At 43.6% G+C, this 71,051-nt stretch overlaps 4 protein-coding genes across 4 annotated transcripts; 3 read left to right on the top strand and 1 right to left on the bottom strand.

Annotated features, from left to right (window-relative positions):
• Nucleotides 1–11,109: 11,109 nt before the first annotated feature.
• Nucleotides 11,110–14,424, top strand: LOC117647732. Its single transcript, XM_034389629.1, has 9 exons — nt 11,110–11,788; nt 11,975–12,076; nt 12,168–12,322; nt 12,473–12,539; nt 12,617–12,776; nt 13,045–13,235; nt 13,350–13,509; nt 13,881–14,008; nt 14,095–14,424. The coding sequence occupies exons 2-9, from the start codon at nt 12,074–12,076 to the stop codon at nt 14,422–14,424; spliced, it is 1,194 nt and encodes a 397-aa protein (XP_034245520.1). The 5' UTR covers nt 11,110–11,788; nt 11,975–12,073.
• Nucleotides 14,425–27,083: 12,659 nt separating this feature from the next.
• Nucleotides 27,084–30,172, top strand: LOC117647731. Its single transcript, XM_034389627.1, has 7 exons — nt 27,084–27,256; nt 27,329–27,677; nt 27,759–28,299; nt 28,727–28,978; nt 29,056–29,328; nt 29,407–29,509; nt 30,169–30,172. The coding sequence occupies exons 1-7, from the start codon at nt 27,084–27,086 to the stop codon at nt 30,170–30,172; spliced, it is 1,695 nt and encodes a 564-aa protein (XP_034245518.1).
• A 15,464-nt stretch (nt 30,173–45,636) lies between these two features.
• LOC117647730 lies at nt 45,637–50,319 on the bottom strand. The gene is made up of 7 exons (XM_034389626.1): nt 49,960–50,319; nt 49,510–49,725; nt 49,348–49,422; nt 49,205–49,267; nt 48,698–48,772; nt 48,547–48,609; nt 45,637–48,245 (listed from the first exon to the last, which is right to left on the bottom strand). Exons 1-7 carry the CDS (start codon nt 50,096–50,098, stop codon nt 45,637–45,639), a joined length of 3,240 nt encoding a protein of 1,079 aa, XP_034245517.1. The 5' UTR covers nt 50,099–50,319.
• Nucleotides 50,315–54,339, top strand: LOC117647291. The gene is made up of 9 exons (XM_034388996.1): nt 50,315–51,015; nt 51,331–51,624; nt 51,699–51,860; nt 51,933–52,045; nt 52,125–52,341; nt 52,481–52,644; nt 52,989–53,069; nt 53,151–53,309; nt 53,893–54,339. The coding sequence occupies exons 1-9, from the start codon at nt 50,823–50,825 to the stop codon at nt 54,310–54,312; spliced, it is 1,803 nt and encodes a 600-aa protein (XP_034244887.1). The 5' UTR covers nt 50,315–50,822; the 3' UTR covers nt 54,313–54,339.
• The last annotated feature ends 16,712 nt before the right edge of the window (nt 54,340–71,051 follow it).

Genomic DNA, 71,051 nt, shown 5'->3' with positions numbered 1-71,051 from the left:
GGGTTGTCGTCCCCCAGAAGTCGAACATGTAATCCTTTGCCTGCGTTCGTGACCTATTCCAAGGAACGGGGCCCTGGTCGGACAGGTCGGGCGCGGGAAACTGAAAGTGCAGTGCCACTTTTGGGCCCCGCCCGAGGCACGCGGGCAACAAAACGGGCCTGCTTGCTTGTACACCAGCCGGAGGAGCCGCCGCTGACTTCTTCAGAATTCTCAATTTGGCCAAATTCTAAATTCCCGATGTTTACGCCTAGCGTAAATTTTTAGCCCCCCCCCTTCCGTACCACCATACGGCTCCAATGTACCACCTTTCCCCCACCCCTCGCGTACCACCGAAGAGCCCCGAAGTACCACCTTTTCCCCCTCCCCGTACCACCGAGCGCTGTTCGGCTTCTGGCAACGCTGCGTTGCGTCGAGTCGAAGCCAGCTGCATGATGTCTGATTTGACGGAGTTTTTGACGGCGTGCGGCCTGCCGCACCTCATCGCGAAATGCGAAGGTGGGTACTTGGTTCAACTGTTCTTCCTGTGAGTCTGTGAATTCGCGAAATCTCTCGGAGTTAGTCCAGCTTCGTTCGCTGTGTTGACGAGCCGCTTGACCTACCACTAGGTTAGGAGGGTCGTCTGTTGTTTCATGTGGTTCCGTGGGAGCTCGGGCCACACTCCAAAAAGTTGCTCTTGATTTGAGTTGCCCATGTTGAGAGAGCGAGAGAGAGAGAGCTGACACGTGAATGCAAAACATGCCGTGGATCTGTGTTTTCGGTTTTCGCTTCGCTTGGGAAGGGGCGGGGGGTGGGGCAAGGGCAGCCGTGGACAGTGTCGCAGCAACAAGCACAGCGGCTGCGGCTGGCTGCTGGCTGGGCACATCAGCTGATCAGGGCACGCAGGCCATACCTTCGCTCAACGAAGGTGGCACATTGTTTTACGTCAAATAGACTCGTTCACGTGAGCGGGCGAGGACGGCAGACGCATAGTAAGCAGGCTTATCGTAACACTGCTTCGTGTCTGTCTCTCTCGCGCCTGTTCGGTACGCCCTTTGTAGGCCAGAGGGAGCCGGGGAGAGGAGGGGCGGGGGCGGTCACAGCAACAGTCTAATGCCGAGAGTCCTTTTCGTCACTGTCCCTCTCGCACTCGTGGGGCGCACGGTGGGCCAGAAGACGGAGAAGGGGGAAAAAATTCGAGACGCGTTTTGAGCTCCAGAGTCGCTAAATGGGACTCGAACCAAACGTGTGACCGTACCGTGACCCCACCAATGGATCGGTTCGAGTCCCATTTAGCTACTTTGTAACTCAAAACGCGTATAGAATTTAGGCCACCTCCACCGGTCTTGGTCCACTGTGCGACTCTGAGTGCGAAAGAGACGGCGACGAATCGGAATCGGTCTACAGCAGACTGATTCCGAGAGTCGTTTTCGTCGCTTTGCCTCTCTCGCATTCACGTGGCGTCCGATACAGGCGCGAGAGAGAGAAAGCTACGAAAACGACTCTTGGAATCAGTCGTTTTCGTCGCTGTCTCTCTCGCACTCATGGGGCATCCCGAATGGGTGTGTGTGTGAGAGAGAGAGATAGCGACAAAAACGACTCTCTGAATCAGTCCGCAGGGTGGATTTTGCTCAATGCGTGGACGTCTGTCTTTCTCTCTCGCACTCGTAGGTTGTCCGTGTAGGTGCAAGAGAGTGAGACGGACACACAGCAGACTGATTCCGAGAGTCGTTTTCGTCGCTCTGTCCCTCTCGCACTCATGGACCTTCCCTGTTAAGTGCGAGAGAGACAGGGCGATGACAACGACTCTCGGAATCAGTCTACAGTGGGCCAGAAGATCGGTGGAGCCGGCCACAATTCTAGACGCGTTTTGAGCTCGTGAGTCGCCAAACTGGACTCGAACCGAGCGTGCGACCCCACCTCCGAACGAGGAATCCATTGGTGGGGTCACACGCTCGGTTCGAGTCCAGCTTAGCGACTCTGGTGCGTGAAAAGCGTCTCGAATTGTGCCCGCCTCCAGCGGTCTTCTGGCCCACTGTAGGACAAATGCTCTGCGTGCTATCAACCAGCAGAGAGGGAAGGAAGAGGGAGACAGACAGGGAAAAGACTTAGGAAGCTTATGGCATAGAATTCGCTTACTCTGGAATAACTATAGGGATTAACAATTGTGTATTTATTTGCTTTGATTCGCAGACCTCAAGCACACTCGGAGCTCTCTGGTTTTGTGTGAGAGGAATGACCTTGCTCAAATTACACCATACCCAGGGGAGCAGGTGACGCTGTGGGCAGCGATAAGAAAGAGAGAGCACCCAGAATCTGTTGAATTATCAGGTTGTGTGAGGGCGTTCAGGGTTAAGAAGGATACTTAGTTCAAGTTGATAAAGTTGAGATATATTGTCCAGTAGAGGAAATACAACCGCACTCCAGCAGAGTCGAGAACCAAGTGAACGAGGAGACAGAGTACAGTTTACTCGCAGTACACAACATACAGATTCATATTCAGATGTAGGCAGGTTCAGGTGTTATGAGAATATGTACAGTACAGGTATGGGAAATTGCTATATTCAACACCCCTCCTCAATTTCTGCATACCTGATTGAACGGCAAATCGCCCCATTTGGCCAAGTCCTGAAGGGGCTTGTGGTGGCAGGGAAAACCTCTCTGAAGGATAGGAAAACCTCCCCAGCAATCTACAGTTCAATCAAGTTGTAAGCTCATTCATATTTACAGGAAATAATTTACATACAAGTTATTATTTACACAACAACGATAAGTTACATAAGAGAGATTAATTACGATATTCACACATGCCGAGACTTTGTCTATGTTTAACGAAAGATTCATACACAAGTCCCTTAGTTAAAATATCAGCCTTTTGTTCCTTAGTATCTATCCATTGAACATCAATTATCTTCTTGTGACTCAAATCCTTAACAAAGTTATATTTTACATCAACATGTTTAAGTCGCTTGACATCCCATTTCTGTAATGCAGCTATAGCACCTGTATTGTCTTCATAAACTGGAATAGAAAAATTAATACATACACCTAATTCCTTTACCAGTTGTCGAACCCAGAGTAGCTCGGACACTCCTGTGGCTAAAGCGATATATTCAGCTTCCGTTGTTGACTTGGCCACACATGTTTGCTTCCTGGTGCCCCAAGCTACTGGGTCGCCATACATTTCTATTACAAAACCTGAAATAGACTTCCTGTCAGGATCATTAGCAAAATCAGCGTCAGCATACAAAGTCAGCGGAATTTCAGACTGCCCCCTAAACCAAAGTCCCCAATTTACTGTCCCCTTTAAATATTTAATGATTCTACGCACTCCCTTGTAGTGCTTCTCAGTAGCATAAGCCTGGAATTGACTGTATACATTGACAGCAGTGCAAATGTCAGGTCTTGTTGACATGCATGCATACATTAAGCTACCAATAGCACTTCTATAAGGGCGTCTCCCAATAATAGAGGGATCATTGTTAATTGCAAGGTCTGGATTAGTCTCCATCGGAGTTTGGACTGGCTTTGCAGAGTCAGGGTCTAATTTCCTGACTATTTTTGAAACGTAGTTATCCTGACTTAGAATCATTCCGCTGCTTGTTCTCCTGATTCTGATACCTAGAAAATAAGCGGCCTCTCCCAAATCTCTCATTTTAAAAGTACTCATTAGTTTACCCTTAATTTCAGACAACAAATCTAAATTAGCACAAGCAATAAGAAAATCATCAACATACAGTAATAGATACACAGTACCTGCATCACACTTCTTTATGTACACACATCTGTCAGCTTGACACTGAGTGAAACCCAAAGCTTTGACACATTCATCAAACTTGTGGTTCCACTCCATGGGAGCCTGTTTTAGTCCATAAAGAGTCTTTCGCAGTTTACACACCTTACCTTCCTCTACTGACAGTCCAGCTGGTGGCCACATGTAAATTTCCTCCTTTAAATCCCCATTTAAAAATGCACATTCAACATCCAACTGATGTACTATCAAGTTTAATTTATTGACCAGACATAGAAAAATTCTAACTGTTGAAAGCTTTGCTACTGGTGCATAAACTTCTAAATAATCTTCCCCATATTTTTGAGCACACCCTTTAATGACCAATCTAGCTTTATATCTCTCAATGTTACCATCTGCATCTAATTTGATATTGAAAACCCATTTACTATTAATTGGAGTTTTACCCCTTGGGAGTGAACACACTTCCCATGTAGCATTCTCTGAAAGTGAAGTTAATTCCTTATTTACAGCAGCCAACCAGAAGACTTTGTCATCTCTCACACTAATACTGTCATAATCAGCTGGTACATTGTCAACATTCTCCACCTCAGTCACCGAACTGACTCCTGCAAACTCAAGTACATCATTACTACAATTTTCATCAGTAATGTCATCCACAAATTTTCCTACCGTGCATAGCATGACATAGTCATCATACATGGCAGGCCTCATTCTGACTCTGGTGCCCCTCCTGACACCTTCACCCACTGCAGCTGGTTCATTATACTCCTCCAGCTCTGGCTCTAAGGGTTGCACACCCTCTGGCTGAAAGGGTTGCACACCCTCTGGCTCCTCGTCTCTAAAATCCATAACATCATCTTCACCTTCATCGTCAGATTCCTCCTCAATTTGTGTGACAACAGTACCATGAAAATTACCACCATAAATAACATTGAAGTTGTCAAAATTATTTAGGTTTTCGTTAAACACAACATTCCTGCCTACAATAATCTTATTGTCTGTCACAGACCAGAACTTATAACCATTATCACAATATCCAATTAAAATACATTTCTTAACCCTAGAATCCAGTTTGCCAGCAATTTGCTGTTTATTTTTCCTAACATAAGAAACACAGCCAAATACCTTTAGGTTTTCCAAGTTGGGCTTTCGCCCTGTCCATAGTTCATAGGGAACTACTCCGCCATCAATTGCCCGCGTTGGTGACCTGTTTGTCAGATAGACTGCGGTTAGAAGGGCATCAATCCAAAATCGCTTGCTGAGGCGGCTCCCAAACAGCAGACATCTGGCCCTCTCCAAGAGAGTTCGGTTTAATCTTTCCGCTACACCATTGAGCTGTGGCGTTCCTGGAATTGTCAATTCAAACACAATACCCTTTTCCTGGAAGAACTGTTTAACAGTGTCGTTAATATACTCAGAGCCATTGTCACATCTAAATTGGCTAATACCCCTTGGAAATAATACGGAAACCCTAGCAACATAAGCCTTGATGCACTCAGCTACTTCCTCGCTCTCTTTACTCTTTAAACCATACACCACAATATAGTGAGTGTAATCATCAATAATTGAGAGAATGTATTTAACCCCGTTATAAGCTACTGGAGAAATAGGGCCACATAAATCACTGTGAACCCTTTCAAGTGGTCTTGTTGTTTTGGGCCTTGTTCCCCCAAAAGGTAACTTGGCCTGCTTGCCTTCAATGCAAACTTCACAGAATTTATCCCCTTGAAATTTTAATTTGTCTATACCGTTAACCATATCACACAAACGTCTCATATTATCACACCCTAAATGACCTAGTCTCCGGTGCCACAGATTTTCCTCCTCTGTCATCATTGAACGTTCGGGCTGACTAAACAGACCCACCTCCAACACAAACAAATTCCACTTCAAATTGCCAACAGCAAGGACCTCGTTGTCATACTCAATATAGCATTTTCCGTCACCAAAGCTGGTCCAATAACCTTCGCTGTCCAAACAAGGTATCGACAGGAGGTTATGAGATAAGTCATCCACGATCAGAGCCTCCAGCTCAAACTTTCTGGAGACTCCATCAACCACAGTATAGCCACTAACAAGGGCCTTTGAACGTGCCAGCATACAGATGTCGGTTTTAGCTACGAGTATCTTCACTGGATTCGAGAGGATTCGTCTCTGCGACACTGGGACATCAGTCTTAACTAGATGTCTAGTAGCACCCGAGTCAAGAGTAAACACAACACAAGAGTTGCCATATACACTCATGGCCAGCTCACTTACTTGCACGTCATAAGTCATAAGGCTGTTAACAACAATAGTTTCCATTACCTCTGTTTCCTCGGAGCTACAGAAATCATAGCCACCGTTTTCTGTAATCAAAGCAGAAGACCCTCCTCCAGAGCCACTGCCCCCTCGGAAACCACCACGGCCTGCACGGTTTCCTCGGGATGAGAAACTGCGCCCTCGGCTGCTGAATTGGCCACGGCTTCCACCAGAGTTTCCTCCTTGGTTGTTGCTGTTGTTGTTGTTGCCGTTGTTGTTGCCGTTGTTGTTGCCACTCTGGTAGTTTCCTCGGTGATGTGGCTGTCCACCTCTGGCGGTCTTCTGGTGGTGACCTCCACGATGAGCACCCCCTCCTGGCTTGAAGCAGTCACCAGACTTGTGTCCCCTAAATCCACAGTTATTACAGTTGTACGGGAAAAATCTGTTCATTCCTCGACCTCGACCTGTAACATTAAGAGCATTAAAACTCGAAGTGGGAGAAGTACCAGAGCCACCCCTCCTCTTCCGGTTGACTCCAGTACGTAGTTCGTACTCTTCAATTTTGTTTCTGATAAAGGTCAAGTTTATATTAGATGGGTTTGCCTCAATGGCTGAGGTCTGAGCCTCATACTCCCTAGGCAAGCTCCACAAAAAGTGGAAAGCCACGTCCTCCTCTGTGTGTGAGCCACCTGCATTCCGCAGGCCTCTGACCACTTTGTCAAAGCGCATGCAGTATGCGCCAAACTCCTCCTCAGAGGGTTTGTACTTGAGCATGGTGTACTCCTTAGAGAACACCGCTCTGCTGGCCATAGTGGCCCTTCCAAACCTGTCACAGACACTCTTCCACATCTCAGCTGCATTATCCTTGTCCTTCAGCAGCTCGAGATGGTCAGTGAGGCCCACTCCAAGCAGGCGACGGCAACGGTTCTCCTTCGATTCCAGGGCTGCGATCCTCTCCTCCTTTCGCCTCCTAGTAGCTGCATTATCGCCAGGGGCATCCAACCCCACAGCCTGGATCAGATCACCGACCGCCGTAGTGGACACGTCGAGGCAGCCTTCGTCCCGGAGAACGTTTTGCATCAAGAACTTCCAGTCATCGAAGTTTGACCCATCAAACTTGGGTACAGAGCTTCCACGCTCCATCGTTCTCACTGGTCAACAAGGACTGGAACACAAATACAAAGGGCAACCTAACCTCTTCACACGTGTTATCCTCACTTAACCTTTCTTACTGTGGTCCAGTGGCGCCAACAGGTGGGTGCAGGGTCTGCGGCCGCAGACCCTGTTTTGGGGTGGGTGGGTGGTCGCGATGGTGGGTGAGGGAGGGGGAAAGGCAAAGGGGAAAAGAGGAGGAAAGGGAAAAAAGAAGAAAAGGAGAAAGGGGGAGAGGAGTATTTCATGTGCGTCGTCCTAAGCGGCAATAGGTTAAGGGGTGAATGAGGGTGCCTGCTGGGTACGGTCCTTAAGTTTCTCGTCCCATTCAAGTTTTCAAATGATATGGATTCGTTCGTTAGAATCTGGAGTTGGCCACCCTCACTGTCAACCTTGACACCAAAGTTCCCTTTAACTCTACTTGTGCACTGAAATCGAACGTGAAGTGAATTCACCAAATTGAGACCGAAAATGTGGTCACCTTATTCTCCACTGCCAATCCAAGTGCAGGACAAGTACTCTACAAATCAAAGAGTGTACATGGTACGCTCTTACTGGAGCATGCCTGCAAGCACGCTCTAACTAGCGCATGCCTGCCAAGCATGCGGGTCATTCTACAGAAATGTTACAATTTGATGTCCCTGCCCCTTCCCAAAGAACAGAAAAAGGTCACGATGATGTCAAATGATTAGTGACAAGATGACATCATTGCCGACGGTCAAAGTTAGCGATTTTTGACGTCAAGTGCATGTCAATTGATATCCTTTTATTGAATATGATATCTTATGATGTGAATTTGACACAAAATACCGAGTCAAATTCTAGTCATGAGGGGTCACTGATGCAGAGCGTGACTAAATTTTATCAATTTTAGCTCACTTGACGTCAATATGACCTTTTTCTGTTCTCTGGGTTTGTGACGAAACGGTTCGTCCTAGAAAGACGCGGTTTGCGCGGTGAGATGGTGCTTTTTGTGCTTCAAAATGATCCACTATTGGGTTTGAAAGTTTCTGAGGTTTTCAGATGGCTGTGGCCTCCGGAAGGTGCAAAATGTAAACTCCGTGGCTGTCCCGATGCGTAGTTCACTAAGTTTGCGCCTCTCGTATGTCTAAACGAGACGCAGGACAATCATTCCCGACGGCTCTATTTGCTAAGGCACTTTTATACTTTAACTTAATCCCACTGACTTTAGTAAAAAGTTTGAAGCTTTGTGCCTGCACAGAATTAACTTTTGTCCCGAAGTTTTTACTTCCCTAAAATCCACATGTGCACTGTAACGAGTTTGGCACTACAGGAGACAAACGGGAAGTCGCAGCCTTAATCTGAAGACTGCAATGGATTCCGGATGAAAAAACACATCTAGCCACCAAGTTTGAAGGATGTGAGTCCAATGGCTAGCATCTAATTGGTACCCAAATTTCAAAAAGGGGGTCGCGTATTTTTTTTGTATGTAAACTCCGTACCCGATTTGCCACGGATCCCCTGTGCGTCAAACTTTCGAATTGTGGATAAAAACAATGCTTTGGTGGTCCTTCAGTCAGCTGTGTATGCGCGTTCTACTGTTCCAACTCATACGGCTGCAATCCAGGTATTTGCTTCAAAATGTAAACTCCGTAGGCGTCAATTTATGTAAACTCCGTAGACATTTCCCCTATGATTTCAGTGGAGAAAAATTTTTTTCTCGAAAAGTGTGACGCTTGATATCGTTTCGCATTCTGCATGCCGAAACAAGAAAAACAAGGCCAATATGAATGAAATCGGACAACTTTTACTTTTTCACGGTTTTAACTGCGAAATTGTAACATTTCTGTAGAATGACCCATGCACTAACTAGTGCATACATGCCATGTACACGCTAACTGAAGCATACATTTACTGCATAAGGGATAGGGAGTTTTCTGCATCAGGAAGCGTGTACATGGCATGTATGTACTAGTTAGTGCATGCTTGGCAGGCATGCGCTAGCTAGAGCGTGCTTGCAGGCATGCTCCAGTTAGAGCATACTATGTACACTCTTTGATTTGTAGAGTAGACACTTGTAGACGTAGAACAATCTGGCCTACGCTCGCCTACGCTTGCAAGTGTCAACCAGTTGTGTTCGAAGCTGAAGTGTCGACTACTCTTCGGCAAATTACTAATTGTTTCCTGCCGAAGCACCTCACTTCCAGCCGTCTGACCCTGTGTGATCTACTACACCTACAATGCGTCGGACACAACTCGGTCGACGCTTGCGATTGGGATCCTTAACTTATTTCTGAAGGGCATTAAAACGTTATCGTAAGCATTCAATGTGAAAAAACGCTCCGGAAAATTCTGTTTACGTGTGGCCATTCTTCGTTGCCCTCTTGTCAATATTCTGTGCACGGTTAACAGATGTTGTGGAATGATGACTGTAATCCTCACGAATAACTTAGTAAAATGACAGAAGTTCACTGTAAATTTACAAATAAAATCGTAATTTCATAAAAAAATTTCATTACAATCATTGTCTTCGTTTTTTTTTGTAAAATTACCAGGGATCCCTAACTTACCTCAAAAGTCCATCATAACGTTATCGTACGATTCACTTCTGAATTCTTTTCAAAAGGATAAGTTATATTTCTTGTGTCTCGAATTTCTGCGAAGAAACTTTTGGAAGTACTTCCAAAAGTCCGTACCCTTAACCTTTAACGAGCATACGTAGCAGTGTTAGTTAAATGTTAAGGATCGCTGAAAATTACAAAGATACTTGTGAATTTGATTTTGATGTAACTAGTGAACAAAATAACCTCTCACATCGTGGAGTGAAACCAGAAGAGATTTTCGTCGACCCACCATAAGTGTTGATCCTGGATAAGAAAAAAATATCATTTGAGCCCTTTTTCTTGAAATTTAAAAAAAATCTAAGTTTGTATCCAAACTTTTGAAATTTGATAACACTGATTTTGTCGTGATGAGATGGATCTGTTGATTTTAAAAGGTCATTTTGGTTGGATAGTTCTAAAATTTTACATCAATTTCCCTCATAGCTGCTTGTGGTCGTGGTCCCGTGTGCTGGCAACACGCGACGTTGGCCTGGGCAGCGCGTCACACTGTGGCAAAAAGCTACAGAAAATTCTGTAAACAGCTTGTGGTAATCCTCCGTAGCGTAGCCCCCTTATCAATATTCTCTGTAGGCTCTTGCAGCATTTTCCGTAGGACCGCACAGTATTCTCCGTAGGACCTTACAGTGATCTCCGTAGGACTATACAGTCTTCCAGGTCCTACGGAGAACACTGTGTGGACTTACAGAGAATACTGTACGGCCCTACGGAGAATACTGTAAGAGCCTACGGAGAATATTGATAAGAGGGCTACGGAGAATCCTGGCAAAAAAAATTAACAGAATTTTCCGTACCTTTTCGCCACAGTGCAAGCTGGGCGCTTCTTCGGATAATAAGACGCGTATTGCGTGGTCAAGACCATCTTTTTTTCTTGAGGTGGGAGGGTCTGACCACTTGCTGTGGTATTTACCAAGATTTTAATGTGGCATTGGCCACATTTCCACGTGTGGTCAATTCGGGTAACCGCATCTTAGGGCCTCCCGCACAATTTCTAAAGTCTGTTCCACACTTCGAAGAACATGAAGGACTTTGAAGTGTATAAGCTAGCTTCCCTAGCAAAGGGAGGCTCCTAACTGCGGCTTCGATAAAAACGACCCAATGACGGACATAAAAGCTTTTGAAAACGTTGGCATCATGCTCACTTCGCCCTTAATTTTGAGTAGAAGGTGTTGCGTTAGTTGAAGTAATTACGAAATGATTTGCAAGGAGCATTGTGAAAGCGTTGGTTCTTAGCTCGCTTCGCTCGCAAAAGTAGACTTAGCTGTAAAAGGCCGTCTGAAGAATCTGTAACGGAAAATACGCTTGCGAAAAAAAGAAAGGGGGGGGGAGGGTCTCTAGGGGTGGGTGGGTCCCTGTAAAGACTCGCGCCCCCTGTTAAAATTTCTGTTGGCGCCACTGCTGTGGTCGGTTATCACGTCCGCCTACGCCACGCTACTTTAATTCCCGAAGGGCTGCGTGTTTACAGATTTTACCTCGGCCGGGCTGAGCTACTTTAATTCCCAAAGGGCTGCTCACAACAATCCCACAGTCAGGCTGAGCACTTTAATTCCACAGGGGCTGCTCACACGTTACCTCGACTGGGCTGAACAAGAGATACCGGGTGATCAGTCCGTTCTCACAAATACAAAAACCAAACACACAAAAACTAGTGTACACAAACCCACGCTCACGTGGTGCCGGCCGGCGTAACAAAAACAAGACTACACAAGCTCCAAAACAAGGATACGTCAAATAGCAGAATATCCTGGGCCCATAACCTGTTGAATTATCAGGTTGTGTGAGGGCGTTCAGGGTTAAGAAGGATACTTAGTTCAAGTTGATAAAGTTGAGATATATTGTCCAGTAGAGGAAATACAACCGCACTCCAGCAGAGTCGAGAACCAAGTGAACGAGGAGACAGAGTACAGTTTACTCGCAGTACACAACATACAGATTCATATTCAGATGTAGGCAGGTTCAGGTGTTATGAGAATATGTACAGTACAGGTATGGGAAATTGCTATATTCAACAGAATCAGTTGTGCCCCCTCCAAAGAGACAGCATCCAGAAGCGGTTGTGCCCCCTCCGAAGAGGCATCAAGTGGTGAGTACACTCTGAAAACCTTACTAAGTACTGTAGGCCTTGTAAAGAGTAGTAGGTTGTTGTAATTAAGTATTTTTGAGCATACATTAGCTTGCAGAGGAAATACTTTGTAATTTACTATTTGTTTTTTTTTTAAACTTGACCGTGTAAGTAATGTATTTTTAATTTTGTTTTCTTATGTTGTAGGATGATTGCCCCCCTAGTACCAGCAGAACTGTTGCAGCGGGATCATTTGCTGCGAGCACGAAGGTCAATCACATTTCCAATATAAAGTTCGTTGAAGATATGGTAAGCTACATAAATATTTTGTCTCACTCCCTTCTGTTTTTTTTTTTTGTTTCAAGATCATAATTTAATATTGCATTTTTCTTCTCTGTAGAATGTTGAAAGTGTCCTTCGGGCTGATTCTGTGGGAAATGAAATTGTCGAATCTTATCAAGCCCATGATTGTGATGATCCTGCCAGCCTGAGTGAATCACAAAGGCACAAGATAGTTCAAGTGTTGATTGAGAACATTCGTGCTAATACAGAGAAGTAAGTGATGTTACCATTGCATTTTGCTTGTTGTCACATGAGGGGTCTGCCACTGACTAAAGGCCAAGCATGTGCATGTACAATCAGTGCAAGTAGTGGCAGAGCCTTTCGGCACATTGTGTCCATTCTATTAATGTATGAATTTTTCAGTTTCGATTTTAAGCTGCTGGCCATTGTGAGTAAGAAAATTGTTGAGCTGTTTCCATCTGAGTGTGAGGTATGTACTACAATTAGTACAGCTAGCTTTTATCTGCATTGCTTACCGTGGATACTCATTCTAATTCTTATTTCCAGGCAACCTACTACATTGGTCCAAAGGAGCAAGGCCCAAAACAGGTCACAGCCCTTGGTAGGCTTTCTAATCGACTACGTAACTGTCGCTCCAAACCTAAGCCTAAGAATCCTTCACTGCCAGACAAGATTGCCAGTAACTTGGGGTCTATTCTTGAGAAACGTAAGTGACAACATTTGTTGCTCCTGTTTAAGAAAGGGATTTTTCGTATGATGTTTTTTATTTTCTGAAATTATTGAATTTGGGCGTCACATTGTGCACTACAAGCATGGCAGTGCTCGTCTCTCATGTTACCATTGAAAGTGAATGTTTCACACACAGAAGGTTTTGCCACCCTTGTTAGTGTACTGAAGTGAAGGGAAGAGCCCTTCTTTCCCTTTGAATGCATTTTTCTGATTCTGATAGTAATTGTTTGTTTCTTTATTTTTAGCAATCACTGAGGAGATTGAAGAAGCCAAGGCCTGGCTTTCCACAGGACGCTGCCCTTGGCCAGAGGTATTGAGGAAGTGGACAGCCACTGCACCACTACGCTTCAAAGCACTGTTCCATGGAGACGATGATTACATCAACTCATACCTTAAAGAGTGGCCCGTTCTGACTCATAAGTCAGGTTTTGAGCTGGTAAGGTTCTTTTGATTTTAGTACGTTATTTTTCTTCCTCTACATTAAGCTATTTTGTTGATCGCTCAACTGAACCCTCACTTGGCCCTTCCTAATTTTTGCTCCATTTTACAGTTTCTGGCAGATTTTGCCCTTCTGTATCCTCGAAGTGCTGAGCTACTTCACCTACGCTGGGATAGGTTCGTGAGAATAACCAAGGATATTGCTTTTAAAGACATTAAGGACAAGAATGGCAAGGATTCCTTGAAACTGCTGCAGCAAAACCCGAACAAAGGTAAATGGAATATTCTGTCCAGCAAGTGCTGCTTTGCCGCTGTCAATCATGATCTTTACTTCCAGAGTATATGCTAGAAGCTAAGATGTCTCGGGGAAACTGAGTCAGAAATTTGCAGGGCATTCATGTTTGCGCTTAGTTTTCAAGCTTTCATGTTAAATCTCTTTGCAACCAGTGGACTTTTTTAAATTGGCCTATTTACACTGTACAAGATTGACTTGGCGAGACTTTTAATTGTTTTTTATATTATATAAAATTAAACTTGAAAATTCAGGTTCTTTTTAAGCAAATTTTTCTTGGAGTAGGAAAAGCAAGGGACATCTAAGTACCTGTAATTTATTTTAATGTATGGAATTACCTTTCCTTTGCAGAATCTGAAGCAGCCATTGTGCTGACACTGCTGCCCCACATTAGACCTGGTCACAAGGCATCTTTCAAAGGGGAAGTACGTAAAGTTTCTGCTCTGGAAGCACGCAAGAGTTTCTTTCTGCATCTTACGGTAATTATCTTCAGTAAACCTTGCTTTTGCTGTATACATCAGTTGCACATTTGTGCAGATTTTCTCATCCTTTATTCTACTTTCAGGTTGCTGCAGACTTTAAACGGAAAGTCAAGGAACACAGGCTTTCTGTTGCTGGACCAGGAGGAAGTCCTCTTTTGGTAGTTGTTGGTCCAACCCTTCTGGACATAAAGTCTGTGTATGTTTCTGTGGCTGATCTGGACTACAAAGTGGACAGTGTTGTCGAAGGACTGGACATTTTCTTCAAATCCCATCACGCCCTCCACACATCCTATCACTGCGCCAGCAGTCACATCTGGACTACATTGCAGAGGGCAGTGTATTCCTTTGAAACGGAGTGGGACTGTAAAAACGATATAAAACATAGCTGGATACATGCTTACAAGTTTAATTAACCAATAATTTCCAAGTCTGAATGAATGTAAATTTTTTTTTGGTGTACAACATTATTTTGTAATACCTCTAGTCAGGTTGTTTATTTAATTTATAGCTGAAGTTAAGTTATTAAGTTTTTGTAGTTTTTGTTGATTTTTTTGTTATTATGTTTGCCTGCTTCATCTGTCCGAATCTATATGGCTCTATAGAAGCCCTTAAATGCCACTATTTATTTGGCCCTGTTGTAATAATTTAGCAGTATTTAGTCTGATGTAAGTGGATTATAGGAGAGCGAAGAAAACGTTGTACACAGTATGGCGGCTGGACAAGTAGTGAGCTTTTTTTTCTTATTCCGGATATAGTTTGCTGGAGAACAGTGCATCATGGGTGCATCAGGAAACAGTGACTATGATAATTGCACAATGAGTCTAATTGGTCAGTATGAGAAATATATACAGCTTGGGTCAGGCGGGAGTTTTAAAACAGGTACACACATTTATACAAAGGATTAGTTATTTACAATGTTCACTATAGGTACAACATATAGTTAGTCATTACTTAAGAATCAGAAGATTAATTTTTACAACACCCTCCTTTAATCTGATGGCATTCTTAAGTTTATGACACAGTTGTGATGTTTTTCCCGACCTAATGCCTTTGTAAGTATGTCAGCTGGCATAATCTCTGTTGACATGTGCTCTATCCATAACTGCCCGTCAGCCACACAATCCCTCACCAACTGCATTCTACATCCATAATGCTTTGTCCTTGCACTGAACGCACTAGAGTAAGCCTGCTTTATTGCACTTGTATTGTCATTGAACAGTGTTACTCGTTGATCCCCACATTTGAAAAGTTTATTCATTAAATCGTTCAAATAAATTGACTCCTTAGTAGCTTCAGTGATTGCGATATACTCAGACTCAGTTGAGGACTGAGCTGTTAGCTTTTGCTTTTTACTTTCCCATGAAATTAAGTTATTGTCCAGCGTAAAGCTGTAACCGCTGTAAGACCTGTAGTCGTCAGGATTTCCTGCCCAGCTAGCATCAGCAAAACCAACCAGACAAAAGGATGGGTTTGAAGATCTTTTATAGTTTAGTCCCAGCCTTGGGTATCTGTATAAATATTGCAACACTCTTTTAGCTAACATCCAGTGGATTTTTGAGTGACAGTTGTTAAACTGTCCCAAGAAACTTACTGCATAGGAAATGTCTGGTCGAGTGCAGACACTTAGGTATAACAAACACCCAACGAGCTCTTGATAGGGCTCATCGCCCTTTTCTGTGGGCTTTAGATCTCTAAGTTTCAATTTTTCTTCCATTGGAGTATCCGCACCCTTGCAATCAGTCATGTTGAATTTTGACAAGATTGTATTTATGTAGTCCTCTTGGTGAAGCAACAAAGTTCCCTCCTTCCAGTCACGAACCATTTTCATGCCTAGACAGTCCTTTGCTTCTCCCAGATCTTTGATTTTAAAATGAGACATTAATCCCTTTAACAATTCATGTTTATCACAATCGTTTCTGTAGATAAGATAGAAGTCATCAACATATAAGGCAATTATAATTATAGTATTCTCATTTTCCTTAATGTACACACAAGGTTCGTCTGGAAGGTTTATGAAACCCAGTTGTTTCAGGACTTTGTCGGCTTTCTGATACCAGCTTCTTGCGGCTTGCTTCAACCCATACACAGCCTTATTTAATTTACAAATCATGCCCTCACAGCCATCTGCAATGAAACCTTCTGGCTGAGCCATGTAAACGGTTTCTAACAAATCTCCGTTTAAGAAGGCTGTTTTTACATCTAAATGATCAATCTTTAAGTCATGATTCACAGCGACTGAGAATAGAATTCTCAGAGTAGTTCTCCGTACCACTGGTGCATATGTTTCAAAACAGTCCTCACCGTATGTTTGAGTGTATCCCTTTGCCACAAGCCTTGCTCTGTAGAGCAATGTCCCATTAGGGTTGATTTTTCTTTTAAACACCCATTTGTTTCCTACAATTTTTGATCCTGGCTTTGGTTTTTCCAGAGACCATGCCTTGCAGTCATTGAATGAATCCAGCTCATCAAGCATAGCTTCAGACCAAAGCATTCCTTCGGGACCACTTAGTGCCTCCCGAGCTGTTTTTGGGACATCTAGACTTGTGTTTGAAACTTGTCTGTCCGATATACTGCCTTGGTTTGAGGCGTATTTTACTTTGTTCTCAAAGGAACTTTGGCTGTCAGGATTGCTGCCCTGTTTTGATGCCTTTTTAATTTTATTTTCCTTTTCTATCCGTGTTTGGATCTGACTTAGTATAGAGAGGAGAGCCCTTCTCTTTCTGTCCTGAGTTATGAAGTCAGGAAATTTCTTTGGAGTTCTAATTCTTTTTCCAAGAGTTTCAAACTCATGGTTGGTTGAGACTGAACTAATGGATTCTGTGTCTGTTACTGATGATAAACTACTATCAGTTTCATTGTCGCTTCGTTCGTCAGATATACTGGGAACACCAGTTGTTGAGTATATTTCTGTTTCATCATCTGAAAGTGATGTTACAGTTACTTGAGTGAACGTTGGAATTGTATCAGACAGCTCTCCCATTTCCCTTATTTTTATATTATCTATTCCAGATTTCAGCTCTCTAGCTGGGAACCTGCTTTCATCAAAGATAACACTTCTCTCCACAAAGTAGTGGTGAGGTTGGTTTAAATCCATTAGTTTGAAACCTTTCTTTTCTTCATCAAAACCCATAAAAACACAGGTTCTATTTCTATTTCCTAATTTCTTACTTTTCTTTCTGCTTACATGAACAGAAGCAAAGCACCCAAATATTCTAAGACTTTCTACGTTTGGTTTTGAGCCAGTCCAAGCATGAAGTGGAACCTTTCCCTCAACTGATTTTGTTGGACTAAGATTCTTTAAGTAAACTGCCATTTCAAGTGCGACAGCCCAATACTTAATATCGAGACCTGCCTCCTTGAGTAAGGCTCTAACGGTTTGCAATAATGTGCGATTGGCTCTCTCAGCCACTCCATTTTGTTCTGGAGTGTCTACTACAGAAAGTTGTCTGATAATTCCTTCATTCTTAAAATGCTCATTGAATTTGTTGTTGCAATACTCAGTCCCATTGTCTGAACGAACAATTTTTATTTTGTTTTCAATGTGTCTTTCGACCATTGTTTGATACAAGATGAATTTTTCAAACACCTCATCTTTGGTTTTTAATAGTGCGACCATTGTGTATCGGCTCATGTCATCTATGAAGGTTACAAAATATCTGTAGCCTTCCCATGATCCCACAGATCCAGTGTCAGTCACTTCGCATACATCTGAGTGAATTATTTCGAGCAGTTTGGTTGCTCGGTTGGCTCCGCCCTTTGGCAATGGAGCCCTTATTTGTTTGGATTCCAAACATATCTGGCACGGGTCTGTACCAGCTGTAATGTTTGATGTGATGCCATCCACAAGACCATTTTTTAGTGATGAGAGACTATTTTTGCCAGTGTGGCCAAATCTTTTATGCCATAGTGAATACATTTTATTGGATGAGTTAGCCATAAGTGCTACATTATTTTCCTTTATATTCAAATTAACTTTGTAAGTACCATTACTTTCTATTGCCTTTAAAATTGGTTTACCTTTAATTGTAATGTCCCCTTTTCGGAAGACTCCACCATAATTATTTATAAAAACTGTGACCAAGTTGCTTTTGGAAATGGTGCTAACGGAAAGCAAATTGCTACTTAATCCTGGAACATGTTTTACTTGAATTTCAGAAAGACCATTGTGACATTCTGGATCTAGTTGGATGGCACCCACACCTTCAGTGTGAAGAATTTGATCTCCAGCACACTCTATTGCCTCTCTTGGACAGGCTTTGTAGTTATGTATGCATTTTGGATCACTCAACAAGTTGTCGAAAGAACCACTATCAAGATAGAAGACACTGGGTTTTATTTCGTTTTCTGCTGCTTTCATGACCTTAGGAGGAATAACAGGTACATTTGAATCACACACTCTTTTGGCTATTGCCACTTTCCACTTATAGGGTCCCTCCTTACCAGAGGATCCCTCCTTACCCGAAAAACCATCCTTATTCTTTGCAGCAAACTCGGCAATCCGGTTATTAGGATTGTCCGGGTTGTGCCAACAGACCTTTTCAGGATGGTTTTTGTTGTTACAAAACCGGCAGGTGTACTTATGCTCGGAGGGCGCCTGGGAGTCCTTGTTGTTTTGGTTCTGCGTCGTCTGCTGCCACGGCCCCTTGGTGTGACCGCCTCGACCGCCGCCACGGCCGCCTCGATGTCCTCGTCCGCGTCGGTTTCCACCGCCACCGCGATGACCGCCATGGGAGCTCGCTGGGTACGGCTGCGGCCGCCATCTTGGATACGAGTTGGCGCCGCTTTTTGAACCTTGCTGCTCTGATGCTGCAGCGACTCCGGCCTTGTTGGTCTTCTCAGCCTCCTCCTTGATGTGCTCCCGCATAAGGTTCTCCACCACGGTGCTGAACTTCAGTACGGGCTTGTTGTTTGCGTCCATGGTAGCACAGGTCCTTTCAATGACTGTTCTAAGCATCCTGTGGTGCTCATCTTGCTTGAGTCCCTTGAGGAGAACACCTGATGCAACATTGTCGGCAAGTCCGATCCCCGATGCCTCCATTTTTTCTACCAACTCTTTGACGGCGTAGATGTACTTGTCCATCGATGAGTACTTATCTTGGCGCGCGTCCAGAAGCCGGTACAGAAGTGCGAGTTGCTGATGGATGCCGGACCCTTCGTACACGTTGCACAGAGCCTTCCAAGCCTCCTTCGCACTGGTGGCAGATCTCACGTACTGGAGCGGAGAATCTGCCAAGGATAAGCAGATTTTGGATCGAGCCCGGTGGTCCCGTTGAGCAGCCGCGGGGTCAGCCGGGTCATGGTCTTGGGTGAGGCAGTCAGTGAGCCCCTCCACGCCAAGCTGCATTTCGACTCGGAACTTCCAGTTTGCCCAATTTTCTTCGCCGGTGAGTGGTGGAATCGGGGGAAGATTCCCCACGATGGTGGTGGTGGTTTCCATGCTTCCGTCCGCAGATTGCTGGCTTTGTTGTCGGTTGGTTTTCGGAGGCATGGGTGAGGTTAATTCACAGCAGCGAGTCTTGAGCGCACACTATCACTTATCACCAATCACTGAGAATCACTTAGTTTTTCACAAAATTTTAGCGCAGATGGGTTAGTGGACCTGGGCCCATAACCTGTTGTAATAATTTAGCAGTATTTAGTCTGATGTAAGTGGATTATAGGAGAGCGAAGAAAACGTTGTACACAGTATGGCGGCTGGACAAGTAGTGAGCTTTTTTTTCTTATTCCGGATATAGTTTGCTGGAGAACAGTGCATCATGGGTGCATCAGGAAACAGTGACTATGATAATTGCACAATGAGTCTAATTGGTCAGTATGAGAAATATATACAGCTTGGGTCAGGCGGGAGTTTTAAAACAGGTACACACATTTATACAAAGGATTAGTTATTTACAATGTTCACTATAGGTACAACATATAGTTAGTCATTACTTAAGAATCAGAAGATTAATTTTTACAACAGGCCCTCACTCTCTAAACATCTTGTGTGAGTTCAAGTGTAGACAGCAGGCTTGCTTTGGAGCATTTAAAGATTTAAGAAGTTTAATATCTCATCTTACTAAATATCATGCCAATGACTGTGTGAATCAGATTAATCCTAATGCAATTGATCAGGCAGACATAGTGGAGCAAAATGATGGTGATTATAATGGTGATTATATTGTTCAAGATGAAAATGCTCATCATGATAATGTACACGATAATGAAGATCAACTAGAGGAGGAAGTTGTATCTTTGGAGGACTTTGTTCGATCAGTTTATCATAATTCTGAAATAGTTGTTGCCGCTTTAGGATCAGTGCCAAATACAAACCGCAAAAATGTGACAACAGCAATTAACTTGTTTACAGATTTTTTAGGTGGAACTGTTCAGTTACTTAAAAGAAAAGTTCTTATGTTATTTGACTTGTGTAATTGTGGGGATGGTAATTATATAGAACAGAAGCGTGATGTCAAATTTATGTTGGAGATCCTTGAAAATCCTTTTGAGCATGTTTCCACTGAGTATAAGCGCTTGGTTTCTTTTGAAAAAGAGGGTTTTTACATTAGACCACAACCTTACGTGTATGGCCATACAGATGACTTTGAGACAGAAAATGATGCTGTGGCTTTCACTCGGTCTCCTTCATATGGCATGTTTATTCCTCTTAGACAGGTTTTGAAATCTTTTTTAGAAATGCCTGGTATGTTTTCTTGTATTACAGAGTATATTAATTCTCTAAATGAAGGTCCATTTGTTACAAATTTTATTCAAGGTGAACTGTGGCAAAAAATTTCTGCTTCATTTAGGGGTAAATTTGTTTTGCCCCTTCATTTGCATTATGATGACTATGAGCCAGATAATTCTTTAGGGTCTCATGCCACATGCAACAGTTTAGGTGCTTTGTATGCTACAATTGGTGCACTTCCTGGATATTTGAAATCTAACATCATGAATATGTTTTTATTCTCTCTCTTTTTGTCAAGTGACCACAAGAAATTTGGAAATAATATTATTTTTCAGCCCATTGTTAGAGAACTGACATATTTAGAGGAAACAGGTATTGAAGTTAATTTAGAGGGTGGTAATGTACAAAGAGTTTTCTTTCTTTTGGGACTTCTGGTTGCTGACAACAAAGGAAATAATAGTGTGCAAGGATTTGTTGAAGGGTTCACAGCCAATTATTTTTGCAGGATTTGTAAAATGTTTAGATCTGATGCTCAGCATAGTTGTACTTCTGATGCCACATTACGGAGGACAGTGGAAAATTATGAGCACGATGTTCTCTTAAATGATAGTTATTCTACAGGTGTAAAGGAAAGGTGTGTCTTTAACAGTGTGCCTTCTTATCATGTTGTGAATAATATTAGCGTAGATTTGATGCATGATTGTTTTGAAGGGTTATTGAGATATGGGATTTGTGCCATTTTACGTGATTTAATTATTGACCGGGGCTATTTTTCTCTGGAAACTTTATGGGACAGAATTAATGGGTTTCCTTATGGTCCTTCTGAGCAGGGTAATATGCCACCAGCCGCCTATATCACTAGAGACAGGTTGATATCTGACAGCTTAAATTTGGGGTCATCAGAAATGCTGTGTTTGAGCCGATATTTAGGTGAGATGGTTGGTGACCTTGTCCCAGTTCAAACTAAATCTTGGCGTCTTTATTTGATAATCAGGGAAATATTAGAATTGCTTACTTGCCCATATTCTTATGATGGGATGGATTTGTACTTAGCATCTTTGATTAAGGATCATCATGAATTGTACCCTGTTGTTTCTAAATCACCTCTTAAACCCAAGCATCACATTTCAACGCACGATCCAGAGGCTGTCAAAAGGAATGGACCATTGCTTGATGTTTGTGCTCTCACCTCGGAGCGTAAACATAGACTGGGGAGAATGTATGCCCATTCATCCAATTCTCGTGTTCATTTACCATTGTCTACTTCCATTAAGTTTCAACTTCAGTATGCCCATCATCTTATGACTTTTGACTGCAAATCTAAATGGAAAGTGTTGTCTAAAATTAATTCCACTCAAGCGTACAATCTAACTTTCTTTCAAAGTTTCAGTCACCTTGTTCCTTTTGGTTATTATGACAATGTTCACTCTGCTTCAAGTGTTGACATATGTGGTACAAATTATCAAGTAGGAATGGTAATTGTTGTTGGTACAGATGGCTTGTTCCCTATGTTCGGGAGTATTGTGCACATTATTGCTGGAAATGATAGTATTAATTTTGTACTTCGAAAGAAAACAACTCTTGATTATAGACGCCACTTTTGTGCTTATGAGGTGGAGGATTTGAATGAATTTTTGTATTTATCGCAAGATAATTTTTTCTCATACATTCCTTTGTGGCAGAGAACTGCAGCTGATGATGGGAAAAAGTTGGTGTCCATAAAATCAACATTGTAATTTATTTTCATGTGTCTTGTCATGTGTTAAAATTGACAGCAACCATTGCTCAATCGTGATTAAAAAATTGTTTTCTTCATGAATTTATTTTTACTTTTATTACAATTTCAATCCATAACACCTTACCTCCACATTTTAAAAAAATAAGTGAGTCACTACAAATTGAAGGCAATCAGTACCTTGGTAGCAGGGTGCGCTGCACATTTTCTAACTTCTAAAAAAGAAGCATAAGTATTTCGTGATCTACCATTGGTATTGTGAGAAGTTAGTCATGCCTGCCTACCCGCTGCAACGCCTGTAAGTAGGCAAAATGCGTGACTTAGCTTGTTTTCCTGGATCCGCCCCTGTGTAGGGCACAGGTTGAGGACTGAGTATTCTTGGGGAAATACAACTTTAGATTTGTTTCGTCACATCGATTCTAGTAAATATTTTCTAAGAGGCGCTCAAGAAAACTTTCTTGGATTAAGAAGAGCAAGAACAAAACCACAATTTAAGAAAATGACAGGCGATTCTAGTCAAGTAATTTGTAAGGACCATCAAACTTAATATTTGCGTTGATTCGAGCTCAACTGTGTGACAGATCAATACATAAACGCTAAATTTAAGACAAGCTTTGGATACATTCAATACTAGCTACATCAAGAATATTTTTACTCCGCTCAATGCAAAAATTTACTCCGGCTTTTTGATGCAAAAATTTACTTGATTCAATGCAATTTTACTTGATTCAAGAAAACATTTTTCTGGGTGCAGCGCAACGCTTCCCCGCGTAACAGAGGCGTTGCTGCATAGTTTTTGTTTGTAATGATTACACTGGTAGCCGAGGAATGTGACGTCACGTTTGTTTTCACGTTAAAACGGCGATGTTAGTTTGAGCGTGACAAACAGTGAAAATTTACAGTCAAACTAATGTGACACACCGCACCGCTTTGTCACATTACTTCGGGTGTGACACGCAATCAGCTGTCGAACTGTCACATTAAAACGAATGTGACACATGGTACCCAAGTAGACATGTCGTGTCACATCCAAACGAATGTGACACCTATGTACTGTCACGTTCGTTTGAATGTGACATGCCCACTTTGTCACATTAAAACGAACGTGGCACCCCTTAATCTGACAATTATGGCGTGTCGCATTCAAATGAACGTGACAAAGTGGGCATGTCACATTCGTTTGGATGTGACACGTCATGTGTACTTGGGTACCATGTGTCACATTCGTGTTAATGTGACATTTCGACAGCTGATTGCGTGTCACACCCGAAGTAATGTGACAAAGCGGTGCAGCATGTCACATTCGGTTGACTGTAAATTTTCACCGTTTGTTACGATCAAACTAACATCGCCGTTTTCACTTGAAAACGAACGTGACGTCTCATTCCTTGGCTACCAGCGTAGAGTTATGCATGTCAGAGTTTTCGTTCAACGCGAGTGCGTGTTTTGGTTTTTGCGTTGTTCAATTCATGAAAATGCAGACAATTTGTCAGACCATGCCTTGTTCCATTGCATCGGATATTGTCAAATTTCGCACTTAAGGTGCTTAAGGACGGTCCCCATGCATCAGATATTGTCAAAAACGGATTCTCCGCCTCTGAAAACCCCTGACTACCAAGTTACACGCCAAAATAACCATTGGTATGGCCTGAGGAGAATTATGTCCGCCTAAAGCAGCCTCGTGGCCCACTCTGCGCCGCCCCTTCGGAGAAAATGAGTGTCGAAAGTGCCTCGCAAAGTGGCTTTGAGGCCGCAATTTTTCGGCGTTAGCAAGCCCCCAGGCCTGAAGCAAACTGACGAATGCTGTCTGTACTTGCGAACACTTTGATTTGAATGCCGATGGTTGGCAAAGAAGGTTGCCGGTGGCTTGCTGGTGCCACAGGTCATGGTTGGCGTGAACGTCAGGCGTGGGTTGTTGGGTTCTGACGTAACATCGCAAGTAATTTTTCTAGGTTTTGAAGGGAATGAATTTTCCACTTTCGAATACCCCCGACTAGAGATTTTGCCGGTGATTTGGAGGCTCGTTTAATTCTGACCACTTTTTTCGCATTTCGTCCCAGTGTGCCGCCCGGATAAGACAAATTCCTACGATGAAGATTGACTAGAAGTCTATAGAAAATGTTGGGTTTTGGGTACGGACAATTGGCAGTTGCACTGGTAGAACTCAAGCGTAGTTTTACGCCTTTCTTCAAGCTTAGTAGAATTACGCTCGGCTTCAAGCATAGTTCTCCATTTTGCTCCTCTCCCGCCTATCTTAATGCATGGGAGACTTTCTTCTCTACGCTTGACGTCAAGCGTAAAGTCTTCAAGCGTAGTTGTATGCTTGACTCAAGCGTACAACTACGCTTCAGTTTTACCGGTGTGTGAGAAGTTTCCGAAAAATTGGTTCACAACGTCAAGTTCTTACCAGTTTTAACGTAACTTTTCTTATATTTCTGGTGATAAATTTCATACAAATAACAGTGATATACGTAGCTGATGTGATTCCTTCAAATTATCGCAACTGTGATAACACTAAAAATTCTCGCGTATAAATAAAACAAGTTTTTTAACGTAAAGGCTGGTTTTGGCCCCGATTATAACATTTTGGTGTGATGAAGTGATAAAATTGCATAGCCTTTCAACATTGTATTACGGTAAGGGGGCACAACAGTGAAAATCGTCAGTTTTTTTGCAATATTTTTATTTTACTGTTTTTTTTTTCCTTTATGTCGAATCGAGTGCAGCAAACCCGACCTTGAAATTCAAATTACTTTAGGTCGGGAACATTTACAAGTTTACAATATTGTGCTAACAAAACAATATTAAGCGAATACACAGGCTACTTTTCTCAGAAAGATCGTTTTTCGAAACCTCTGCATTTTCACTCGTGTGCCTCCTTCCTTACATGGGATAAAACAGTGTTTTTGCCACTGTGCGTGCACGATACCGCAGTATGGCTTCACATCAATTCTCTGCACGATAATCACAAAACAGAAGCAAAACTAGAAAAGGGCGGCCATTTATTTTCTTGCCAACCTCGACTGCCCGAGCGACCTCCCGGTAGAACGTGGCCAGCACAGTTGGCATGACGACGAAGCAGCCAACCATATCGTAAAATCCGACACTGAACGTTGTCGATATAAGGACTTGAAGAGGCCAACATACCATCTTCACAGCGGCTTCAACGTTCTCTTTAGTGGGGTTCTAATCTGAAATCAAGCAACAACTCGAAAAGTACTGGAGCTCTTCAGAAAAGTCGATAAATATGGAAACTTTAGAAGGAACACAGTTAAAAAGGGGCCGTTCAAATAAGACATCACGGTCCGCGCTCACTTTACCATCCCCTTCCTCCCATACCAAAAACTTGGTCCATAAAATATGTCTCGTTGACTTGATTCTGAAAATACCTCTACTTGTCTTGCTCATAAAACTTGTTGCCACGGAGGCCTTTAAAGAAGCGCAAACCGAGTCCGTGACAACAACGCAGCGGTGCGGGACACTCTGAAAAAAAGTCTCTGGCCGGCCGGCCGATCCAAACGGCCACGTTCGAAAACAACCTGAATGCTGTTGTTGGATCTCTTTTAGCTGCAGTCAAAGAGATTTTTTATTTCGAACGTGCTTTTTCATCTTTCGGGGTAAGCTGTACGGGGCCGAAATGAAGCTCAGCTATTGGTCGGGTCCGGCTTGGCTCCCCCCCACTCCCTTCCTTTTTCCTTGACCAGTCAAGTTTTGCCATGGAAACAGCGATTTTGACAGCAAATTTCTCAAAATTGGCCGTTAACTTTTTAACCACATTTCAACATTAGAATCAGCGTGCAAAGTTCCACCAGTCTGTAAAATCTCATTAAAATCCTATAGAAAATTTCCAAAATACATAAAGGGCCACAATAATTGAATCTCGCGCCGCCTCCATAACATGAGAGAAACTAGGGTAAATTTTCAAAATTGTCCAAAATGACTTTTCTATATATCAATGGATTCGTCTCGACAAGACAAAATTTATTTCCTCACGGGACATAAGCTTGGACGCAAACTCAAAAACTTGGTTCGAGAATTCAAGAAAAACGTCTAAAAATACATCTTTTCTTGTGCAGAAAAAAAACTTGCGGTGGGCCGACCAAATCCTTTTAGGATTTTCTTTCAATATGTGGGAGGATCATGTGAGGAAAGTCGGGGTTACCCCAGCAGGTATACAGTCCCACCAGGTATAATCCCATCAGGTATAATCCCACGAGGTATAATTCCCGCCAGGTATAATTCCCAGCAGATATACACTATTTTATTTTAATTTACACAGATTCCCAACAAGTATAAATCCCACCAGATATACACCTATTTCATATGTAATTATATGTATTTATTTGAACGGCGCGCGGTTCGTCAGTGCGTCGTCTGCTCCGCTGCTCATGTCACCACCGCCCTCTCTGCGGAGAAGTTAGGAACTACGGCCGTCCGGCGCTGCACAGCAGTGCGTCAGAGTCAGCCCGCCGTCCGCTCCGTGCTTCGCCGTTCCGTGTTGTCCAGTCCCACCGTGCTTCGCCGCTCCGTGTTCATCTCTCTCTATGGAGACTCGGCGAGTGCCCGGCAAACTTGGGAAAGGGTTTACTTACACCAACGGAGATGGATATTTCTTCAAAATTAACGGTCGAAGGAACGGTAATGTTTACATGAAGTGTACGGAGTGCAACATGCGCGGGAAACTGGAGGGAGAGCGTCTGATTGTCAACGCCACTGGACTGCACAGTCATCCACCAGACTATGTGACAGAGAAAGTGCTGCTTCTCAAGCAAGATTGCAAGGAAGAAGAGAAGAAAATGCTGGGTGGCAAGATTCAGAGCGTGTTTACTCAAGCCTGCGATAGGTAAGTGTTACGCTAGGATGTGATGCCTGTTGATGCCTGTTCTATTTATTTACCTGTTGTGGTGACGTGCAGGGCTGATGAGGGTGCGCGCTCAGAAATCACCTTCGAGTCATGTAGATCGTCGATGTACCGGGCTCGCTCTGAACAGCACCCGCCCGTTCCGCAGGACTTCGAGGAGTTTGAGTCGTCCCTTGTTGACCAACGGTACTCAGACAAGTATGGCAAGTGTCCTGATGGCTCTCTTATGACCCGAGGCCTTGTGGGACCATCAGGTCACAGGTCACTCGTATTTACGAGTGATTTGATGCTCAATATTATGGTGGCTGCTCTCTGGCTATTTATTGATGGGACTTTTGCTAGTCGGCCTGACACGCCCCCATCTCGTCAGCTGCTCGTGATCTCAGCTTTGTATCAGGGAATGGTGAGGAACGAACTGAAAGTGGAATTTATTCGCAAACTTACGGTAACGTACGCTAACTTACGCATCCTGGTTTTTTTACAGTTGTTCCCAGTGTGCTATGCGCTCATGGAATCGAAGTCGGAGGTTGCATATCGTGCATTGTTCGCATTTGTGAAAGATTTGGCGCCATCTCTTGCACCGGAGAACATTGTTACTGACTATGAGGCTGCATTCGTACCAGTGATCAGAGACGTTTTCCCTTCTACTATCCACCAGGGGTGCTGGTTCCATTTCTGTCAGGCATTACATCGCCACTTGGGTTTCCTCGGGCTCATCACTTTTGTGAAGCGCAACTTTAATGCATTGACAGTGATCCGAATGTGCTATGTTCTTCCTCTTCTTCCTTCGAACAAAATGATCTTCGGTCTCAATGCTATTGAGTATGTAGCTCACATGAACAGCATTCTGGGAAAGCTGCAGCCGTTCCTGGATTATGTGCGTGAAACTTGGATGGTCAGAATCGGCACTGACCTTGTCAGTGTACACCGTTCCAAGCACAGAACGAACAACTTCTCTGAATCAAGTCACAAGGCACTTCAGGATCGGATTGGAACAATTCGCCCCGGAGTGTGGGACTTTGTCAGTAAGTAGTACCTGTCATTAGTATTGTCATTGTCGTGCGTCATCGTCCATTTTCTTATTCACATGCACTGTGATTGCAGAGGCCATCAACTTCGAGTTGATTCAGGCTCACTTCACTGTGGCAAAAAGCTACGGAAAATTCTGTAAACAGCTTGTGGTAATTCTCCGTAGGCCCCTTATCAATATTCTCCGTAGGCTCTCACAGTATTTTCTGTAGGACCGCACAGTATTCTCCGTAGGACCGCACAGTGATCTCCGTAGGACTATACAGTCTTCGAGGTCCTACGGAGAAGACTGTGCGGATTTACAGAGAATACTGTGCGGCCCTACGGAGAATACTGTAAGAGCCTACGGAGAATATTGATAAGAGGGCTACGGAGAATCCTGGCAAAAAAATTAACAGGATTTTCCGTACCTTTTTGCCACAGTGTTGGATGTGATCCGTGTCCAGGGTGCCAAGCCAACTCGTAGAAACCGCCGCGCTCGGTGGATTCGGCAGGATGCCAAGATCAACAAATGGCTGAATCAATTGGACAAGGGTGAGAAGACTGTTCTGGAGTTTCTTGTTTCGGCACAAAACATCGCCCGAAAACTGCAAGGCGTGCAGTTACACTTGGAAACTCAAGTCAGTGTGGAACCTACCGATTACCCTGTTCAACTTCAAGCTGTTGATGATCCAGGTAAGTCACGCTTTGTATCGTAAAGACGCTTATGACTCCACGGTGCATGTTAGCATCTTATCATCTTTTCTTTGCAGAAGATACGGTTGATGATCCGTCAAGTGCGTCAAGTCAGGATAGCCAGGAGACCCAGGGCAGTGACGATACCCAGGACGGACAGGATACCCAGGCTAACGAGGATGTTCAGGACGTGTTGCAGCCACTGCCACTCCTCATGCCACCAGGACACGTCGACTTCAGCACACGTCTCACACTAGAGACTGACCAGTTGTCGCAGGATCTTTTCAGCACTCAGGATGTTGTCACCGAACATCCTCTTTCGCCTCTTTCCCCTCCTGTCCAGGAACGTGGTGAGTTTCGAAAAGGGTCAAAGGTTGCAGCATGTTCATGTCATGTTCCGTTTGGTTGACGGCTATTTGTTTTCTCAGACCTCCAACGTGGCTCAGTCAGACGGGGTCCTGGTCGTCCTCGCCTGCGCCCTGCTGCGGTTGCACGAGCTCCTCCTTCGCCAACCGACGAACCAGATGAGAAGCTCCAGACAAAAAAAACCACTTGGTCGGCGACATCCTAGGAGCGGGCGCTTGTGGTGTTTTATCGGTTCCTTGTATGTATACGAACTGCCGAAAAGACACTTGGACGAAATCCGACACCCCCTGTGGCTTTGGTACGGGTCTAAACACCCCAAAAACAGCTGTTTTCGAGGGTTTGGGACTAGATGGGTTCTCGCAAACCGAGATCCAAAAAAGTACCCAAATGGGTCTCAGATACTCAAAAAAATGCGCTCTTTCGAATGCCGTGTCGAACGAGGCTCTACGACGTCGGGTTTGGATGCTACGGGCTCTCAAAGTTGCTCAATTTCACTATTTTTACTGAAGATTTGAGCATATCAGGGCCGTTTGAAGTAGACCATCGGCGATTTCGCTCCTCTTTGTCTTAAATGGTGCCTACCCATAGGTAAACACCCCCACAAAATTTCAGCCATGTCAGGCAATTATTAGAGGAACTGTGAACAATTTAAGTTTTGGGTCATTTTACCACTGGGCCTAGGTGTTTTTGGGTCCAGTAAAAATAATTTTTTTAGCTATCTACTTTTGATCAGCACCTCTTGAAACGCCTTTTAAACAAGGTGCCTCAAAACTTTTTTTCGAGGACAAACTTGCCTTTTTCTCCAAGTTATGTTCTAATTACAGCTAGAAAAAGGCAAGTTTGTCCTCGAAAAAAAGTTTTGAGGCACCATGTTAAAAAGGCGTTTCAAGAGGTGCTGATCAAAAGTAGATAGCTTAAAAAAATTATTTTTTCTGGACCCAAAAACACCTAAGCCCAGTGGTAAAATGATCCAGGAAGCGGAAGAAGGGAATAACTTGACTTATCCCCAAATTAAGTTTTTATTTTATTATTGTGCCTTAGAATGGTTTACATCATTACTCCAAATTATTTGACTGAATTCCAAGCAGTTTCGGAGAAAATTCACATGGAAAAAGGGTATAACTCAACTTAACCCCTTTTACAGTCTAAATTTCATTGGAAAATGGAGATAACTCAACCTTAGTCTACATGAGTCCGTTTGACAAATTGGCAAAAGGATATAACTCAACTTGTGTTTTTATGGATCTAGTGTAAAAAGAATCAACTCAACTTAACCCCCCCTTAATTTTAAATTTCAATTTGGAAAAAAGAGCTAAGTCCAAAAAATACACCAGAGTAACATACACTTTATGCAGACTATTGTTCCACTTGACTTGTCTCCAAATTCCTCTTTGTTTAGGAAATATAAGGTGAGCTGACTCTGTTTTCCATTTCAACGGAGAGTGATAAGTCGCAGAAATCCTCTACGGAGTGACCTTACACTTTTGATTTTTTTTTCAAAATTTTACTAATGCTTTTTGAAATTATTAACATATACAACATTCATTTGTTTTGTTTTAGTTTTCCCTACTAACAGTTTTTTGTTTCTCCTGAAAAATGCCCAAAATTCAGTTATCCCCTTCTTCCGCTTCCTGGATCAAATGACCCAAAACTTAAATTGTTCACAGTTCTTCTAATAATTGCCTGACATGGCTGGAATTTTGTGGGGGTGTTTACCTATGGGTAGGCACCATTTAAGACAAAGAGGAGCGAAATCGCCGATGGTCTACTTCAAACGGCCCTGGTATGCTCAAATCTTCAGTAAAAATAGTGAAATTGAGCAACTTTGAGAGCCCGTAGCATCCAAACCCGACGTCGTAGAGCCTCGTTCGACACGGCATTCGAAAGAGCGCATTTTTTGGCCCGCCCTTCTATTCAAAAAATAGGGGGAGGGCCTATGCATTTGCCTTTGTGTCTGTGTGTTGTTGTTGTTGTTGTTGTTGGCGTCTGTGTACAAGGAAGGAGTTGAGCTAGAGTAACCAGATTTGGAGGGTACTTCAGGAGTACCGTCCAAACAAATAATCCGGTGGTGCAAATCCCGTCCGGGTCGCACAAGGGCTGCTGCAGGTGCATCATGGTTTACATGAGCGGGAGGGGGATTTCCGCCATTATTGGTGCTAGCAGGGCACATAGGGGTATTTTTGGAATCGGGGCGACGAGACAAGATGAATGGACCTGGTCCCGACCCCATCGGCCGCTTTTACAAGTTGGCCAGATCAGGATCTTCAAAAAAGGGGGTCGACCGACTAAAAAAATTTATTGCAGATTTCGACTGGTCTCAGCAAGACCTTTTCAACGAGGGGTCGGAAAGGGGGTCCAGGAGCCCGACTTCGTCTATTAGTCACATCAGGATCTTGAAAAAAGGGGGTCGACCGACTGAAAATTTTTACTTAAGTTTTGGATAGGTCTTGGCAAGACCTCTTCAACGAGGGGTCGGAAGGGAGGTCCAGGAGCCCGCCTTCATGAGTTATGGGAAAAAGTGCGACGGACTCGTTTTGCGCTCCTGCTGTGCCTCTATTGCAAGGAGTTGCAGTAGCATGGCAAATATGGGTATTTTCGGAATGAGGGCGAAGAGACAAATGAAATGGGCATATTCTAAGGACAGTTGGAGTAAAAAGTGTAAAGACTATTGCATATTGTGAATAGAAGGGTGGGCCTAAGTCACGATGGTACATCGATAACTTTGCTTTACCCGCTCACGGTGTGTGTGATGCGAGCGGGCCGAAGGCCCGGGCCTTCGACTGTCCAAGTTGGGTCTGATGCGAGGGCCGAAGGCCCGAGAAAAGGCCGCCGGCAGGCCAAGCTGGGCCGGCCCCCTGTCGAACCGAGTTGCCGGCGCAGCGAAGCGGAGCTGGCAACTCGGTTCGACGGAAGGGCGGGCCCTAGCTTGTTTGAGTATCTGAGACCCATTTGGGTACTTTTTTGGATCTCGGTTTGCGAGAACCCATCTAGTCCCAAACCCTCGAAAATAGCTGTTTTTGGGGTGTTTAGACCCGTACCAAAGCCACAGGGGGTGTCGGATTTCGTCCAAGTGTCTTTTCGGCAGTTCGTATACATAGAAGGAACCGATAAAACACCACAAGCGCCCGCTCCTAGGATGTCGCCGACCAAGTGGTTTTTTTTGTCTGGAGCTTCTCGATGCTTCACCTGTCCGTGGAAGGCGCCGTGGAAGGCCGCGCCTCGCCCGTGCAGCAGGAGCAGCACCTGTACGAGGCCGTGGACGAGGGCGTCCACGGGGCCGACCGCCAACGCGAGGACGCGGACGCGGACGTGGGCGTGGACTGCGCCTCTCTGATTCAGAGCCAGAGGAGCTCCCGGAGGACGCGGCTACAGTGCGCGAGGTTAGAGCGGTTCAACAGAGCGTCCAGGAAGCTGCGAACGCCGCCGCAGCCCGCGCTGCCGTTGTCTTAGACGAGGATCCATCAGGTAGTGTTGCAATCACAATCTATGCTCTTTACCGCGCATGCTGTCGTTATTTACGTCCTTTTTTATGTCGACAGACTGCTGCAGAATCTGCCTTACTGAAAACAGGACCCATGCAGCCATCCCATGCGGCCACCGTATTTTCTAAGGCCAGTGCGCAGGCACTGACGAGTCCAAGCTGTCTCAGTGCCCAATCTGCAGAGCAGAGATTATCATGATTGTTGAGATTTTTAACTGATATACCATTTGTTTACATTTTACCTTTTAATGGTTTCTTTTAATTGTAATTAAACTTTATCAAGCAATTGGTTTTTTTTGAAGAATTTATACCTCGCGGGACTTATACCTACTGGGATGTATACCTGTTGGGAATTATACTTGCTGGCACACATTTTTTAAATTAATAAATACGTGTATATCTGGTGGGATTTATACTTGTTGGGAACCCGCGTTTATTAAATTTAATTAAAATAGCGTATATCTGCTGGGAATTATACCTGGTGGGATTATACCTGGTGGGACTGTATACCTGCTGGCATCACCTCGGAAAGTCACATCGAAATCGAAGATGAGCAATTTCAAAAACATCGATTTTCCGAAAAAAAAAAAAACTACGTTAGTTGGAGAAACCGACATCAAAACTTCACCCAATCGTCTCGAAACTATTTTTATCGTGTTCCCCCAGCTCTTTCTACGTAAAGATTCATTGTCGGAACAAATCTGAAAACTTTCAGCAACTACGGAGAAAAATAAAGAAAATATCATGATTCTGACCAAAGTGAAAACTTTGCTATGTTATTACAGCCAAATGGGGACAGATATCGCAAAACCCTTTGACATTGGATCTTTTCATAATGACCCCTACCCCTAAAATAAAGTTTCATCCAAATCGAAGAGATGAATTTCCAAGAGTTCGTTGGTTTGGCATGCAATCGCCCATCGGGAAGTATTTCACAACTCAAATTTTCTGGAACGTTAAAAAACATGTTAAAATTTGTCATTGTAAAGTTTTGTAAAAATAAAAACGTTGCATCGCTTCAATCACAAAACCCAAGAGTCATTTTGCGGGACCTCAATAGTGCCAACACCCGCCAAATTTTCAGGACGATATCTCAGACTGTTCTCTCAAAATCTTGCGCACAAGCTCTGAAAATCTACAATTGAGAAAAACGGCCTTATTTATTGAACTTGCCTAACCTAACCTCTGTTAATAAATTTACATTAATGACTCTGGAGGCTAAACACGAGGGGGTATGCACTCGCGTTAAAGCTGGTTCACTCTATCTGTAATAGCACGCGTAATAATACGCGTAATAGTCGCGTAATAGCCGAAATTGTCAAAATTTTATCAATTTTGGTATGTTTTAGGCCGTTTTTAGCTAGATTCCGATTAATTTGTGGCGTAATAGAGCGTAATAGTCGGTACACAGGTTCAGAGAGCGCATACCCCCTCGGCTAAACAGTAGCAACAATAATGGCGCTACTGCCTCCTTAAAAGCGGCAGTGGTTCTCCTTCATCAGAACCCCAAAAAAGGGTGTTGGCTGCCACTTCGCCACAATCAAATCCTTTACCTCGGAGATGCTGAGCACTCGCACCAACGCGAGGCTGAAGAGCTTGTCCCACCGCATTGCATTGTAATTGTCTATACAAGCAGGAACAACAGTGGCTGCACACAGAAACTGGAACATTTTCACCACTCGGGTGCAGTAACGGGCTGCATGCTCGAGACGAATCTGCACGATAAAGACACATAACGTTAATCAGCGTATGTGACGTCCTTTTTGTTGAATGTGTGTGAATTTGGTCTCATTCGTTTCCTGAAGATGTCACACTCATGTGAGCAGGGGGCGGTAACACCCTAAAGCGGCAGTGCACAGTGGGCTGGCGGATCAAAATCTGACATTTAATTCAATTGTGACCGACTGGGTTGCGCTATTGATATCATATTAGTTCCGATCGATTCGTCTTGAGACGCTCTATCGATCTGCTTTTGTATTTTGATGTGCAGGGTAGTGTATCTAGCAAAAATGTCAAAAAATGTTCAAAAACTTATTTTTACACCATTGGTACCCGCTTGAAAACAGAGTCTGGGTCTAAAATTGGTGAACAGACCTAAGAGAGTACTTCCAAAATCAAAATTAGCAAAAAGAGTAAAAAATATAAGTTTTGACTCGAAACTAATTTTTTAAGCAAATTCTTAAAAACTGTCAGATTTTACATGAAAACAATGAAGATGGAAAGCAAAAGGTTACCAAAGTAATGAACACAGATAAGATACGCATAAATCGACGATTATGAACGAAAATAAAGAGAGAATCTGAGAATTTAAGTTAAAAGTGGTGGCGTTCGACATGTCGCATTCCCGTTGGAGCCTCGATGAGCCTTTGATTGAAACTGGCCCTAGTAGAGGAGGGTCCAAGGTACATTTGGGCGTAGAGATCTCCGCCGGGACACGTCGGAGTCGTTTTGAATCTCAAACTCAATGTGAAGAAAAATCTGAAAATTCGCAGATTTACTGTTAGCTTGTTTCTAGAAAAGGTGTGTACACATGCCACCTAGGTAAAATTGAGTCCGGTTTCAGTGTGCATGTTGAGTGTGATACCTAAACAAGGGGTCACGTTGAAAACCGGGATAAAAGATACGACGTGGCTGGTCGGAAATCGTTTCGGCATATGTGTCATTTTTATGGTCCACTAGCGGCACCTCAGAAGCCTCAAAATACAAAGTTTTCAGGTGCCATTCTCACTGTGATACGGCTAATATTTTTGGCTAGTGTGTTCATTTACCTTAAGACTGAGCCTTTTCGAACAATATCTCGCACAAATCCGATGCTAAAAATAACTTTGAAAAACTGGATTAAATGTCGATTTGGCGAATCTCAGCCTACTGTGCAGTGAGGCGAAGCTCTCGCTCCGATCTGGCTACGTGAGCAGAGGTCACGGACTTCTTCGAGATTATTCAAGCTAGGCCATTGTTTGCAAATCGCTTTGCACATATCGAAAGAGCATCTCTTAAAGGGTGCATTAGACTCATTGGCAATCCCTGAACTGCAATTTCATCCCTAAAAATCAAAGTGAAAACACCGAAAAATACAATAAGTCTAATAATAAGGGAAAAAAGCTTCGGGCGCCGTCTCTGTGTTAACATTTCCGCGATTTTCTCTTTTGTACTGAGTAAAATTGGGAGTTTTGGGAAGGTCAATGCGTCTAATGCACTCTAAATTTGACGCTCTTTTGACGTGTGCAAAGCGTTTTGAAAAGAATGGCCTAGTTTTAATAATCTCGAAGAAGTCCGTAACCCCTGCACGAAGCGAGAGCTTCGCCTCACTGCTGCTTTGTAGTGTTACCGCCCCCTGATGTGAGATCAACATGCCCACGCAATGTTCAAACAGATATGACATCGTAAGCAAACGCACGTAATAAAATTCACTTTGCCCAGACTGAAGGGAGTATGGGGCGATTTGTAACTGGGGCGATTCGTAACAAATGCGTTTATTAATTTAAGTGGAGGGAGCAGAGGAAAATCTGAGTATGGCCCCTCTTTCGCTTCAAGTACAGGGCCCTTGAACAATCGAAGCGGATGTGATCGGTGCTCAGGTATAGTTTTGGAGGGCGTCTGAAATAAGGTAAAAAATCAATTGTGGGTCACATTATTGAAAATTCCAAATTAAGGCCTTTAATTTTGACCTGGTGACAAAAGTGCATGTGCGGCCTTTAACTATGGTCCTTGGACTACGTTTTGCAGCATAGTAGCCCCGTCTATCATCCATATTTACTAAGCTGTGGCTGTTATAAAAATAGTCTGTTTTGGCCCACAATTGATTTTTGGAACCAATTGTGGGTCAGCATTGTAGAAAGCTCAAATTTGGATATGATTTGCTTAAATGCGAGAGGAATTCACTTCTGAATTTATTTTTCGGAATCGTGAAAACTGCAGGATCTGTAGTACAATGAATCAATTCTGGGTCATATCATTTGTGGGCCATTTCGTCTTTTTGCTTGTAAGTTGACCACTTTTGCAAGATATTTTCTTATTTTAATTAATAAAAGGTCCCTGGTTCTCAATAAACCAAGCAGGCACGTTTTTCACTCAAAGAGGAAAAATACATAAACCGACATAAACAGGCTTATTTCACTGTGAGACAGATGTGAGTTAAACGTCCTGGACTAGAGACGAAACTTTTATAGTGCATATTCTAGGGCCGCCGGTGTGGTAGACAATCCAACACCACACCCTGTCATTGTGAGGTATTGCTACAGTTTATAATCTATTTCAGTCAGAATATTTAGTCTGTAGGGATTGATTTGACTCCTACAGGGCCGTACTGGCCTCGGGTGCCTAGCCTGCAGTTAGAGAGCGGTCCCCTTCCGGGCGCTATGTAAGCCCCGCAATGCCCCCTTCCCAACAAAAAAGCCTTATGGCGGACTGGAAGTAAGAGCTAGCGTTGTCATTCGGGGCTGTAGCCTAAGCTTAACAACCTTCGTATCGTAGTACTATATGTGACTGAGCAGAAAAATGGAATTTACTGTGATACATCAGTCATTCAGAAGCGCAAAAAACAAAAAATATAAGAAAAACTACCGCAAAATTCGTCAAAAATAACGGGTCGGACATGGTAGCGAACGCTACTTTGACATCACCCGCGCACCATGGCATCGAATGAATTCGGCTGTACTATGGTAAATTTATGTTCCCTGACCTATTATGAACCTAAATCAGCAAGGACGTCCCGTTTTACCTCGTAATAGCTTCACGGTGGCAATTTGAAAAACAAACGATTTTTCGGCTCGTTGGATGGGCGCATTTTTCGCGACTTTTTGAAGGGCCTTCCTTTGAAGCCTGATAGGAGCTGTTACAGTCGTCGCTCGGACATACACGCTATTTGGGGAGACAAAGAAAGGTTGGAGGAAGGTCTACCGCGAAATTCAAATCGATTCAATCTCCGCCGGGGTTGCGGTGACCCGTCGAAAATAATGACCCACAATTGATTCGTGACCCACAATTGATTTTTTACCTTAAAGGGTACACCGAAATTTCGGCAAACAGGAAAAATCTTTTATTTTGAGTTCTAGGAAGTTTCTGTCTGAGGCTCCCCAGGTATGAATCACCATCTAAGTACCGTTGGGGCCTTGTAGCGTGACCCCTTTACAATGTAACCACGTGGCATAAGTTGCTTTTAATTTGTCCAGTGATAGTTAGGGACGTATTTCTTGCGTAACAGCCATTTGGGGTGATTCGTAACAGACCCGTATAAAAACAAGAATTTAAGCAGTTTTTGCAATTAAATGCTTGAATTATTTCTCGAATCATCTGCTGCCTTATTCCAATTCATTTACACAGCTCGACATGCATTTGAAAGCAAGTTATTCTATTCTTTCATCTAAAATTGAAAAAAGTGAGGTTAGGATTGACATAGCCGATCAGTTAATGCTGAGGCGGTCAACGGCAGCTTGTAATGTAGATTTTTAGACGTCTGCAAGACACCCGAAGAACAACTAGTGGAGGAGATATCATTCCCGACGATGTTTCATTTAATGTGTAGGATGTTATGAAAAGGCCCATGGCTGTTACCATGAGAAAGGGCGCCCTGGAAACGAAGCACTGGTCATCAGACACCCCGTCCTGTCACATGGGAATACACTTAGCGTCGTTCATAGTCAGTTTTCGGAGCTGCCCGAGGGCTCATTTCACTCCTAAGACATGCACATTTACGGACATCCACCTTTCTACACAAATCTTGGCTATGAGTTTTGTTAAGAAGTAGTTAAATGTGGGAGGACGGGCAGTGCACCCGTCTGTGTCGGGAAGATGAAACGCCCTCTGCAACGATCTGTAACGTTCCGATGAGCGCGAGGCGGCGGTGGGGAGTGGTGGGGGGAGCGCGCGGGCCCCACGAAGACATAACCTTCTGCTGTGTGTCGGCTTGACAGCGACCGAAACACGGAAAAAGAAAGTTTTCTTCATTGATAGGTAATTATAAGTTCTCTGAAATGCTTCTTCGATTGTATTGAGAAAATAGGGATGTGTAATATGTGGTAATGTGTGTTGCGTGTTTATAAAATAGAGATAGCATATCTCAGTGGCCTAAGTTCAAGTAACACAACACACATTACGACATATTACAATCCCTATTTTCTCAATGTAGTCTAGAAGTATTTCAGAGAACTTATCAAAGAGGAAAACTTTCTTTTTCCGTGTTTCGGTCGCTGTCAAGCCGACACACAGCAGAAGGTTATGTCTTCGTGCGGCACGCGCGCTCCCCCCACCACTCCCCACCGCCGCCTCGCGCGCATAGGAACGTTACAGACCGTTGCAGAAGGCAACGTCTCTTGACGGCCCAGAGTCCCGACGTGCCCGTTTTCTCACATTTAACTACTTGTTAACAAATCTTATCGCAAAGAATTGTGTAGAAAGGTGGATGTCCGTAAATGTGCATGTCTTAGGAGTAAAATAAGCCCCCGGGCAGCTCCGAAAACTGACTACACTCTTAGCCTAAATCACCAAGCTCTGCTTGGTCCAACTCCGCCAAGGTTCCACCAAGCTTTGCTTGGTGCCCTGACCAATCGGCTAGCGGGGTTTTGTTAAGAGGTAGTTGACAGTGGGAGGCGGGCGGGGCGGCCCGTCCTGCAGTGGGAAGTGAACGCCCTCTGCAACGATCTGTAACGTTCCGATGAGCGCGAGGCGGCGGTGGGGAGTGGTGGGGGGAGCGCGCGGGCCCCACGAAGACATAACCTTCTGCTGTGTGTCGGCTTGACAGCGACCGAAACACGGAAAAAGAAAGTTTTCTTCATTGATAGGTAATTATAGTTCTCTGAAATGCTTCTTCGATTGTATTGAGAAAATAGGGATGTGTAATATGTGGTAATGTGTGTTGCGTGTTTATAAAATAGAGATAGCATATCTCAGTGGCCTAAGTTCAAGTAACACAACACACATTACGACATATTACAATCCCTATTTTCTCAATGTAGTCTAGAAGTATTTCAGAGAACTTATCAAAGAGGAAAACTTTCTTTTTCCGTGTTTCGGTCGCTGTCAAGCCGACACACAGCAGAAGGTTATGTCTTCGTGGGGCCCGCGCGCTCCCCCCACCACTCCCCACCGCCGCCTCGCGCGCATAGGAACGTTACAGACCGTTGTAGAAGGCAACGTCTCTTGACGGCCCAGAGTCCCGACGTGCCCGTTTTCTCACATTTAACTACTTGTTAACAAATCTTATCGCAAAGAATTGTGTAGAAAGGTGGATGTCCGTAAATGTGCATGTCTTAGGAGTAAAATAAGCCCCCGGGCAGCTCCGAAAACTGACTATACACGACGCTAAGTGTTTTACCATGTGACAGGACGGGGTTTCCGATGACCAGTGCTTCGTTTCCAGGGCGCCCTTTCTCATGCTGTTACAAATCACCCCATGCTGGGGCGATTCGTAACAGCATGCAAGGGTTTGGAAAACGTCTTAGATTTCAAAGATTACGGACTCCAGATTGATCCAATGGAGCTGCACAGTCTAGATGAAGGGCCAGACTGCTCAACTGGCACAAGTTTGAGACCGATATGCAGGATGTTCTTAATTTTGTATAGAGAATTCCGAAATCTGTTACAAATCGCCCCATACTCCCTTACGGGTGTCTGGTCTGCAACGCTCCGCTGCATAGGGGGGCACGGGCCTGCGCCAGCGTAACAATGCGTTTTAATATGGACGAGCTTGTCTCTGTATCAAGTCAGTAAATAAGGAAAAACTAGTCACTAACAGGGGAAATTTAGCCTAACCTTACGCTGTTACGGGGTTTGGTCCTGTGAAACGCCTCTCTACGTAAAAGGACAACGTGGGGTCAAAAGCGTCCAAAAGTGCGTATCGTAAAAGATCACTGCAATGAATCTTGAACCAGAAGACAAAGAGAGGGTATTCCGATGGATCTGAACCGGAACCCCGAGCAGTAGAAATATCTGGATCCGGTATGAGAAATCAGGTATGCGGAGGTCATTCGCACACCCGATTTTGCTTACTTTCAGGCCTCCGCACACCTGATTTCTCATACCGGATCCAGATATTTCGACTGCTCGGGGTTCCGGTTCAGTTCCATCGGAATACCCTATTAAAAGCACGCCCGAACAACAGCTTTAGCGCATGCGCAGTAGGCTGGAGCAATGGGTCTAAAATCCTAAATTCTTTCACAGAAAGGTGATCCTTAGGATACTGTAAGACTGGTGCCAAAACAAGTTTCAGCCGGGGCCGCCTCCTTCTTGCCCATCAGAGGCCTCAAAAATGGGTCTTAGCGTCAAAAATGATACTTTTACGAGCAAAACATTGGAATCAGGATCAAATTCGAGATGCCCTATCTCGCTTTTGATGCAAAATATATGTCCAAATGCTCTGAATTTTTTTGAGAGCTTCCAGAAAAGGTCTTTGACCCGGGTGGAGGCAGATATTAAAAAAAAAAAACGGCGTAAAAACCGTCGATTTTCTTGTATTTATACCATTTATGGCGTCCCACACGATCCATATCTAAAGACCCATTCTGGAATATCAATTTGCATCCAACTTCTTCGAAAAGCGACCTGAGTGGAGACGTCAATTGCCCTGATCGCGCCGGGTTTTCGTTTCAAGATTCATAGGAGTGCCCTTTTATTGGACGACCCCTGAAGTTCCCGGCGCAACTGTTTTATTTACACACTAAACTTCTGACGGATACATCCTATCTGCATTACGGACATTTTTGTGCAATTGCAATTACGGATAGATTCTGCTTGTAATGCGGATGAAATCATCCGTATTACAAAGAGTTTTACGTCCGTACCATACGGGTATTTTCGTCTGTATGTTACGGACACGACAACCTTTGTATTACGGATAAAATCATCCGTATTACAAACAAAATCCATCCGTAATTACGCTTGTACAAAACCGTCCGTATTGCGGATACATGGTGTCCGTAAGGAGTCCTGAGTGTAACGCTATATATCCTGAAACTCACCCGCGACCCACGGTCACTGCTCTGCTCGAAAGTGGCAGCAATACGAGCGGTATGGAAAAAGAAGTCTCTGAGCTGCCGCCAGCGGAAGCGCCAGATGAGCTTGGCCTGGATGCAGGAGATGGCTCCAGCGGTGTACCGCGCATACGTCCCGTACAGCACCGGCTCAGAGGCCAGCTCCCACAAGATGAAGGTGAACACAAGGAACGAGAGCGCAATGCTGAACTACAACCAAAAGCCCTGTCTTGATGCATTTTGGGCTTTGTTGGAACGCTTCCGATAGAAAATTGCCCTTACAGGAAAACTCAGGGAGGTGACGTAAGGGGCCGTCCATAAAATACGTAACGCTTTTAGAGGCCATTTAGACCCCCCGCCCCCCATGAAACGTAGCGTCGAGCTGCCTCGGACCTCTCCCCCGGTGCGTTACGTAACGAATTGCTTCACAGTCAAAAACGCGCAGAAACTGTCAAAACGTTCGAGACAACCGCAATTTCACGCATTTAAGTAAAGGTGATTTTCGTCGCTCTTGCGTTACATCACGCCGGGTCGAATCCCCCCCCCCCCTTCACCCATGAAACGCACCGCAACGGAAACTGTGACCCCCCCTCTTCAGTGCGTTACGTTTTTTATGGACGACCCCTTACAGAATGCCTATTCGTTACAGGATAAGGTTTCTTAATGGGTCGATAATTTGTAGGGAGCTTGGACCCCCCGAATTCTGACAAGCATGCTGATACATTTATAATTTTAATTTTTGTTCTATTTAAGCGTCTAGCTGTGGACATAAATGTACGACGTCGTAAGTCAGAAATACCTCTGACTACCAGAAAATTTTCCCAGATCGCGGAATATCAATTGTCTGACCGCCAGAGTCCCAGAGTCCTGGGCCCCTCAACAGGATTACACTCGTCACGCCGGTTCCATGGAACTTTGTACGCTCTCATTCCAGGAACATCACCATCACGCCGAGACACATGTGACAAAATGTCACGTTCCTGCGAGCATCGTGTCACATTCGTTTCAATGTCAATAAGCTGATTTGTGATTGATGCACATCCAAAGGACTATGACGCTACGCTCAGAACGTGTCCTTTTGTCACATTTGTTTCACCGTGGTGTTGCATCCTAGAATGAATGACAGAAAACAACAATTGTTGCACTCTAAATTGAAAGTACAATGAATTTCTGAATGAGAGAATTCGCCATCTTGGTGTATTCGCTGCAATTCAAAGGGTGAGATATCTCAAACAATTTTCGGCGATACAATATGTTTCACCGATAAAAGGCCGTACACGAATGTTTCACCGGAAAAATGGTCGTACACGCATGTTTCACTACAAACAAAACTCGTACTCAAATGTATCACCGAAAAGAAAGGCGAGACATCAGCGAGATTGGCCCTTGTTTTCCTGACGAAGTCTCACTATTTTTCTGCGATACATTTGTTTACGACCTTTTTGTGAGACAGTTTTGTCTCACCCCTCAGAGTGAGACGTATCACTCTTTGATTTACAGTGTAGTAGTGCTTAGCGCTCTCGGCTGTACCGTGGAGGAGCGCAGCCAGGCCACCTGCCTGTGGAACCGCGTGCGGTGCTCGTGGGGCGTCACGTCGTGGGCCCACCACAGCAGGTGGGCCGAGAGTGGGCCCGCAGCTTCCAGGATGGTTGCGGACATTCGTTGCTCTGTCCTTGACCCTCACACTGCAAGCGGAAGACAGCGGGTGGAAACTCTGTCGCCGAAAACGGAATGCAACGGTTTTTTGAACACCGTAGATCTCGGAACCCAGAAGTGGTGGGTAAATTGGAATCCTCACAAAACTTCACTCGCGGCACAGTATGCCACGAAGCTGGTTTAGGCGGACATAATTCCATGTTTTCAACTCTCAAATCTTAATTTTTTTTCATGACATCTCTTTCCAATACTCCAAGGAATCAGGATAAGAAAAAATTTCAACACAGGGACACGTTGTGGCAAACACACAGGTTGTCAATCATGAAACAAATGATTTTCGCTCCTTTGGTGCCTTAAAAATGCATGATTTCTAACGCAGAAAACACTTATTATTTTTTGTCCGGCTACTTTTCATTTACATCACGTAAAAGAGGGTTTTTAAACGAACATTTTCATTGGCTGAGCGAAAGCGAAGCCTGTTACTCCAGTGGGGTTGAAAAGTTTTTCATGTCTGTCTGTCTGTGTGTGTGTGTCTGTGTGTCCGCACTACTCCTCCTAAACGGCTCGGCCGATTCTTCTGAGATTTTGCAGGGTCATTGGGCATATCCTTGGCTCGCCACACACCAAAATTAAGCTTTCTATCTCAATCCATTCGGTCATATTAGCCAAAAAACACTTTAAAAACGGCAGGAAAAAGACAACTTTTTTGGAACTACTTTTTGTCAAGTTCAATGTCGTTTTAAATGTTTTTGAGGCTGCTGATGACGAAAATAGAACCCATTCAGACCTCCGACCGAAAGTTTAGCCCCATTAGTGAAGATTTTGATGACCAAATGCTCTTTTTGAGGGAATCACGCCTATTTCCACGGTCTGCCAAGAAAGGCAGCCTGCCCAAAGCAGGTTAGCGCCTCCCGAAGTTGCGAGTTTGTCGAATTTCGCTTAAGGGGGGGGACATCACTCCAAAATGATAAAAAATTGGAACCTTTTTTTATTAGTTTATATTATAGACCATTCTTTTCTGCGTCGAATGGTGAAAACCGCATTCCGAAATTCAAAAAATTGCAGTTTTAGGACGTTGTGGGCCGCAAACATGCATAGGGAAAAAGCCCAGTTTCTCTAACTTTGATCGCGTTTTTCTCGGAACATGAAATTGCAAACGGTTGCAGGCCTCTAGGACGCAGTTTTTGAGCTACAGCGGTGAGATTTAGCATGGACCCGTTTAAAAATGAAAACATCCAGAATCTGGCCGAAATCGTTCCGAATCGCTTCCGAACGCTCGGGGTCCATCCAGAATGCTTCCGAACTGAGGCCTCGCAGACGTCGGGGTACTACCGAAGCCGTACCGGGTTCGGGGTCCACTGGGCCGGGGCAGTCCGAAAGCCTTCCGAGTGTCCCGGGGGCATCCAGAATCATTCCGGGACCCCGAACGCCGTCAGTTCGGAAAGATATCGGGCGAGTCCGATGAAGCAAGTAGACCACACTGTTAGAAGAGGGTTCGATTTTCGAACCGTCGATTTTCGAACTGTGGAAAGGCGGTCCCAATTCTCGTCCGGGTCGAAAATCGGGCTTGAGTAGAATCGAACCTACGCGGGTGCGATTTTCGGACCGGAGGGGGTGGGTGGGTGGGGGGGGGGGGGGGGTGATTTTTGACCGCTTTGCCGGCTTACGGTTCTGCGGACTTTCGCAGGGCAGCACCTGGTGTGTCAATTTTCAAACTTGACCGAATACACATCACCTCAGAGATTTAGATTCGTCTCAAGAAGACAAACAAAAAATGTCTTCACATAACATAGGTTAAAATGGAAAATGAAAGAGTTATTCAACTTCTAATGTCTTTTTGACCATTTTTGCGTTCTATAAATCCAATAACTCTTTCATTTTCTGTTTTAACCTATGACATATGTTGACATTTTTTGTCTGTCTTTTCGAGATTCGTTGCAATTGACTCATAAGAACAAATCCCTTAAATCGTCCTCCAGAACACAAAACACGATTTCAATCCAAAGCAGAGGACCTGTAGGACTTTTCCAAAGTACCAGTGAAATATTTACTCCCAAAAGTAAAGCTCTGGTTTCAGGGATAGGATCAAACTATGCACAAAATGAAAAATTAGAAGTAACTTTATGCTCAATAAAAATTTAATGGAGTGTAGGCATACATAATGAGTTTAGCAATTATACATTGACAAATTATTCAACTTCCAGCTTATTTACATCAGTGGTCATGTACATAGTATTTCCATCAATGTTCATGAAAAGACATGGTGAGCTTATCGACGTTACAAGGAATGTCCTTGTCTCATTTGTACGACCTACTTGATCAAGATAATAGAGGGGTATATTCTGGGGAGCATCATGTATCTTCCACCCAACCCTGTCATATAAATTAACAATGCAAATATACATTTTGGGGCAGTTGTTGTCACAGGGTACTGGACAGATAACTTGACATGAAGACCACTTTATGAAGAATTTAATTTTGCACAAGTAGGGGGCGTTTTCATGATTAATCAAGGCATAACAGGCCAAGTTCTTTTGTGAACGCTGGTAAGACTCTGCACAATAAACAAAGTTCTTAATTTTAAGTCTATGGAAAAACAAATAGCGTCCACCAAGAACATTAAAAGTATCCTGGACCAACCTCCTAATACGAACTGTCACAAGCAAGGGCTTCAATTTTCCAACAACACCTGCACTATCATTTATGTTTTCAGTAACTCTTATATTTTTCTTTAAACTCCCTTGGAATTTTAAACACAAATTTTTAGCCCTACCCTGGTCCATGCCAGAAATCATGACAGGCAAATTCATTAATATGGAGCATGAAGATACAATTTGGAGGGCCACATGACGGCTTCCATGAACAAGCCTAGCAAACTGTCCGTTTAAGCTCTCGTAAAAAAAACAAGAGTATACAAACATTGGACCAAGATGTCTGACTAATAATGGGAAATGCAGAAGTTGATGAAAAGTTAAAGTTAAGTAACGAATTCCATACAAATCTGCAAAATCTGAAACATATGAATGTAATAACTCTTCAGCCTCTTCTAACTCAAGCAATGAAGTACTATCTTGGCATAAAAGAGCAATAGCAGCTACAAGCTTACAATGATGAAACCAATAGATCTCAGGTAATACACCTAAGAGTACTGGTAAAGAATAGTGAAAAAAAAACACTTTAAAATCAGAGGCCTTCATGTGAGCCATCTCTTTTTTTAAGCTCTTTGGCTGTCGAAAAGAAATTGGAGGTTTTATGGATTTCAACCTTTGGTCAACAATACCTGTCATGTTAGATACAGAAAAATCACAATCAGAGTACTGAGAATCAAACCACAAACCCATTAGAGTTGACATTGCTCCTAAAAATACTCCATGCATTATGTCAGCACCAATGGAAAAAATTTTGTGTGGCAGCATGTTTAGAAGTAGAGAAGGACCTTTGCAGCCATACACAGTTGCCTCAGGATCAATTTCACGTAGAGCAGTAGCTTGCCGTGCAATGTCATCAACGTCATTGTGATTCCTGAGGTTAATCTCTCTGGAATAAGGAAAAACCTGAAGTGTGTTGTGATTTCTATTTCCTAGATCAAACCTTGCTCCCTCAGCCATGCAGTAGAAACAAGAAAAGGCACCATTATACTGATTTAAACGCATGAAAAGTGATTTGGCAGGCATGTCAGCAACAGCACCAATCAGCTTCCCTTTAACATTAATATTTTCCCCGTTGTGTAATGATACATCAACTCCGTCATTTTCTAAACTCAGCAAAGATTGAGATATGGGTTGAAGAAATAAATTAGGGTTGGGCTTTGACTTTCCAAACCAAATGCCAGCCAAAATAATATTTTCTTTCCTGGTTCTTTGGGAATATTTCAACTCATTAATTGTCAAATAAAGAGGCCAAATAGAAAAGGACGATTTCTTAAACAAACTCACTCCATCAAAAAAAGTAAAAAAGCTTATGTTGTTTGGGTTTGCTAAAAATCCACTATTTGTACATTCCTGGTAAATGGAACCATCATAAACATCTTCAATGTTATCATCATGCTGTTTGGTACGATTGAATCTATACTGTATAAAATCATAAAACCCTTGCCTTGCAAACATTTTTTTAAGTTGAGTAGCAATTGGAAATTCAATGAAATAAGCAATGTCATGTTGGCCATTACAAATAGGGCAGATTGAATCCTTTCTTTCAAGTGGTACTTGACAAACTGAACAATAATAGCAACAATTAATAAAATCTTTACCAATCATTTTAAAATACTTCTTAAACATGTAAGTAGTTCTTACACACAAATTATCTGGGCCACAGTGCAACTCTATCAAGGAAAGTAAATCACCAAGTGCCAGACCAGTTAGCTTGTGAGTTAATATAAAAGTTAAAATTGTTAATAAACTTTCTCTAAAAGTGACACGAGCACCATTATAAAGTGGCTCGTCATCTGGATTGTCATCTTGAACTTCATCACCATTTTCACTTTGTTCGCCTTCTGACTCAGTGTTGTCACCATCTGTAGCTGAGCCATCATCTTCATTATCCGTCCCCTCCTCCTCATCATTTCCATTTTGTTCGTCTTCAGACTCAGCGTTGTCCCCTTCTGTAGGTGAGCCATCATCTTCATGGTTGCTATCCTCTTCCTCATTGCTGGCTTCATCTGCAGTGTCGCCTTCATTTCCTGCTGAACCAGTATCATCGCTCTCTTCACCTGCATGCGATTCACCCTCTTCACTCCTCTCATCCATGCCATCCGCAGAGTTCCTTTGCTCGTGTCTGAACTCTTCATAATCTTCGTGTTCTGCCAAGAGAAAATTGAAAGTTAAAAACCACAAGAATACATGCATGCACAAGTTGAAGCAAACTTAAGTATAAATCATTTGTGACATGGACCAGGATAGGTGTCAAAACATTTGCCTTTGACTTAAAATTATTAAAGTATTAGTTTCGCATACTAAATGTACAAGGAAAACTCTCAAATTGAGAATTTTAATTATAACCGATAGCAAAGTTTAATACCCGTCCAGGTCCATGTAACAAAACGCCTTTGAACTTGGGGCTGAAGATGAAGAATGGTATTTTAAGTAGTATTTTCAACTAACCATCATTGCTCTTGTTACCAGCTTGCTCATGGTGATCAGTGTCTTGTTGATGTAAGTTGTCACCTAGTCAGACCAACAGCAGCATTAAATAATGATTAAGGACAAAAAATACATTAAAAAAATAGGCATAATTAACAAACTATTGGCTTACCAATTTCACAGTTGTGCACCAGAAAATTGTCAGCCCTTTCATGATGCTCATAATGGTTTCGTTCTTCCAGCCCACCTTAAAAAAAAAAAAAACAGTGAGTTTTACTAAACAGTGCTATGACAAGAATGAACAAAAACCTATCAAAGTGACTATAATTCGAAAAGTTCATAGACTCCAGAACCAACAGGACTGTTAGTAACCATTAAAAGAATTCTGCTCAAGTAAGAAACATTTAGCATGAGTGTAAAATTCTAAGAGCATCAACCATCTCAACTTTTAAAAATATAACGAGTCAATCCTCACTAACACCTACACATCCTTTCAATTTTTAAAATTTAAAGAAATTGTTTAGGTGATTGGTTTGTAATTTTCTTTTCACATTAAGATTCTTTTGAAGAATTTGACAATACACAAAAGTATTTCTTCCTGTAAATTGACTGGAAGTCACTTCACGAGTTGCCACAAACACATTTGAAACTGTATGTCCGAAGTGTTGTCATAACTAACCATGATTGCTGTTGTTTACATCTCGCTCATTGGCATCAATGTCTTGATGTCTGAAGTTGTCACCTGTTCCGGCCAACAATACAAGAGACACATAAGAAAGACAACAAATAAAAAAGGAGAAAAGAAAATAGCATTAGCTTTACCTATTTCACAGTTGTTCCCAGGAAAATTTTTGTCTCTTTCTTGATCTACAATACGGGTTTGTTCCTCCGTACCATCTAAGCAAAAACAATAAGAAAACATTAACTTTCAAAGAGAGCATAGAGCTTGGAACAAACAACTATGGAAGGTGAAACAATACGAACCATCATTGGATTCCGATGCATCTGACCTTCTCGTCAATGCACTTGTGTTGTGGGGAGACGGGCTTCTGCTTTCTTCCGCATGGTTGTTGTCACTCCCTCTATCCAAATGGTGTGATGAATTTTGACTTTCCTCAGTGATTCGAACATTTTCAGGAGATTGTGCCTCTGAATCTGCACACTTTACAGTGTTGCACCTTTTCTGAAGGTTTGATGTCACTAGTGGGAAACAAGATACATTTAATGATTGAATTTACATCCTCAAAAACTAGCTAACAAGGCTTAAGTTCTTATAGCTCATAGAGCTCCCATAACAACAGGCAACTTGCCTTCTACATAGACTCAATTTTCAAATAAGAGGGGAAACAAATAGGCCTAGGCTGGGTGAACGCTAAGTCCACACCAACATAACCTACAATCGTATTTTGTGACACTTCAGACATACAAACTTACCTGAATCGGAGGAATCGCTCTCGTTGACAGAATTACTGGATTCGCCACAATCTACTCGGACTTGTTTAATAAAAGAAGAATCTCGCCTTCGTTTTCGGTAGCGTCTGCGCCTGCCGAGCAAGGCGCCTTGTTCATCCATTTAAAAGCAAGCTAAGATCGGATCTAGGCGTGATGGCATGACCAAGATTACTTGAGGAAGCCCACTTTGACGACAGTATTTATTAAAAAGTAACTGAATTACAACTACAACACTTCCCAAAATACGCCTGCGGTAAACAAACAATGTCAACATGCGCCTGGTGTCTACTGGAAAACAAAAGAAGATCCACTGCTGTGGAGGGGAGAAACGCAGCCAATGGGAGGCCGGCTGCCAGGAAAACTCAAAAATAGCTTTCTTTTCACCATTCCAAGTCACGTTCGTACTAATAAACCAACAAAACATTTTCCGTTTGAATTTTTTAAAAAAATGTGAGTGAGGAATTTTGCTTAATTTTAAAGAAATCGTTGTGAACACAAAACGGCATTCCCCGTCCCCACCACCAGATGTTTCGGATTTGGAGCTAGTCAAACTCATGGCTGTAAATCGAATGTTTCTTTTCTTGCCAAAGTTGAAGAGTTTAAAGTGTTCAGTTTGTGCCTTAAAATTTAAAACTGTTTACTCACTGCTGGCAAGACAATAGTTGTATCTTAATCTTATGTGACGTTGGAAGAGACCGAGTAAAAGCGTCTTAGCTGACTTCGGTTGTTGTTGTTCTTCTCTCTTTATCTCTCTGTCTCTCTCGCACGACGCCATTGCGATTTCTGCATCAACTTGTCTCAACTTGTTGCCTAGAGTAGCCGCCTCAGTTTTTCTCAAAATTAACATGAAAACTAAGCCAAAAGTGGATTCAAACAGTCAGCGGCTGAAGGCCTTAGTGCTATGGATCGAGGAAAACAAGACGGGCATTGAGGAATTAAGATCTGTGCCTCTAAAGTCCCGATTTGTTGGGGCAGTTACAACTGTGCTGTTCGCGGGAAAACACAAGGGATACAAGGCCAAAATTCTAATGATAAGCGGTGAGTACTGCATTAAGATTTGTAGATTTTGAGTTCAAGTCTTTTCTCTCTTTCGCCTCGTGCAAAAATTCACCCCCCTTCTCCATTTTTTTGTATTTCACAATGTGAGGCTTTGTCCTGCTCTGAACCTTCTTAGGCACCTTGTTTGTGTGCTTATTTACCGTTTTTCTGGATGTTTTTATCCTTTAAAATATGTTGGACATTTGCTTCTTAACCTTTAAAAAGTATTTTTAGTCGGAAGTGTTACTTTGCTTTGGAGAAAAGTTAAATTTCATACATCACTAACAGGTCTCTTTGTTTGCTATTTTTTGTTAGCTGATGGTGCTGCATTAGAAAAGAAGGCTGAAGAGGTTGAGCTACAACTCTATGCAGAGCAGCAGGAAGCCAAGAAGAATAAGGCAAAGAGAAATAGGGCCCAGAAACCCAAGAGTGGGAGTGCATCTGAGCAAAGCATTGTTCGTGCTCTTGGAGGGAAAGTGCCACCCCCAAAGGAACTCAAACATCTAGACATTGTGGAGCAGAAGGAGAAGCGTGTCCTTCAACAACATCAACTTAACGGGCAACGGTTCTTGGATTCTCAACTGCTCAACCTGTCTTCACAGCCAAGTAGTGAGTTTAATATAGCAGCTTGTTTTGTGCAAAACTTTTGGAAGTGAAATCTAACTTTTTTTATTTGATGCCAGGTTCTCGGGCTTGTGAACCTACTGGAGATGATTTAGAAGTGGATGAAAATGTACGGCCAAGTGAGAAGAATGAGGGGTTGAGTGAACCAAACGTTTTGACCCAGAATGTCGAGCCTCAGAGCTCTGAATGCTGTGAAGCAGCTCGCTTCATCAAGAAATTTAGTGTGTATATTTTAAGCCTTGGTTCATTCTATTCTTGGTCATCTTTAAATCTAAATTGGTGTTTCTTTTCAGGCGGCGCACAATACCGCAGCTTCTTTCAAGAGGTATTAAATTTGATGGGAGATGTCTCACCCGATGAAGTTCAGTATCTTGAATTGCTCGACATCCCTGAGCACGTTAAGAAAGTATGTATGTTTTGACTAAATTATTTGTACAGCTCCCTTGTTGAGCACTTTGGTTAATTTTGTTTCATTTCTTTTGCAGGTGGAGCTAGAACCTAAGGCGGCCAAGGGTGTTTACATTTCCCAAACTAAGAGGGACCAGCTGAAGGTAGATTTTGCTAATAAACCTCCCCTGCTAGCAAGAGAAACCTTGTTTGCGCTGTTTGGGGAAGAAACATTCAAAATGCTGCATGTCACCGCCAAGGGGCAGAAATCAGGATCCTATGGCATTCCTCCCAATGTCTTGACAGCATTGTTAGGTAAGAACAAATGTTAACTCAACTCATTACTTTCTAATAATGAATTTTCTTTTTTATTATGCTGGAATATAGTTTATTGTCTTTTAACTATCCCACTTTTGCACTTGTTAAATTGTTACATTTTGTTGGCATGTTGCAGCTTTCATAAACAATCATGTCAAAGATGAGAATAAGCTGAAGACTGTTGAGCTAACTGCCCTAATTACTAAGAGAGCACCAGAGTGGAGAGCACCAGAGTGGCGCTCAAAGAACAAATCAGTAGGGAAGAGTCCTGGAAGCCATCAGAAACGGAAAGCAATTGAGGTGTGTTCATTTTCTATTCCTCATTATCTATTTTTTGTCTTCTCATAAGTTTGGTTTTGTACATCAATGTTATACAATTTCTTTATAGACTGTCCATTTAAATAACTCAATGTGTGTCTTTTTGCCTTTTCTTTTTAGGTGAAGGTTCCTATATATATTTTTGTGCCGCACCAAGGTGTTGAACCCTCAAATATATTTAGGTCCTTCACCTCTAGAGAAAAGAAAGCAAAATTTTCATGCAGTGAAGATGTGCAGAAAAGTTTCCTCCTCTTGAGGTTTTATGTAACAATTTTCCTTTGGTTAGTTCTTTGACAGTTTCCCTCAACTTCTTTTTCTTGTTTCAGGCCAAGCATCATGAGGACAGCTTTTCTGCTGTTACACCTCCTCATGCTCTACCAAGGAAAAGGGTTGCAAACAATTCTGAGGTATAGAAGTGCCCCTTTGATTTGTCATTATAGATGTTAAACTGTCGGTTTTTCATTAATATTTTTTACTTCTTGTTTCAGACTGAGCATTATGAGGATAGCTCCTTGACAGGTTTCCCTTTTCACTCCCCACGAGAGAACATTTCTTCTTTGGTGCAAACCCATCAGCAAGAGGACACCGGTTCACCATTAGCAATTTCTATCGCTGGAGCAAGGAAGAAACTACGTATGAATACTGAGGTATGGAATTCTCATCTGATTAGCAAAAATCAGAAGCCTTCAATGCAATGTTCTTACAGTATGTGTAGGTAGAAAAAATGATGCAACTTAATTTCTCATTGTGCTGTTCAGAATGAATCCCTTTTAAATTTTGCTATCTTCTCTCTTCTTGCTCAAAATGAATGCACATTGCCACTATGTGATTCAAATGTCACTGTGAACGCTTTGACAAATTTAACTTAATAACACATTCCGAATGTCAAGAGGTTCGTTGTCAATACTTTAGTTATGATGTGAGTCTTGGCTTAAGCATGACAGAAATATTTTTAAATTGGCTAGTGCGTAGTTCAAAGTTGTATTCTAGTTAGAAAAAGCAATGCTTTAAGCATAGTACAACATTGTTTGGAATATGCGTTAAGAAAATTTTGACCACTTATTTTTCTCCTATGGTAATTTAAAACACTTTGCGCAAAAGGAAAAAATAATTTAAGTTGTTAAGGTTTGGGCAATATGTTTAACACTGTTTCTTGTTCCTCTTCTTTCTTTTTGTGCTATCATTGCCTCAACAAAATTAACCTTTTGTTATTATATTCACGTGTTACAGGGTCCTCATATAGTTGAGGGAGGAATGCGGCTGCAACAGCACTCAGTCCCTCAGTACTCGAACCAGCTTTACCAGTACAACCAGCAGTTCCAGTCCCACGAGCAGCCATGTGACCAGCAGTATTCGTGCCACCAGCAACAGCCTCAGCAGGACCATCATCAACTTGGGTCCTCACATCAATCAGGACCAGCATACCAACACCAGGGATACCAACACCTGCAGCCCCTGCAGCCCCTGCAGTCCCTGCAGCCCCAGCAGCCCCAGCACGCCCTGCAGCACCAGCAGGCACTGGAGCATCAGCAACTCCTTCAGCGCCTGCAACACCTGCAGCAGCCCTTGCAGCCCCTGCAGCCCCTGCAGGTTGAGACCGTAGTCAAGTGTGGGCCAGACAGCACAGAGGAACTTATCGACCTGAATTGAATTTCTAATGCATTCATGCCTGCTCCAGCCCACAGGAAATTAACGAGCTTAAATAAATGAGTGTCTAATACAATTCATGCCTGCTGATTTTAGTATTTTAGTATCCAATCCCTTTCTCATTCGGGGGAAGGTGGGAGGGGAGGGGGCAGGGGGAAGGTGGGAGGGGAGGGGGCAGGGGGAAGGTGGGAGGGGAGGGGGCAGGGGGAAGGTGGGAGGGGAGGGGGCAGGGGGAAGGTGGGAGGGGAGGGGGGCGGAGGGAGGGGGGGATGCCGCTTGGCCCCGCCGCCCCCGCCCGCCCCCTCGCGTTTCGGAAAGATTTCGGGCGACCCCGAGCGTCATCGGGGTAATTTCGGGCGACCCCGAGCGACATCGGGGTACATCCAAAAACTTGCGGATCTTGGTCATTTTTGGGTAAAATTCGGAAGGCCCCGTTCGGAAGCGATTCGGGGTCGCCCGATCGGGGAACATCCGAAGTCGTTCCGATCTTCGGAACGATTTCGGATGTTTTCATTTTTAAACGGGGAAGCTCCTACGACATGCCGCTGTGGTGGGTAGCAAAATAATAAGCATTGGTCAATTTTTATTATTCTTTTAACGTTCAAAATTAAACAATTTTGACCCGAAAAATTGAACCATTTTTTTTGGTATGTAACAAATACAACTTTAAATGATTTTTTAAAATGTGATTGAGGTACCCACCATAGCCAGACATCTCAGGAAGGCTGTCACCAAATTTCGTTGTTCTAGGTCAAACCGTTTGACGTCCAGCGCAACAGTGTGAAATAGTCTAACCTAACACTCAAAAATGCGTTTTCAACGAAAGCGCTGTACTGCCATGGTGGATTGACTTAGTGTTGTTTTATACTTTATCTGTTAAAATATGAACAATTTTTCTCTTTCCGTGTGGTTATAATGACGTTTTTTTACAAAAGCACTGTTTTTGGAGAGATGACCCCCCTTAACCACTGCATAAAATACACAGGTCGTAGGTTTGTGCGATTTAGAGCAAACGGTGGGACCTGAAGGGTCCAAATTTGGTGTGGACCATCCAAATACATGTCATTCTGACGTGAACTAGGGAAAAAATTTTGGAATAATTATTAGTACCTCAAACAACACGGCAAAATGACAAATTCTGAAAATAGCATTTTTCTAGCCCATTTTCTTCCAAAAAACTTCAGTTTAAATATAGTACACCAAAATTGATCGCAGTGGTCCTACTTCACGCCTTAATGACGGGTCTCAAGATTGTCTGTGCGAAATCTCGTCCAAATCGGATTAAAATTGCGGTCTGTATCACGCAAACCGTGTTATTTTTGCACTGGTTTGGAAAAAATCGTGGAAGTTGTAATTGCTGCCTCCAACTGCGCCCCATTCATGTGATTTTGGTCCGAAATGAAAGGAAAATAAGGTCCCATAGTCAGTGTTGACGTACCTCACCTTCTGCGAGTGTACTATGAATTGCAAAAGAATCGGACCCGGCCGGCCGGGCTCGGCGATACCCCGCGCTCAGGCTGGTGCTGAAGACGCGCGGACAGGTAGGAAGACGGTCGGTCGCCGGGCCGCCTTGTTGCCAAACTATAACTGCAAGTGCACAATAGCTTTATGAGTGAATGACACCTCGACCCGACCCCTGGTCTGGGCGCCGCAGAGCAGCCGAGCAGCTCTGCTCACCCGGCCGCGCGCGTCGGCGCGAGTGCGATTTTTACAAGTTCATTCTCGTGTAAAAATGACTAATTTTGAGAACGCTACCAGAATGCGTTTCAAGATGAGCTGATTATTTTATTATAAGGTGTTCAATTAACTTTTTCTTACTCCATGAAAATAATCCTAGAAAATTTATTTTTATATGCACAGATTGGAAATTGAGTTTCCAATACATTGGTCGACATTCCAAACGCCCTGGAAAATTTGTATTCGAGAATCAGCCGAGTCGCCTCCTGGCTATTGTGTCGAGGGCCTCTTTCACTCCGAGCTGCACCGCTGCGAGGGTGCTGACACGCAGATTTATTGCCCCTCGACCCAAAATATTTTTTTTCAAAAAACTCAATTTTTGATTTTGAATCGGGTGGAAATGGCTTCCTTGCAAAGTTGCGGGTCCAGCCATATGTTGAAATTTTGTTCTACGCCAATTTTAACCGATATTTTAGGCCAAATCCGGTCGCCTCCAGCCAGCTCCGGGCCCAGGCGGCCCAGGCCAGGCCTTTTGCACTCTGGTGCATGCTGCCCCCTCCCCTCCCCCTCTCGGCACGTGCAGTTTATAGTTAGACAACAGCGCAGCCCTGCGTCGGTCCATCTGCCGAGAAGCCCACCCGTCTTTGGCAGACGTCTGGGCGCGGGGTAGCGCCGGGCCCGGCCGGCCGGGTTCGATTCTTTTGCAACTCATAGTAATACCCCCTAAAGTGTTTTTTGGCTCTAATGACCACATGGATTGAGGTGGAAAGCTAAATTTTGGTGTGTGGCGAGCCAAGGACATACCTCATGACGGTGCAAAATATCAGCCGAATCGGCTGAGCCGTTCAGGATGAGCAGTGTACTCAGGCACACACGCACACAGACAGACAAACATGAAAAACTTTTTAACCCCACCCAAGTGACAGGCTTCGCTATCGCTCACCCAATGAAGTAAAAGGAATGTTTTCCTAGGTATAAAGAATTAAAAGTCACGAAAACGTGATAATGTTTTTCCAAAATCTGCCGTTTTATTCCCACCTTTTGCCCGCTTAACTGACATTTTGTCGATTATGCAACTTTTCTGGACCGATTGTGAAAGCTTAGGGGGTCTTGAGCTCTTGTTCAGGTCGCAACGTTTGGTGTAGCAACGTCGGCCATTAAATATTTTTTTTTTGCCCGAAAGGTTTTTCTCTATTGTAAAATTACTTGAAAAATTATTTTTTGACGACAGTTTTTGTTATTTTTGCGCCCTTGAGGTCCGCGTAGAGTCGTCACATCACTTGCTGAGCGATATTAAAATAGTTTTGATGAATAGAAACTCGTTAGGATGTGAAACGGACCACAAAGGCACACCTAAATAACAAAATTTGTCAAAATAGAAATAATCCTCGAATGAAGTTACGTGTGTTCTCGTATCGCCTCGGTTCTGTTAACAGCTTACCCAGAAAGCTCCGACGTAGACAGTCGACCTCGGTCTGCGTGAAAGCACAGCCGCTGCGCCAACTGAGGGTCGGTCAAGCTTTGCTGACAATCATCACGGCAACGGCCACTTAGTAATCAACGTCACCCACTCCAGAAAGAAATCGATGTAACAATTGCTAATAAATTAAGAACAAAATTGGAGCCTTTTATGTCACCCCACCCCCTCAGTAAATTATTACAATCAACGTCGCACACTCACTGCCGTACGGAGAGAGGCCAGGCAGTCATATTACGGTGCGAAAATCGTTTGTAAAACAATCTTCGTAACTAACACAGAATTCGACTTCACAGGTTACGGAGCGGGCGCAGCAGTCTTTATTGCTGAGCGAAGCGAAGCACCCCGTTTGGGGATTTGGAAAAGCCCAACTCCCCCCCCCCCCCCCCAGTTTAAAAGAGGTATCTTCCTCTGTTTATTTTTACTATATTCAAGTGTGTATTACATGCCCAAGGAAGTGTCCTTCGTAGGTCATCCGCACAGAAGTGCGCCAAGTACGCACGCAGTAGAACTTGCAGGGTCATTGTCTTTGACTCCTTCTTATTTGACTCTTCTTGACGTACCGTCAACGGGGGTAACTTGGGACACTTTTTCACGTGTTTTGAACGCCAGAGGCGAGATTCTCAATCCAGACCAACGGATCCTAACTATGTTAAAGTTTGACCCTTTCCCCATGATTTCATGCTTGTCTGGTTCATTTGCCTCGATTATATCGTTTCCCAGCGGTCTCGTAAGAGTGTCCCAAGCTAACCCATGACCGGGGGTAAATTGGGACAGTAGGTAATTATCTACATTCCCATGCGTCTATTGATGTTAATGTATGTAATAAATTTAAGTCACAACATGTAGACCAAGAAATCAGGCCTAGGAACTCTTTTAGGACCTATATTGGACTATATCTAGTAGGGTGGGTTGAAAATCCCAGAAATAAACGGCGTATCGTTTTCTTTGCAGTTGACCACATTAGAAAAGAGATTCCACAATGCCGGGATCTGGTGAGGTCACCTTCCATCTCTATGGAGGCTCTAAACTTGGGTCTAATAGTAAAAAATAGCACTTTTGGCCGTACTGGGACCAAACCAGGCATCGCCCAGGATGCGGCTAACTCGCGATGGGTGCGGAATATGTTCCTTTCTATCCCTGCAAAGTCTGGGCGACGTGGCTCAACATCTAGGTGCAGCCCGGGCACTTGTTTTAAGGGGGCAGTCTCGTCCCTGTACCCTTTTTTAGGGGGGTTTTCCCCCCTCTTTTGATGACGATAATTTTTGGCCCGTCCCGTTTATTTTTTGTAAAAAAATGACGGAGGGACGGGCATATAGTATGATGCATGCTGTGCGTCCGTTCGTTCGTTCGTTCGTTCGTCCGAGGACTTCCCGTGGTCCGATCTTGACCAAATTTGGGATGCAGCCTCCTTGGGCGACCCTAAGAACCGCCCGGTGGCAGCAAATCCGATCCGAGCCCCGGGGGCGCTGCTGCAGGTGCATCATGGTCTACATGGGGGCGAGGAGGATCTCGGCAACGGATGCAGCTAGCAGGGCATGTAGGGGTATTTTTGGAATCGGTGCGACGAGAAAAAACCAATGGTGCCACTTTCGAACGAATCGGAGAAGTTCGGACCCGGGTTCAAATCCCAGTGGGGTATTTTCGGAACATTCTTTTTATTCGAGTTTTTGTTGCATTGTTTCTGATGTTTTTGAGGGTGCTGATGACGAAAACGACATTTATTTTTTTGACCCTAGACCCTGGTTTAAATTCGTCAGGGTTAAACAAAGGCGAAATTCACACATTTGTTGGCTGAGCGATAGCGAAGCCTGTTACTCCAGTGGGGTTGAAAAGTTTTGTCTGTCTGTCTGTCTGTCTGTCTGTCTGTCGGTCTGTCTGTCGGTCTGTCTGTCCGCACTACTCCTCCTGAACGGCTCGGCCGATCTCCGTGAGATTTTGCACACTTCTTAGGTATGTCCTTGGCTCGGCACACGCGAAATTTCACCATCCTAGCTCAACTGGTTCAGTTTTTATAGGCGAAAAACACCTAAAAAACGGCGAAAAATAGAGATTTCTGCAGATAGACCACTTCTGTCTTGGAGAAGGGGGGGTCTGGGGGGCGGAGCCCCCCAGCCTCGACAAGTTAAAAAGTGACAAGGGTCAAGATCGTGTTGTCTGTAGATAAAACAACTCTATTTACAATGTAGGGGGGTCTGGGGGGCGGAGCCCCCCAGCATTCAACAAGTTAAAAAATAACCGACAACGGACAAGCCATTGCCTGCCGCAGGCAGGCTAGCGCCGCAGGCCAAGGTAGGTACGCCAGGCGTGGATTGGAGGAACAGGCAGCGAGACATCGCGAAGCCTGTTACGACAAGACGCGGTCTGGCGTAAACCTACCTTGTTAATGTACGGGACGGGCCAAAGTTGCCGATGTATATCGCTACTTTTCCTGTTATTTAAATATACCTCCTAGAGACAAACGGTAAAAACCAAATGAAAGAACAGAATTTTTACAACATTTTAAAAAAAAATATTTTGTTTTGTCTTCAGTTGTAAGGGAGTTATAGGGAAAGCAACAAAAGCCGACAAAACATACAAAATTTCACTGCGCGACAATTTTCTCCGGAAGTTCTTAACTTTTTGGCAATCGGTTTGCGGCATCTTGAAGATAAAAAAATCCTCTTTACTTTAACCTACGATCGTCCATGTAGCCCAAGGAAAACCTAAATTAAAACCGTTCCTAAGTTTGTATAGGTTTTGGTTACGTTTTAAAAAGTGTAATCCTTGGGCTATATGGACGATTGTAGGTTAAAGTAAAGAGGATTTTTTCATCTTCAAGATGCCGCAAACCGATTGCCAAAAAGTTAAGAACTTCCGGAGAAAATTGTCGCGCAGTGAAATTTTGTATGTTTTGTCGGCTTTTGTTGCTTTCCCTATAACTCCCTTACAATAGAGGCCTGCGGCGGGCGGGTATCCAATACCCGTGAAGCCTATAACTCTGAAGTAAATGGACCGAAACGCACAGAAGTTTGAGAGGCGCTGATCCAATCATAAAACTATGTTCATGCGAAATCTGGAATGTTTTTGACAGCAACCAACGAAGTTACAGGCTTCACGGGTATTGAATACCCGCCCGCCGCAGGCCTCTACCTTACAACTGAAGACTAAACAAAATATTTTTTTTTGAAAATGTTGTAAAAATTCTGTTCTTTCATTTGGTTTTTACCGTTTGTCTCTAAGAGGTATATTTAAAATATCATCGTCATCAAAAGAGGGAGGGAAAACCCCCCTAAAAAAGGGTACAGGGACGAGACTGCCCCCTTAACTCTAAAACAAAGTTGCAAAACACTAAAAATTGGATTTATGGGTCTATTGCTTGCCCAAAGGTCCCATGTATTTATATAAATAGGAAGGGCTCAAAAAATGCAATTTTTTGGTATATATAACTTTGTGATCGGACGAAAATTGTTGCCAGGGCGAAACTTTACACATTTCAGCAAAAGCTCAAAAACACTTGAAAGTTATCTTTAGGAGTAAATGTATTGCCTGTGGATCGAATTTGATCATACTGTTCGAAAGATCTAAAAAAATGCAAAAGTTTGGTGTATAAAGTTTTGTGATTGGACAAAAACTCGAATTGTTGCATAATAATTCACTAGCAAAGCGAAGCGAAGCTCTTGCTAGGCAAGAGATGGCCCGACGAACGCTTACACTTTCTTCTATAATTAACAACAAATCGAGTTTTTGTCCAATCACAAAACTTTATACACCAAAATTTTGCATTTTTTTAGATCTTTCGAACAGTATGATTACATTCGATCCACAGGCAATACATATACTCCTAAAGATCACTTTTTAGTGTTTTTGAGCTTTTGCTGAAATGTGTAGTTTCGCCCTGGCAACAATTTTCGTCCAATCACAAAGTTACATATACCAAAAAATTGCATTTTTTTGGCCCTTTCCATTCACATACGTATATGGGACCTTTGGGCAAACAATATACCCTCAAATCCAATTTTTAGTGTTTTGCAACTTTGTTTTAGCGTTAAAACAAGTGCCCGGGCTTAACCAAGATGTTGAGCCACATCGCCCTGACTTTGCAGGGATATAAAGGAACATATTCCGCACCCATCGCGAGATAGCCGCATCCTGGGCGATCCCTGGTTTGGTCTCTGTAGGGCCAAAAGTGCCATTTTTCACTAATAGACCCAAGTTCTGAGCCTCCAAAGAGGTGGAAGATGACCTCACCAGACCCCAGCATTGTGGAATCTCTTTTCTAATGTGGTCAACTGCAAAGAAAACCATACGCCGTTTAATTCTGGGATTTTCGACCCACCCTAATGCACATCTTGGCGTAAGCGTACCAACAGGTGTCTGGACGGAGGCCACGACCAAGGACAACATAGCCCGCCTGCGTGAGGAGCTTTCGCTAGTTCATCTTTCCCTACTTGCTCCAGGGCAGAAACTTCATGCTACCCGCACTTTCTTGCTCCCTCAGCTGGAATTTTCAGTACGTTCTACCAGGGTGTTTCTAGGAGTGCTTTTTGTGAACTGGAGCGCGATCTTAAGGCGCTTACGAAGAACTCTATGTGTCTTCCCTCACTGAGCCTCTGCTGAGATAGTGGCCTTTTTCCCCCCTCCTGGGGCGGGGCGGGCATTGTGCCCCTCAAGGACAGTATTAACTTGTGTGCTCTGACCCATGTGTTCCGCCTCTTGACCTGTGTTGACCTTCTGGTGGTAGTGGGGTTCGTTTTGCACGAAGGTTTGAAATGTCGTGGGGCCCACTCGGATATCGGTTGTGTCCACTTACAAGATTTTTGACACCTTGGTCGACTCGATCAGACCACCGATAAGGGTCGCCCCAGGCCTCGGAAGTTCCGGTCGACAAACACGTCGGTTGCCGATTTTCCAGGGGCTGAACACGCGTAACGCTTCGTTCCGCAGAAAATTTCATAAAATGAAAGTTGCTGGAAATGTAAAAATACGTTGGACACCAGTTTATAATATTCGCAAACTCAAAAAAGTCGAACTTTTATTGCCTACTTACAGGTGGCAAAAGGTCGGAAATCGACATAAAACACGTTATACATAGGAACTGTTACACAAACGTATGTAGGTTAGTAAAAAAAACTAATATATTTAAGTACCCTTTGACTTCATGTCTTATAAATAATGTTTTTGTACCATTAAGCAGATTATGGTTACAGGTCACGAACGCTGCCAAAAGAATTTGCTAAGTTAATCACATTTACGATCCACTTCTTCTTCGTCGGTTGTAATCTCGTTTCCCTCGATGAGCCTGGTAACTCATTGCAACCCCACGTCATCTGATATGTTTACATTGTTAAAATTTGAGACCATCTCTGTGCTCTCCTGGAAGTTTATGTCAGTATTCAAGACTGATGAATCTTTTCTCGGAAAGCTAGTTGCTAACCCCGTAGCTTTAAGAAACCCTAAGAATTGCTTGCATTCACAATGTCAGCAAGGGTGACTGAGGCCTAAACAGGTGGCTCATCGTCGCAGCCTACGTCAAATGCAGCTTCTTTGTCTCTATTTTTCTCGAAGAACACTTCGATGTTAAAGAAAGACATAACAAGCTTGGTAGATGAACACCAAGAGTGGCCTGCAAATTTTTTGAGTGCTGCGTCCCAATGTTGCCTCAAATTATTGATAAGCAACAATAATTTCACGAGGGAGGAGGTCAAGACTATTGCGTGGTGCTTGGGAAGCCAAAAGGGGTCGGATTCCAATTGCGGTCGTTAGATCAGCAGATAGAAATGAGAAGCTCCAGACAAAAAAAAACCACTTGGTCGGCGACATCCTAGGAGCGGGCGCTTGTGGTATTTTATCGGTTCCTTGTATGTATACGAACTGCCGAAAAGACACTTGGACGAAATCCGACACCCCCTGTGGCTTTGGTACGGGTCTAAACACCCCAAAAACAGCTGTTTTCGAGGGTTTGGGACTAGATGGGTTCTCGCAAACCGAGATCCAAAAAAGTACCCAAATGGGTCTCAGATACTCAAAAAAATGCGCTCTTTCGAATGCCGTGTCGAACGAGGCTCCACGACGTCGGGTTTAGATGCTACGGGCTCTCAAAGTTGCTCAATTTCACTATTTTTACTGAAGATTTGAGCATATCAGGGCCGTTTGAAGTAGACCATCGGCGATTTCGCTCCTCTTTGTCTTAAATAGTGCCTACCCAAAGGTAAACACCCCCACAAAATTTCAGCCATGTCAGGCAATTATTGGAGGAACTGTGAACAATTTAAGTTTTGGGTCATTTTACCACTGGGCTTAGGTAGTTTTGGGTCCAGAAAAAATAATTTTTTTAGCTATCTACTTTTGATTAGCACCTCTTGAAACGCCTTTTTAACATGGTGCCTCAAAACGTTTTTTTCGAGGACAAAAATGTCTTTTTCTAGCTGTAATTGGAACATAACTTGGAGAAAAAGACAAGTTTGTCCTCGAAAAAAGTTTTGAGGCACCATGTTAAAAAGGCGTTTCAAGAGGTTCTGATCGAAAGTAGATAGCTAAAAAAATTATTTTTTCTGGACCCAAAACTACCTAAGCCCAGTGGTAAAATGACCCAAAACTTAAATTGTTCAGTTCCTCCAATAATTGCCTGACATGGCTGAAATTTTGTGGGGGTGTTTACCTTTGGGTAGGCACCATTTAAGACAAAGAGGAGCGAAATCGCCGATGGTCTACTTCAAACGGCCCTGATATGCTCAAATCTTCAGTAAAAATAGTGAAATTGAGCAACTTTGAGAGCCCGTAGCATCTAAACCCGACGTCGTAGAGCCTCGTTCGACACGGCATTCGAAAGAGCGCATTTTTTTGAGTATCTGAGACCCATTAGGGTACTTTTTTGGATCTCGGTTTGCGAGAACCCATCTAGTCCCAAACCCTCGAAAACAGCTGTTTTTGGGGTGTTTAGACCCATACCAAAGCCACAGGGGGTGTCGGATTTCGTCCAAGTGTCTTTTCGGCAGTTCGTATACATACAAGGAACCGATAAAACACCACAAGCGCCCGCTCCTAGGATGTCGCCGACCAAGTGGTTTTTTTTGTCTGGAGCTTCTCAACATTAAGGGGGCTCATACATGTTAAAAGCACTTTTCTAAAAAAAAAATTTGATGTAGACGGATTAAGATTTTACAATTTCTGTGTTAAAATCCTTTTAGATATATGAGTAAGCTTCATTTTGGCTCAAGGGAAAGTGACTTTGGACATTTTTGAGAGATTAAGTCGAAACGTTTAAAATTTTGCTTCTCGTAAGATTTTGTTCGCATACTTGCTCAGATCTGTGGGGAAAAAATCAGGAAGACTCATCCCCAGTAGTGTCATAGAATTGACTACAATGGGCTTTATATCTGCAGTAGTTTTCAAGAAAAAAAATAAAAACAATTTTTTAAACAATTTTTTTAACAAATTTTTGAACAAAAAATTGTTTTTATTTTTTTTCTTGAAAACTATTGCAGATATAAAGCCCATTGTAGTCAATTCTATGACACTACTGGGGATGAGTCTCCCTGATTTTTTCCCCACAGATCTGAGCAAGTATGCGAACAAAATCTTACGAGAAGCAAAATTTTAAACGTTTCGACTAAATCTCTAAAAAATGTCCAAAGTCACTTTCCCTTAAGCCAAAATGAAGCTTACTCAATTATCTAAAAGGATTTTAACACAGAAATTGTAAAATCTAAGTCCGTCTACATCAAAATTTTTTTTTAGAAAAGTGCTTTTAACATGTATGAGCCCCCTTAAGATATGAAAATCTCGTCTCCAGCCGCGGGAAACTTGTAGCGCCTTTCAAACATCCCTGAGGTTTTTTTAACGCTACGGGGTTTAGCAACTAGCATTTCGAGAACAGATTCCTCAGTCTTGAATACTGACATAAACTTCCAGGCGAGCATCTGATGGTCCCGCGACGTGTACGTGGAGCATGTATCGGGCCAACGCCAGTTCACGGAAGGACCTCCTGCCCCAGTCCTGCCGACCGCCGCGGACACTCCGGCCAGCTGACGCCGTTTAGCACACCTTAAAAGTTAAGTACAATGGGGCCTTTCTCTCACTTGAAATTTTTATGCTGCCCCTTTGAAGTGTACTTACTTTTTCAAGCCATCAACCGCGGAAATCGAAAGGGGTCACCGTAAGGATCTGTCCTTATACATAAATCCACTCTCTCTCAGAGACAAGGCCACAAGGCATTCACCTTCATTTTAACTGCCGTTTTCAATTCCCCTGAAGCCCTGCGTCGTGAAGTACGTGAACAAGTACATGGAGACTGTCGACAGCACCTGGAGAACAAATGCAGTGCTAAGTTAACGCCCACTGCAAACCTAACTGTCTACTAAGTACACACTTACAAATGCGTGCTTGCAAGTACACACTTACAAATGCATGCTTGCAAGTACACACTACAAACGCATGCTTGACGCCGTAGAACTCCATGCGCCAAGCATGCGTTTGTAAGTGTGTACTTGCAAGCATGCATTTGTAAGTGTGTACTAGCAAACGCGCATTTGTACGTGTGTACTTAGTATACAGTTAGGTTTGTAGTGCCGTCGTCACTTTAGGGAGGGCGGCGGGAAATTTTGCAGGGTCTTAAGGTATGTCCTTGGCTCGCAACACACCAAAATTCAGCTTTCTATCTCAATCCATTCGGTCAAATTAGCCAAAAAACACTTAAAACCGGCAGAAAAATAGACAACTTCTTAGGTACTTGAAACTTTTGGTCACGTTTCATATCGTTTCATATGTTTTTGAGGCTGCCTATATAACCTGTTGTAACATATTGCGTTGATTCTGTAGCTGACTTTACAGTCTCTATGAACAATAACAAGGTAGGTTTACGCCAGACCGCGTCTTGTCTTAACAGGCTTCGCGATGTCTCGCTGCCTGTTCCTCCAATCCGCACCTGGCGTACCTACCTTGGCCTGCGGCGCTAGCCTGCCTTCGGCAGGCAATGCTTCTCCACCGTCGGTTACTTCTAATTTGTTGCATGCTGGGGGTCGCTCCACCCCCCCAGACCCCCCTTCATTCTGTATAGAGTTGCTTCATCTAGAAATTACACGATCTTGACCCTTGTAACATTATAACTTGTCGAGGCGCCAGCCAGACCCCCTTCCATCAAGAAAGGGGAGATCTGCCTGCAGAAATCGCGATTTTTCGCCGTTTTTGTAGTTGTTTTTCGGCTATAAAAACTGAACCAGTGGAGCTAGGATAGTGATATTTCGCGTGTGCCGAGCCATGAACACACCTAATGAGCCTGCAAAGTCTCAGCCAGATCGGCCGAGCCGTTCAGGAGGAGTAGTGCACACACACGCAGACAGACAGACGGACGGACAGACTGACAGACAGACAGATAGACAGGTAGACAGACAAAACGTTTCAACCGCACTGGAGTAACAGGCTTCGCTATCGCTCAGCCAACAATTATCACTTGTACAAATAAATACATTATGAAATTGATCTTCACTACCAAAGCCACACAACTAAAAGGAAATGAAAGGAATGAAACCTTCAGTTGAAGGCAATTACAGTTTCATACTCACAAAGCATCAGTACAAATTAAATTTTACACATGAAGTGTGGCTTTCATTTTTCAACCACCCACCACCAGCACCTGTGTGGAGTCAATTCGCCGTCCCCTGGGACAAGTTGGTGGTGCCCACCCCATCGTCGCAGCCTGCGTCAAATGCAGCTTCTTTGTCTCTATTTTCCTCGAAGAACACTTCGATGTTAAAGAAAGACATAACAAGCTTGGTAGATGAACACCACCGCCAGCAGCAGCACACCCCATGTGGGGAGCACCTGGGCCTTCTGCTGGCGTTTGGGGACCTCCGGCTGGAGCTTGGGAACCTACCCTCAGCAGCTTCAAACCCCACAAGCGGGGGGGGGGGGGGGGGCACCCACGGCAGCTCCGTCGGCTCCATCAGCTGCTACGGCTGTTTCAGCTCAGCGACTGCAGCCGCGACGGTTTCCCGGGCAGCAGAGACCCTGCCACAATGTACACCAGCAGTGCCAGAAGCCGCGACCGTTCCCTCGGCAGCAGAGGCACTGCCTGGACCTCCACCGGTGCGCCTGATCACAGGTCACCTCATCTGGACTTCTCACCTCATCTGGACTTCATATTCATATCCAACGATGATTCAGACCATTCTGAGGATGACCTTGAGGTAAAGTATGATATGATCATCGGTGTAATTTTTTCTTATTCCCCGTTCTTCAGTTTTCTCTTCAAAATAGTAATATCCTTTGCATACTATCGAATCTTGGTAGAGACTGTGTTTAAGTTTATCAGTTTATCAGATCATAAATTTTCTCATTGGCTGATCGATAGCGAAGCCTGTTACTCCAGTGGGGTTGAAAAACTTTTTCTGCGTGCGTGTGTGTGTGCGCGTGTGTGTGTGCACTACTCCTGAACGGCTCGGCCGATCTGGCTGATATTTTGCAGGGTCATTAGTTACGTCCTTGGCTCGCCACACACCAAAATTCAGCTTTCTATCTCAATCCGTTTGGTCATTTGAGCCAAAACACACTTAAAAACGGCAGAAAAAAGACAACAGAGGAGGGGCATTCCACGTCAAACCATCATGGTCCAAAATGCACTTGCTCAGATCCGGCTCCTAATTTTTTCGATCATAGCCTACCACTCAAGGACCACTCATATAAATTTCTTTGAAAAAATATGCAGAACTTTGGCCGTTGCGATTTTGTAAAATTTAAAAAAAAATTCAAAACTTTTTTTTTAAATTGTGTCTTTAGGCGCTCAAATGGGTTGAAAACAGTGAATGGCAACATAATAATGGGAGCAACAAGGTTGGGGCCCTCAGTCTTTGCCTAAAAGGGCGTTTTTCACTAAATATAACGGTTTTTTAAATTCCTAAAAAACGCCATCTTACTTTTCGACCATATTGGTATCAAAGGGCCCTAGGGGGTACTCTAACTGCCCGCAAAATATTGGGGACGGCAATCCATCCGTGCATTAAAATGTTGTCTTACTGTCTGTCTTAACTATCTGGAACCATTTCGAGGTGAAGGTCAGCATTACAAGAGTTGAGGCCTACGATTTCTCGCTGCGTAGTGCCTAAACTCTTGTAATGCTGACCTTCACCTCGAAATGGTTCCAGAGAGTTAAGACAGATACTAAGACAACGTTTTTGGCTGAGCGATAGCGAAGTCCGTTACTCCAGTGGTGTTGAAAAGTTTTGTCTGTCTGTCTGTTTGTGTGTGTCTGTGAGCACTACTCCTCCTGAACGGCTAAGCCGATCGGACTGAGGTTTAGCAGGGTAATTAGGTATGTTCTTGGCTCGGCACACGCGAAATTTCACTATCCTAGCTCAACTGGTTCCGTTTTTGTCGCCGAAAAACACCTAAAAACGGCGAAAACTCAAGTTTTCTGCAGGCAGATCTCCCCTGTCTTGATGGAAGGCGGGTCCAGCCTATAAGTTAAAAAGTTACAAGGGTCAACATCGTGTAGTTTGTAGATGAAGGAACTCTATCTAGAATGAAGGGGGGTCCCCCAGCATGCAACAAATTAGAAGTAACCGACGGTGGACAAGCATCGCCTGCCGAAGGCAGGCTAGCGCCGCAGGCCAAGGTAGGTACGCCAGGCGCGGATTGGAGGAACAGGCAGCGAGACATCGCGAAGCCTGTTACGACAAGACGCGCTCACTAAAAAGCTTCAGGCTGATTAACTCCCAGTGGTACGAATTTAACACTGTCGCAGTGCGAAAAGAGACCACTCCCAGGGGTGCAAATTTAGCACCACTCGGTGCTAAGTTGTCAGTCAATCGGACTCTACTGTGCAATGGTGGACCAAAGTGCCAAAAACGCTAAAAGTGCTACATTCACTCCTTTACGTGATTTGAACTCCTTGCAGTGCGAATTTCACTCTTCCAAGTGAGAGAAGGTGAGGTTAGGGGGAAACATGAGCAAGGTAGGTACGCCAGGCGCGGATTGGAGGAACAGGCCGCGAAGCCTGTTACGACAAGACGCGATCTGGCGTAAACCTACCTTGTTATTGGCTGAGCGATAGCGAAGCCCGTTACTCCAGTGCGGTTGAAAAGTTTTGTCCGTCTGTCTGTGTGTCTGTCTGTCTGTGTGTGTGTGTGTGTGTGTACACTACTCCTCCTGAACGGCTCGGCCGATCTGGCTGAGATTTTGCAGGCTTATTAGGTATGTTCTTGGCTCGGTACACGCGAAATGTCACTATCGTAGCTCACGTGGTTCAGTTTTTATGGGCGAAAAACACCTAAAAACGGCGAAAAATCGAGTTTTCTGCAGGCAGATCACTTCTGTTTTAAAGTAAGGGGGGTCTGGGGGCGGCGCCCCCCAGTCCCAACAAGTTAAAAAGTTTCAAGGGTCAAGATCGTGTTATCTGTAGATGAAGCAACTCAATCCAAAATGATGGGGGTCCCGCCCCCAGCATGAAACAAGTAAGAAGTAACCGATGATGGACAAGCCAATGTCTGCCGAAGGCAGGCTAGCGCCGCAGGCCAAGGTAAGGTCATATGGAAGATAGGTCTGCGCAACCGAGATGCATGCTGGGAGACCGGGCAGCTAATCCCTCCCGAATCCGTCGCCCAGACCTATCTTCCATATGACCTTAGGCCAAGGTAGGTACGCCAGGCGCGGATTGGAGGAACAGGCCGCGAGACATCGCGAAGCCTGTTACGACAAGACGCGGTCTGGCGTAAACCTACCTTGTTTATCTTGAGCCCTTTTTTGGTGACATGCTGTGTCGCATAAGAAGCAAAGTTACGGAGAGCCTTCTCTATTAGAGTGTATTTGTTAATATCATATAAAATAGAAACTTCTTAAAATTGGGAACTATTTCCCTTATCGCAAGGAAAAATAGGAAGAAACGACTAAAAGTTTACGTAAACTTCCATATCTGAGAGACTTATTGAAGTTGGGTCCTCCAACTTTAAAAATAATTTCATCTAATAGTGATTGAATTTTAAACACAAAAGTAACTTCCTGTCACAAATTCTTTTCGGACATCTAAATTTTACTTTACAATATCCCTAAGGGGGTACAGATTTGTCACGGTGAATTTAAATTTTTTTTTCAAATTGACTCTGGGTTACAAAAATGGATTTGTCTCCACAAGACAAACATAAAATGTCAACACACGTCCTAGGTTCAGATGGGAAATGAAAAAGTTATTGAACTTCTAATGCTGATTTGGCCATTTTGGTCTATTATTAGTTAAATAACTTTTTCATTTCTCATGAACCTATAACATGTGTTGACACTTTTCCTTTGTCTTCTTGAGACAAATCCATTTCTGTTTAGAAATCTCAATTTGGACCACTTTGAAAATTCAGTCTTAACTTGAAAATGTACCATAGTGCAATACGGGTAAACCAAACCTCGGTAACCAAATTGGGTAGACTTGCTTCCTAAATGGGTTGAGCTCGTTTCCCACCCAAAACAGGTTTGCGACTTCCCAAATTCGGGTAGGCGGGATAAGTTATTTTTCTGTCAGTGTGTACAGCGTGTACGCTGCATGCAGACCAATCAGGGGCAAGAAATTTAGCACTTACTTCAGGTGAAACATTTTAGTGCTCTCACTCAACAACTTAGCACTTTT

This window comes from Thrips palmi, unplaced genomic scaffold, assembly GCF_012932325.1.
Source record: "Thrips palmi isolate BJ-2018 unplaced genomic scaffold, TpBJ-2018v1 HiC_scaffold_2, whole genome shotgun sequence".
Classification (NCBI taxonomy): domain Eukaryota; kingdom Metazoa; phylum Arthropoda; class Insecta; order Thysanoptera; family Thripidae; genus Thrips; species Thrips palmi.
This window is presented reverse-complemented; position numbering and strand designations above follow the sequence as displayed.

Bases quoted from the DNA above. Each gene is read 5' to 3' on its own strand.
- LOC117647732 (XM_034389629.1), top strand. The intron at 12,323-12,472 runs GTAAGTGATGTT...TGAATTTTTCAG, and splicing joins ATTCGTGCTAATACAGAGAA to TTTCGATTTTAAGCTGCTGG. The intron at 13,510-13,880 runs GTAAATGGAATA...TTTCCTTTGCAG, and splicing joins GCAGCAAAACCCGAACAAAG to AATCTGAAGCAGCCATTGTG.
- LOC117647731 (XM_034389627.1), top strand. From the start codon at position 27,084: ATGCGCGGGAAACTGGAGGGAGAGCGTCTGATTGTCAACGCCACTGGA. The intron at 27,678-27,758 runs GTGAGGAACGAA...GTTTTTTTACAG, and splicing joins CAGCTTTGTATCAGGGAATG to TTGTTCCCAGTGTGCTATGC. The intron at 28,300-28,726 runs GTAAGTAGTACC...TTTTTGCCACAG, and splicing joins CGGAGTGTGGGACTTTGTCA to TGTTGGATGTGATCCGTGTC.
- LOC117647730 (XM_034389626.1), bottom strand. From the start codon at position 50,098: ATGGATGAACAAGGCGCCTTGCTCGGCAGGCGCAGACGCTACCGAAAA. The intron at 49,726-49,959 runs GTAAGTTTGTAT...GTTTCCCACTAG, and splicing joins GAGCGATTCCTCCGATTCAG to TGACATCAAACCTTCAGAAA. The intron at 48,773-49,204 runs GTTAGTTATGAC...TTTTTTTTTAAG, and splicing joins TGTAAACAACAGCAATCATG to GTGGGCTGGAAGAACGAAAC.
- LOC117647291 (XM_034388996.1), top strand. From the start codon at position 50,823: ATGAAAACTAAGCCAAAAGTGGATTCAAACAGTCAGCGGCTGAAGGCC. The intron at 51,016-51,330 runs GTGAGTACTGCA...ATTTTTTGTTAG, and splicing joins CAAAATTCTAATGATAAGCG to CTGATGGTGCTGCATTAGAA. The intron at 53,310-53,892 runs GTATGGAATTCT...CACGTGTTACAG, and splicing joins AACTACGTATGAATACTGAG to GGTCCTCATATAGTTGAGGG.